The sequence below is a fragment of the Bufo bufo genome, chromosome 6 (genome assembly GCF_905171765.1).
Source record: "Bufo bufo chromosome 6, aBufBuf1.1, whole genome shotgun sequence".
NCBI lineage: Eukaryota > Metazoa > Chordata > Amphibia > Anura > Bufonidae > Bufo > Bufo bufo.
The window spans coordinates 59502244-59574332 of NC_053394.1; positions in this window are offsets into that span (position 1 = coordinate 59502244).

A 72089-nucleotide genomic window follows, 5' to 3' on the forward strand; every position below is an offset into this window, starting at 1 on the left:
CAGTGGAGTGATTGCATTTTTTTCCAATTCCACCACATTTGGAAATTTTTTCCTGCTTCCCACTACATTTTATGCCATAATTAATGATGGAATTAGAAAGTACAACTTCTCCCGCAAAAAATAAGCCCTTATACAGCTATGTGACCAGAATTATAAAAAAGTTATGGCTCACAGAAAATAGGGAAGAAAAATGAAAACGCAAAAATGAAAAAACCTCAGGTAGCTAAGGGGTTAAAAAAATTGTACTCCTCAAATTAGTATCGCCCTTATTGTACAACCTTTGCAGTAGTTATGCCCATATTGTGCCCCCTCACGGTAGTTATGCCCTCATTGTACAACATACACAGTAGTTATACCCACATTGTGCCGCCTTCACAGTAGTTATGCACTCATTGTGTCCCCCTCACAGTAGTTATGCCCTCTCTGTATCCCTTACACAGTAGTTATGGCCTATCTGTGCCCCTTCACAGTAGTAATGCTCTCTCTGTGCCCCTTCAGAGTAGTTATGCCCTCACTGTGCCCCCATAACAGTAGTATTACCCTCTGTGCCCCCTTCACAGTAGTAATGCCCTCTGTGCCCCTTCACAGTAGTAATGCCCCTTGTGCCCCTTCACAGTAATAATGCCCACTCTGTGTCCCATAACAGTTATGTCCACCCCCTTCAAAGGAGTAATGGCCACTCTGTGCCCCATAACAGTTATGTCCACCCCTTGAAAGGAGCAATGACCTTTGTGCCCCTTTCATAGGAGTAATGTCCGTTGTGCCCCTTTCATAGTAGTAATGCCCCTTGTGCCCCCTTCATAGTAATAATTCCCATTGTGCCTCTTCATAGAAATAATGCCTATTGTGCCCCCTTCATAATAGTAATGTCCATTGTGCCCCCTGCACAGTAGTAATGCGCATTGTGCCCCCTGCACAGTAGTAATGCCCATTATGTCCCCTTCACAGAAGTAATGCTCATTGTTCCCCCTTCAAAGTAATAATGCCCATTGTGCCCCTTCATAGTAATAATGCCCATTGTAACCCCTTAATAGTATTAATGCCTTCTGTCTTCCCTTTGTAGTAGTAATATCATCTGTGCCCCCTCCATAGTAGAAATGCCTATTGTGCCACCTTCAAAGTAGTAATGCCCTTCCGTGTCCCTTTATAGTAATAAAGCCCTTTGTGCATCTTCTGTGTCAAAAAATGCACAGTAAGTGCGCACATCCAGCTCTCCCCTGTAGACACATTGCTCTGCAGCACTGTGTGGGAGGAGCACAGGCATATTCCTGGGCTTCAGGCTCCTCCCACACAGGTCAGCAGCGCGACTTGTATTTGCACGCTGAATGGTGGAGCAGGGAGAAGTCAGGAGGCGGGGAGCAGAGTGACAGGACCGCAGCTTCCGGTGCTCCAGCAATGAGCGCTTCCATCTGTATTGATGGAAGCGCTCATTGCTTCTGGCACCCCCCTGAGAGTCGGCACCCTGTACGGACCGTCCCCCACTGTCCCATCTCTCCTAAGAATGCCACTGTCTTCCTTTGGTCAGACAATGGACCTACAGGAGGATTATATGGTCTTTCTGAGACTGTGTACGCATAAGAGAATAGCTTAGATGCCTTTCAGTCAAGCCCATAGCAAATTTAATTAGACAATTGGGCAGATGTATGAAAAAGTGTGAAAATAACCTGCTTTTGTTGCCCATATCAACCAATAACAGCACAGGTTTTTTTGGGTTTTTTTCAAGAGCACTGCAGGACATGAAAGCTGTGCTGTGATTGGTTGCTTTTTATGTATTTGCACTGCCTGTTAAATCTAAATACTGGTCACATAATAAAAAAAAAAGTCAAGGACACCTGCCATAAATAATTATCTATCTATCTATCTATCTATCTATCTATCTATCTATCTATCTATCTATCTATCTATCTAATCTATAATATATCTGTCTATTATCATTCTATCTATCTATCTATCTATCTGTAAGATTTTTTCTATTTCTGTACAGAATGCAGGTGAGTATATGACAATAGACCAGTGACCTATACCATCTACTCATATGATGGAATTTACCCTGACAATTAGAAGCTGTGTCCTGACTCCTGACCCTTAAATATAACCTTATCTTAAAAGGTCAGGTATATTTCCTTTACAAAGCGGTCCTTTATAATAGTGTACGTTTTAACCAACTTATGTGGAAACATTGGATTTCATATTGAACGGTTTTCTTTTGCTGCGCTATAATAATGCAGTGTTGTGTTAAATCTAGGCAAAGAAAAAATAAGAATGTGCTACTGTGCTCGAACCATCATGTGGAGCATTGAGGGACGCTTTTATCTTTTCATACAGAAAGGTCCTTCAGTCCTCCTCAAGATGGTACAGGTGTCCACACTAAGTGCTTCTTGAATTTGATTAAAGGAGTTATCTGAGTTAAATTAAAAGCCAAGCAGGACCAGAGAGTCTTCTAAAAGAAAAGAAAACATACTTAACATCTCTCTCCTCACAACCACTTAGGTGTGATATCTCTCATCACAACCACTGGGTGGCTGTACCTATACAGTAGACATCTTGTAACACAGTGGTCCAAATTTACTATTGTGTCTGTCCAAAAAGTTGAGTAAATTGGCAAAATTTGGTGCATCTAGGCACATCTAGGGTTTCTACCCATTTTCCCGACATGTTCAACAAGGAGTGGGACTTAGTAGAAATGGGCAGTCTAAGATGCACCATTTTGCATCAAAATTGTGCCACATTTCTAGCACAAAAAAATTCGGCCTCAATTTAAGACAACCAGTAGTACATTCAGAGAAAATTGTCTGTCCCTGCACCAGATTTATCATCCAGCCCAAGTTGTAGGTCTACAAAGCCTGCATAAGCTTACACCATCTTTAAGATTAGTAGATCTTGGACTGTATCGTTAAATTGTATTTTTTTAAAAGTTGGTCATCTCAGCCACACATCTCAGGATATGCTGAGCCAAGAGCAAAGGTCAGGAAGGACACACCTGTACATAGCAATACCAATGTCGTTCTTTGTTGTTCCTTTCACATTGATTTCCACAGTAGATTTGCTAATTAGACCTCCCTCTTAGGAGCTGTCATCACCAAGACCTATGTAGCTAACTCTGTATTTTACTGGGGATTTGAGCATTGCAAGACTAAAGAGGTCCACGAGCAATCGTTAAGTGAATATAGTTTAATTAAATGGATATTCCCATCTGGACACAGCCAAGTATGTGTGCCCAGCTGTTTTTGGAAGTCTCATAGAAGTGAAGGCAAAGAATTACGTATGATCAGCCATTTCTCCACCGCGAGACAGGGACCTGCATCTATCGGACATTTATTGCATATGATATGCCATAAACGTTTACATCAGAATAACCATTTAGGTGTGTATATTAACAAGACACAGAGAAACATTCAAGATAAAATAAATGAGGAAAATACATAAGTAAATGAGCATTCACTTAGCTTCCATAATCCCAAGGAGCACGCTTAAATAATAATGAGACACACTGTCAGCATCAGAGGGGCTCAACTCCCCTTTGTCCACTGTATAGCCTGATGGTTTCTATTTTCACTATGAAGACAACTCCTTATTCTTAACATTCTGAACATTCATTGGTTTGAGGACCAAATAAATTAACCCTTACTTCCTCCCTGATTTACCCAATTTCAATGGGGATTGATGTGTTGTGCCATCCTAAGCAGAACCCTAACATATTGGGCCAAACCTTTTCAAACTTTCATGTTTGCATATTTCCCCTGAAATTAAACTAAACTTATAGCTAATAGAAGGACAATCTGTAACTAAAAAGCCAAAAATACAGACTGCAATGGTCCCATGAATTAAAAAAAATACATCTGGAGTAAAGCACACCGTTATTTTTATTAAATCAGTGCAAAGGCGCTGCTCTCCAGTGTAATTTTCACCCTTTACTTTCCATTCTACAGCTCTGGTCTCTTTACTTTCTTTGGGTGGTGGTGGTCTCTTAGCGTTCTATGGGTGGATAGCAGCTCATCACATGTGACCAACAAGCACCTGCATGAAGTTAGCTCTTGTTAAGCCCTTCTTCCTCCCCTGCATAAAAAAATTGTTCCACACACACAGCCCCACTCATCCCACTAAGAAATAGCACTATGGTATACCATGCAAGTTCCTACTATACTGTCTAGAGTGAGATATATTGCTATGAATTTAGAAGTACGGGTGAATGAATTATAGATATCTTGGAAGCTTCACCTGCCTCACTATGAGATCACTATGCTGACACTGAGAGGAGGAAGGGAGCAAAGAACTACTAAGATAAAACTCCTGTCTCTGCAATCTAGCAGAAGCAGGTTTGGTCCCGAGGGCTCAGAGACTGCTGGGCATATGAAGAATAAGATAATAACTTTTCCCTTCAACGTCCCTACGTGTCACAAAAAATTGTGTATGAGAAAAAAATTTCTTTTGGTAGCCTGCCAAATAAAAAAGTTAGGGCCGTTAAACCACAAGGTGAGGTAAAAGGTTGTATTACCGTGAATTCTTAGATTTGGGAATAAATAGGCTTAACACAACTTAGGTGCTTAAAGGAAATGTGTCACCAAAAATGTTATCTTCCAGTTAAAACCAGATAGCAACACATCTCCTTTTTTCAAATCAGTTTTTTTCTGATTGCAGATTTATTTATTTTATTTCATGGGCATGATTATGGGGGCTGCCATCTTGCCAGAGCTGTTCTGAACAGCATTTAGAAAACATGAAAACACTTCTTTACATCAGACAGATAAGGCATAGACACAATTGGGGTCATGACACAATTAGGGGCATTTGTCAATCTGGTGTAAAATAGAACTGGCTTAGTTGCCTATAGCAACCAATTAGATCCCACCTTTCATTTTCCAAAGGAGTTGTCAAAAATAAAAAGTAAAATTTGATTGGTTGCTATGGGCAACTAAGCCAGTTCTACTTTACACTAGTTTGATAAATGACCCCAAATGTTCTGAAGGAGACCTCTTTGACTTCTATGGGAGTGTCTTCTAGGCATGTTCTGTGCCCTGTACAGAGGTCATTGTTAGGGATGAGCGAATCGACTTGGATGAAACATCCGAAGTCGATTCTCATAATACTTCGTTCTAATACTGTAAAGAGCAGGAGCTCCGTAGAGAATGTATTGGCTCCGATAAGCCGAAGATCATAAATTCATTTTTACTGTAAAAAAACATTTCCTGAACTTCATAAATTCATTTCCCGAACTTGTGCTACCTTGGAACCGTAGCCTGAGTTCAGGAAATAGTTTTTACAGTAAAAATTAATTTATGAAGTTATTGCGCGAAGTCCCGCAAGACTTCGCAAAGCAATAACTTTGGCTCATCTGAGCCATTACATTCTAATACTGTACAGAGCTCCTGCTCTGTAGAGTATTAGAACAAAGTATTATGCGAATCGACTTCGGATGAAACATCCGAAGTTGATTCGCTCATCCGTAGTCATTGTACAAGGAAAGAATAGATAAGCTTTGACAATCACCTATTGTGATTGGTGGATCTGTGTTTTCAGTACACAGAGGTGATATCATTATAGGCAAGATTAGAATGACAGATAAGCAGGTAATTGCGGTAAAGGGATCTGTAAAGAACAAGTAGTGGCTCCTACTATTAGGCTTAGAGGCCAGAACAAAACCTGTCGGATCTTATGTTATTTATTTTTTTAACACCTTAAGGACTTTGCAATTTTTCACCTTAAGGACCAGGCTGTTTTTTGGAAACTAGACATATGTCACTTTATGTGGTAATAACTTCAAAACCCTTTTACTTATCCAAGCGATTCTGAAATTGTTTTCTCACAACACATTGTACTTCATGATAGTGAAAAATTTTAGTCGATATAACATAGAAACATAGAATGTGTCGGCAGATAAGAACCAAAATTGGCCCATCTAGTCTGCCCAATATACTGAATACTATGAATAGCCCCTGCCCCTATCTTATATGAAGGATGGCCTTATGCCTATCCCATGCATGCTTAAACTCCTTCACTGTATTTGCAGCTACCACTTCTGCAGGAAGGCTATTCCATGCATCCACTACTCTCTCAGTAAAGTAATACTTCCTGATATTACTTTTAAACCTTTGCCCCTCTAATTTACAACTATGTTCCCTTGTAGCAGTTTTTCTTCTTTTAAATATTCTCTCCTCTTTTACCTTGTTGATTCCCTTTATGTATTTAAAAGTTTATATCATATCCCCTCTGTCTCGTCTTTCTTCTAAGCTATACATGTTAAGGTCCTTTAATCTTTCCTGGTAAGTTTTATCCTGCAATCCATGTACTAGTTTAGGAGCTCTTCTCTGAACTCTCTCCAAAGTATCAATATCCTTCTGGAGATATGGTCTCCAGTACTGCGCACAATACTCCAAATGAGGTCTCACTAGTGCTCTGTAGAGCGGCATGAGCACCTCCCTCTTTCTACTGGTAATGCCTCTCCCTATACACCCAAGCATTCTCCTAGCATTTACTGCTGCTCTATGACATTGTCTGCCTACCTTTAAGTCTTCTAAAATAATGACCCCTAAATCCCTTTCCTCAGATACTGAGGTTAGGACTGTATCACTGATTTTATATTCTGCTCTTGGGTTTTTACGCCCCAGGTGCATTATCTTGCACTTATCAACATTAAATTTTAGTTGCCAGATTTTTGACCATTCCTGTAGTTTTCCTAAATCCTTTTCCATTTGGTGTATCCCCCCAGGAACATCAATGTAGCGAGCGGTCCCTCCGGCGCATGACTACATCCTGCTCCTGCTTCATTAATGAAGTGGGAGGAGCGTGACTGACTGAGTGACGTCAGTCACACGCCGGCCGGACCGCACGCTACATTCATAGTGAGTACTGATGCAGGCGATTAGGCTAGTTTATCAATAGGAGAGCGATAGATTCAGGAATAATGAAAGATTTTACATACAAAGAGACTTCTGTGCGCGGGGCCCGGTGTAATACAGTGACTGCACCGGGCCCCGCTGTGAGTTGCCTCCAGCCCCTCCTCCCTCCCCGCACTGTAACTGATGTATCGCCGGCCACGCTGTGCAGCATAGCGGCCGGAGATATATCAGTGTCAGCTAGTTTATCAAAAGGAGAGTGTCACGGAACCATGAACCAGACGTACAACAAGAGATAAGAGAAAATAAGAAGGCTTTATTGAAAATAAAGCTGTAAAGCAAAAGTCCAAACGGATGGTGAAACCGAGCAGAGTCTTTGCGAAGCCAGAGGTCAGGAACCAGAAGGGTAGTCAGACGAAGCCAGGATCAGGAACCAGCAGGGTAGTCAGACGAAGCCAGGATCAGGAACCAGCAGGGTAGTCAGACGAAGCCAGGATCAGGAACCAGCAGGGTAGTCAGACGAAGCCAGGATCAGGAACCAGAAGCAGCAGCAGTCTTAGAAGCATGTGTACACAAGAGGACCAAGCAAGGAACTGAAGCCACAGACCTCCTATATATATGAGCTAGGCATCCAGCTCCTCCCAGTGGGAAGGAGGAGCCGCAGGGTGGAAGGCTACAAGAAACCCAGAAACCAAGATGGCCGCCAGCACATGTCAAACGAAGGAGAACAGCAAGAAGGTAAGACCATGACAGTACCTCCCCCTCAAGGGCCCCTCCTCCGCGGAGCACAAAACGGTTTCTGAGGGAAGCGTGCGTGGAAGGCTCGGAGCAAGGCAGGAGCATGGACATCTGCGGAGGGAACCCAGGAACGCTCCTCTGGACCATAACCACACCAATGGACCAAAAACTGCAACCGACCGCGGACCAGGCGTGAGTCCAGGATATTGCTCACCTCATATTCCTCACGATTGCCCACTTGGACCGGACGAGGCCGAGGAACCGAGGAAGTGAAACGATTACACACCAGTGGCTTCAACAGGGAGACATGAAACACGTTGGAGATCCGCATGCCAGGAGGAAGCGCAAGGGCATAGGCTACCGGGTATACCCTGCGAAGCACTCGGAAGGGACCAACAAAGCGAGGCGCCAGCTTGGGAGTGGGCACTCGAAGGTTGAGGTTGCGGGTGGACAACCATACACGGTCTCCGACCTGGTAGGAAGGAGCAGGCGCTCGTCTGCGATCAGCCTGGAGTCTCTGGCGCTGCGCAGAGACCTCAAGGGACTTCTGGATCTGTACCCAAGAAGCACGTAGGACGGAAAGGTGATCCTCCACAGCCGGAATATCCTGGGGAGAGAATACCTCCGGTAACACGGCAGGTTGGAACCCATAATTGGCCATGAAGGGAGAAGTCCCAGAGGAAGAGTTCACCGCCGTGTTCCTGGCAAACTCAGCCCAAGGCAGGAGGTCAACCCAATTGTCTTGGTGGTCGGAGACATAGCAACGAAGGAATTGCTCCAAGGCCTGATTGGATCGTTCTGCGGCCCCATTGGACTGAGGGTGGTAGGCCGAGGAGAAGGAGAGATGAATCCCCAACTGGGAGCAAAAGGCGCGCCAGAACCTGGACACAAACTGACTCCCCCGATCCGACACAATCTCCTTGGGCAAACCGTGCAACCGGAAGACCTCCCTGGCAAAAATCGTGGCCAACTCTTGTGCAGAGGGTAACTTCTTAAGAGGAACACAGTGGCACATTTTGGAAAACCGATCCACAATCATGAGAATGACCGTATGGCCTCGGGATGCAGGGAGGTCCACAATGAAATCCATCCCCAGGTGTGACCATGGGCGCTCCCCGGTGGCTATGGGTTGCAGAAGGCCCAACGGAAGGTGCCGAGGGGACTTACTCTGGGCACAAACGGAGCATGCCGCTACATATGCGGCGATGTCGGAACGTAGGGAAGGCCACCAGAACAGACGTGAAACAGCCCAGGACAGCTGATTCTTTCCAGGATGCCCCGCGGTCTTGGAGTTATGGTAGGTACGCAACAACCGAGTGCGCAACTCCTCAGGCACAAAACATCTGCCGTTGGGTCTCCCAGAGGGAGCACCAGATTGAGCCGCCAAAATCTGCTCACCCAGGGGAGAGGTCAGGCTGGTGCGAATGGCGGCCAGGATCTGATTCGGAGGTATGACCGAAGTCGGAATCGACTCCTCCCTGGACAGCTCGGAGTACTGCCGTGATAAGGCATCCGCCCTGATGTTCTTGGAACCGGGTAGGTAGGAGACCACGTAATTAAAACGTGACAAGAACAGAGCCCATCTGGCCTGACGTGGTGTCAATCTCTTGGCCTCAGAAAGGTAGGTCAGATTCTTGTGGTCCGTCAGGATGAGAACCGGAACCACCGAACCCTCGAGCAAGTGCCTCCATTCTTTAAGGGCCTGCACGATGGCCAATAACTCCCTGTCACCAATCTGATAGTTGCACTCCGCGGAAGACAGTTTCCGGGAGTAAAACCCACAAGGAAGCAGAGGACCCTCTGGTGTTCTACGCTGAGACAGAAGGGCGCCTACTCCCGTCTCAGACGCGTCCACCTCGAGGACAAAGGGCAACCCAGGGTTGGGATGCAACAGAATCGGAGCCGACACAAAGGCGGACTTTAGGGCCTCAAAAGCTCGGATGGCCTCGAGCGAACAGACCTGGGAATTACTGCCCTTCCTGGTCAGATCCGTGAGAGGCTTGGCCAGCATGGAAAAGTCCCTGATGAACTTCCGATAATAATTGGCGAAGCCCAAAAAGCGCTGCAGGGAACGAAGGCCACTGGGCTGGGGCCACTGTAAGACAGCCGAAACCTTCTCAGGATCCATGGAGAACCCCTCAGCGGAAATGATGTAACCTAAGAAGGTTACCTGGGATCGGTGAAATTCGCATTTCTCAAGCTTACCGAACAGCTTGTTCTCTCGTAACCGTTGCAACACTCGTCTGACATCCAGAATGTGGACCTCCATGGATTCAGAATATACCAAGATGTCATCCAAATAGACCACCACACACTGCTGCAACAGGTCACGGAAAACATCGTTGATGAATTCCTGAAAGACTGCGGGCGCATTGCACAACCCAAAGGGCATAACCAAGGATTCATAATGACCGGTCCTGGTGTTAAACGCGGTCTTCCACTCATCGCCCGCCTTGATCCTTACCAGGTTATATGCCGCCCTCAGGTCGAGTTTGGTAAAGACCGTGGCACCTTTAAGGCGATCGAACAGCTCGGAAATCAAGGGTATCGGGTAAGCGTTCTTGATCGTGATGCGATTGAGACCCCTGTAATCGATGCAAGGCCTCAACTCACCGCCCTTCTTTTTCACAAAGAAAAATCCAGCCCCTGCCGGGGACGAAGATTTGCGAATGTGTCCGCGTGAAAGCGCCTCCCTCACGTACTCCTCCATGGCCTCATTCTCCGCTACCGACAGTGGATAGACTTTGCCACGAGGAGGAACGGCACCAGATTGTAACTTTATGGCACAATCGTATGGGCGGTGCGGAGGTAGGGCAACCGCGCGCACCTTATCGAATACATCCCGGTACTCCTCGTATTCAGGAGGCAACAGAGAGTCCGAGGAAGTACACAGCAACTTGACAGGCCCATGGATGCAACTAGCCCCACACTGGGGTGACCACGAGAGGATCTCGACCGATCTCCAATCGAAAGTCGGATTATGCTTCTGGAGCCAGGGGTACCCCAAGACCACCGAGTAGTGTGGAGACGAAATAACCTGGAGACAGACCGACTCTCTGTGAACGGCACCAATGGCTATCCCCACTGGAAGGGTCTCATGAGTCACGTGTGGCGGCAGAAGGGGTCTGCCGTCTATCGCCTCAAGAGCCAGTGGGGAACCTCGAGCCTGCAGAGGAATGGAATTGGCGGCAGCGAACACACTATCAATGAACAAACCACCAGCACCAGAGTCCACCAACGCCTGGGTCGTCACCGAGCCCCCGACCCAGGAGAGGACAACAGTGATCAGTGGTTTGTCAACACGGGAAACCGGGGACGAGGAGACTCCACCCAAGATCTGCCCCCGACAGGATCTCAGGTACGAGCGTTTTCCCGGACGGTTCGGACATGCCAACCGAAAATGCCCACCGAGACCACAGTACATGCATCGGCCCTCGCGTCTCCGGAGTGCCCTCTCCCCCTCGGACAGGCGAGCAAACCCCAGCTGCATGGGTTCACCCCCAGACAAGTCATCCCCAGGAGGCGTGGGAGGAGAGGGAGGCACGGGTGGGACAGCAAACGTAGGCACCAATCTGTTAGAAGACCTCCGCAGGTTCTCCTTAAAGGAAGGTCTCTCCCTGAGTCTGGTGTCAATCAAAATCAGGAATGAAATAAGAGACTCGAGCTCAACTGGTAGGTCCTTAGCTGCAACCTCATCCTTCAAGGCATCCGAGAGACCATGAGAGAAAGCAGCGACCAGAGCCTCATTATTCCAGCCCACCTCTGCTGCCAGGGTACGAAACTCAATGGCGTATTCAGCTACGGATCGTGAACCCTGTCTGATGGACATAAGGAGCTTCGCAGCAGAGGCAGCACGAGCCGGCACATCGAATACCTTCCGAAGAGAAGCAACAAAACCGGAAAACTCGGCAACCACCGGATTGTTGTTCTCCCATAAAGGGCTGGCCCAGGCCAAGGCCTTGTCCGAGAGCAGCGAGATCAAGAAGCCCACCTTTGATCTCTCAGTGGGAAAGGCATGTGGCAGCAACTCGAAATAAATGCCCACCTGGTTAAGGAAACCTCGGCACTGAGTTGGCTCTCCCCCAAAGCGCTGTGGAAGAGGGGCAGAACCGGTCATACCCCGAAACACCGCAGGCGCAACAACAGGTGTCGGGGTAGACTCTGGCGCAACAACCGGAGCGGCAGTAGGAGCGAGCCCAGGAGCGACAACCGACCCATCGGCAACGGGAGCGAAATGAACCGTGCGTTCAAGCAGGGTTTGCAACGCCACAGCGAACCGACCCAACAGGTGATCCTGCTGATCAAGTCTGGCAACCAGCGTGGGTAGCGAGGATGGCCCTGTACCGTCAGAATTCATGGCTTGGTCCTAATGTCACGGAACCATGAACCAGACGTACAACAAGAGATAAGAGAAAATAAGAAGGCTTTATTGAAAATAAAGCTGTAAAGCAAAAGTCCAAACGGATGGTGAAACCGAGCAGAGTCTTTGCGAAGCCAGAGGTCAGGAACCAGAAGGGTAGTCAGACGAAGCCAGGATCAGGAACCAGCAGGGTAGTCAGACGAAGCCAGGATCAGGAACCAGCAGGGTAGTCAGACGAAGCCAGGATCAGGAACCAGCAGGGTAGTCAGACGAAGCCAGGATCAGGAACCAGAAGCAGCAGCAGTCTTAGAAGCATGTGTACACAAGAGGACCAAGCAAGGAACTGAAGCCACAGACCTCCTATATATTTGAGCTAGGCATCCAGCTCCTCCCAGTGGGAAGGAGGAGCCGCAGGGTGGAAGGCTACAAGAAACCCAGAAACCAAGATGGCCGCCAGCACATGTCAAACGAAGGAGAACAGCAAGAAGGTAAGACCATGACAGAGAGCGATTGATTCAGGATTAAAGAAAGATTTTACATACAAAGAATAAAGTACTGTAATGCTGTGAAACATAGGGCCATGAGGGGGACCAGCATAAGATGCTATATGTGTGTCATCCACACATATAGCATCTTATCCTGGCCTCCCTCATGTCCCTATGTGTCACAGCACACATCCCCCATAACAGTGAATCATCCATAGATCCCCCCATAACATTGCATCATCCACAGATTTCCCCCCCATAACAGTGTGTCATCCACAGATCCCCCATAACAGTGCGTCATCCACAGAGCCCCATAACAGTGTCATCCTCAGAACATTAGTTCAAAATCTGCCAAAAGCACACCTTTTGGTTCAAAATATATTTTTTCTTATTTTCCTCCTCAAAAACCTAGGTGCGTCTTATAATCAGGTGCATCTTATAAAGCGAAAAATACGGTAATTACAAATCTCAGATTTCAAAAATTCTATTTCCTGCTGCATTATGGTGAGCTGTCTACAGATCAGACAGCATCCAAACCTCCGAAGAGTGGAACCTGAAATAAAATCACAACAATTCCTGCACAGAACCAGGTCTGCCATTTTAAAGAGGGGAAAGATTTTAAACAAACAAATCTTACTTTTTTAGATTGTATCCACCTCCAGATTACCTCCTGAGTATCTCCTGAATATCTCAGATGCACGTATAAAATGCAGCACTTTGAGAATGCAGCAAGCTATAATTAGGCAAGCTAATACGGCTATATATACACACACACTCCCACAAAAGCTCCTCCCCCAACAACAAATTTAACACCTTAATCACCTATGCTCATTTGCAATCAGACAATAGTGAGAACCTGTCTAACAAATTCCTTACCTGTTTTGAAGCAGTGTCTGAGTATCCACCAGAAACACAGCTGAAGTTCTGCTACAGTGGAAAAGCTCTAATTTAGTCTAAGTTAGTCTCCTGAATATCTCAGATGCACTTATAAAATGCAGCACTTTGAGAATGCAGCAAGCTATTCACCTTTATTTATTAAAAAAATCCCAAATTTACCGGAAATTTTGAGAAATTAGCAATTTACATGCTTTTAAGGCAGATAGTGATATATCATAAATGAGTTATTGTTTTACATTTCCCATATGTCCACTTTCATGTTTGCATCATTTTGTAAATGTAATTTTATTTTTTAGGATTTTATAAGGTTTCGAATTTTAGAAGCAAATTTTAAAATTTTTAAGAAAATTTCCAAAACCCACTTTTTTAAGGACCACTTCAATTCTGAAGTCACTTTGTGGTGCTTACATAGTGGAAAACACCCATAAATGAACCCATTGTAGAAACTACACCTTTCAAGTTATTCAAAACTGATTAACTTTGTTAGCCCTTTAGGTGTTCCACAAGAATTAAAGGAAAAGGGAAATTAAATTTGACATTTTTTTGCAGATTTTACATTTTAATTCATTTTTTCCTGTAACATATCAAGGGTTAATAGCCAAATTAAACTCAATGTTTATTACCCTGATTCTGTTGTTTACAGAAACACCTTACATGTGGTCGTAAACTGCTGTACGGGCACACGGCAGGGCGCAGAAGGAAAGGAGCGCCGTATAGTTTTTTGACGGCAAATTTCACTGGGATAATTTAAAATTGCCCTATGACATTTAAAGACCCCGTGATGCACCCCTAGAGTAGAAACTCCAAAAAGGTTACCCCATTTTGGAAATTATAGGATAAGGTGAGGCAAGGTAACCAAAAAATGGCTGTTTTGGCACAGTTTTATTTTTTGCCTTTTACGGTGTTCACCTGACAGGTTAGATCATGTGCTATTTTTATAGAGCAGGTTGTTATGGACACGACAATACCAAATACACCGTATGTCTACTTTTCTTTTTCTTTTGTTTCAGTTTTGCATAATAAAGCATTTTTTAAATAAAGCATGTTTTTGTCTTTTTCCTGAAAGCCATAATATTTATATTTTTCGAGCATTTATCTTATGTAGGGGCTCATTTTCTTGCGGCATGAGGTGACGGTTTGATTGATGCTATTTTGGAGTACATACTACTTTTTGATCATTTGGTATTACACTTTTTGTGACGAATAGTGACAAAAAATTATTTTTTTTGGCATGGTTTTTGTTTTTTTATTTTTTTACGGTTTTCACCTGATAGGGTAAATCATGTGACATTTTATAGAGCAGATTGTTACGGACACAGTGATACCTAATTTGTCTATTTTTTTATATTTATTTTGGTTTTACACAATAAAAACATTTTTAAATCACTGAATAAAGTGGCCTAAATGGGAGAAAGTGCTCAGAACCCCAAATACTGTAGTGTATTTATAACCGGGGGAGCACATCCTCCTTATGTGGTCCGTTGCTAATTGCAATCCCCGTATTTGGGGTTCTGAGCACTTCCTCCCATTTAGGTCACTTCATTCAGTGATTTGGTTTTGGGATATGTATGGAATGTGCCGGTTTTCATTTTTGGTAACATTCTGGTGCACCTGGTAGCCTGCGTCACATGAGCCTTCTAAAGGTGGGGCTCACAGCCTCCTCCCATTCTATTTGTGATCCCACTTTGGAGGTTTTTGGGAGCTTTGGCTTTGAGTCAGACTCTTGCACCTATCAGTGTTCACACATTACAGGTAGGTTAGCGTTAGGTCCCGTGCCACACTGAGCTACCTTGACGGGGTGTGCGGGCTCCGATATGTTCTTGAACGGAATATATTAGCTAAAGTTTCATTTTGTGAGGGTTTTTGCTCTATACCGTATTATCATTTGCATATTGTTGCAGTGCACCTTTTGCAGTGATTTAAATAAAAGCATTTTTGAAAGAAAAACAATCATGTTTCTATCTCCATTTTCTGAAAGCCATATCTTTTTTATTTTTTGGGCGATTGTCTTAGGTAAGGTCTCATTTTTTATGGGATGAGATGGCGGTTTGATTGGTACTATTTTCACGTACATACTACTTTTAAATCATTTGTTTTTACACTTTTGTGATGTAAGGTGACAAAAAAATTATATTTTTTTGGCACGTTTTTATTTTATTTTATTTTTTATGGTGTTCACCAGATGGGTTAGCTTATGTGATATTGGTATAGAGTAGGTTGTTACGGACGCGGCAATACCTAATATGTCTGTTTTTTTAAATATATTTTGGTTTTAAACAATAAAAGCATTTTTGAAATACAAAATTATGTTTTAGTGTCTCCATTTTCTGAGAGCCATATCTTTTTTATTTTTTGGGTTGTCTTAGTTAGGGTCTTATTTTTTGCTGGATGAGATGGCAGTTTGATTGGTACATATGACTTTTTGATCTCTTGGTATTACACTTTTTGTGATGAAAGGTGACAAAAAATTGCTTTTTTTTAGCACAGTTTTTTTTTTTTTTTTTTACGGTGTTGACCAGGCGGGGTGGATCATGTGATATTTTTCTAGAGCAGGTACCTAATATGTCTGTTTTTTATATTTTTTTTTATATTTTTTACAATTTTATATGGGAGAGGGGCTTTTTTTTTTATTGAAACTTTAAATTTTTTTATTGTTAAAAACACTTTTATTTCAATTTTATTTTTTATTTTTGTCCCACTATGGGACTTCAACAATACAGGGTCTGATCTCTGTTTTAATGCAGCACAATACATCTGTATTGTACTGCATTGACTATCAGTGCATTACACAGTGTTTGAGTTCCTCGGATTGAGTTCCTCTAGAGCGCTATATAAGGACTTAGTAACATAACATAACATAGTTTACCTATGAGACCCAGCCCTGGGGGCTGGGCCACATAGGCCTCCGTAGCTGCTGGGCCCTGATGCGGTGGCGGGGACACGATGGCTCTGGAGAGGGAGTGCAAACCTCCCATATGCCGCGGTCACCGCTGACCGCAGCATATGAGGGGTTAATCCACCGGCATCGGCGTTATCACTGATGTTGGGGGATGCAGCAGGGATCCGGCTGTCAGTAATAATCGGATCCCTGCCACTGATTGTGGCACCGCACATGGGGGGAGGAAGGACCGAGGGCGAGAATGCTCATCCTGGGGCACAAAGCACCGGCTATTTAGTGTGAGCATTCTCGTCCTGGGTCCTTAAGGAGTTAATATAGATATTGACATAGAAAATTAAAAATAACATCATCAAAAATTATTTAAAAATAATTTAAACATAAAAATGTAATTTAAACAATAGGTCATTTTCTGATGACACATTCTGTTTAAAAAGTTTACTAAACTATGATAAAAATATATGCAATAACATATAGAGTAAGGTAAGTATCAGTCACCAAAGCCATGAACAAATGATCCAGCTCCGCATCAAACAGACATGGCACCTGGCTGATGCCCATATGATACAAAGATAATGGTAGCAAGACACATCTTACCCTGATGATGTCTTCAATGGAGCTAAGCTCTTATATACTGTAGATAGATGTTTTCTAGCTTCCCTCCAAGCCCCACCTAAAGGTCTTCAGTCTTTATTAAGCATGTACAGTTACTTCAGACCTCAGGAACGAGGCCAAGTACCACTGCATTACAAGGAATTAAAGGGAAAAGAACCACTAAAATACCTTGCTACACAAAGATGTCTGGTCATTAAGGAGTTATGAGTTGTCCTATCAATGAAACATACTGTTTTGAAGATATTTTTGGAAATAAACGTTATTGGTTTACTGAATATAACATATTGACCAAAAAAAAATTATGGTTTGGATGCCCATTTATGCTCAAAGGTTATTTACTGTTCCACAACAAATAGGTTTCCAGTGGACAATGCGGAGTCTGATCTATATCACTGCAATTCTGCTCTCTGCATTTAGTGACGATTCTGTTCTTCATAGGTTATGCTTTTCCATTGTATTTTTATAACAGAACAAAAAAAAAGGGCATAGCAAGATGTGTGTCAGAACAACACAAAACAAGATGTTAGAAAGTTTAAGAGAAACAACATGTGAACAATCAATGCCATAATAGAAGATGATCGCATTTAAGGCACCATATGCTTCCCATTTCAAAATCCGTGATTGGTAGGAGGACCACTGAGTTTACTGTATGACAGCTAGGTAAAGACTGCAGCCATTCATTGGAAGAAAAAGGTTGAAACCAATAATTTTAGCTTTTACAGCATGAACAAAAAGCACTTTTACAGCAATATTTCACTATTCACTGCATTTGCCTGATGCTGGACTATTATAGTCTAAGTTGTTTTTGGCAGTCCAAACAAAAATTCTAACTTCCAAAATAGAACTCTAGAATGCCATGCGTCTGACACAGAATGGTCAAATCCAAATTTTCATTTGTTTATAAAATATATATATGCCAGAGTTCTGGTGAACATTACATTAAAAAAAAGCTTGAATACATAGGGCACACCAAAAGTATAAAATTTTAAAACAAATTTTTACCTTCTTTATTAGGTGTATTTAAAGAGGTTGTCAAGTTATGTAATTAAAAAAGCAAAAAACAGTTTTATATAATAATAATAGAAGTAATACTTACCTTACCGATTACCTTCAGCAATTTCCCACTTCCCGGTCCCTGGTCTGTCTCTGTACTTCTGTTTCCAGTGATGATGTCCTGACATGAACATGTGACTGCTGCAACCAATTGCTGACCACAGCGGTGACCTTAGTGATGTTGACAGGTCTATGATTGACTGGAGATGCCTTATGTCCATTTTGGGAAGTAATTGCTCCATTTTTGGATGTAATTGTTGGAGCATGAAGTGCAGATATAGATGGGAGCAGCAGAGGATCAATAAGGTGTATTACTTCTTGTATTACTTTATATCATTGTTAGTTGTTCAGTATTCTAGTTTATTATTCAGTAAGAGGCATTTTTACAGCTTTTGTACAATTAGATCCATTCTCCTGTTGATGGCGAACAAAATTTGTATGCAAATTTTCTTGCAGTAAAAATAAACAGCTAAAAATCAAAGCTAACAACAGAACAAATACTGTACCTCTCGCAGCCCCTTGAAATAATAGGAGTGGCAGGTCGAGCATGTGCACTTTCACTCCATTCATCTCTATGTTCCGAATACAGCACTCGGCTATTTCCAAAACTCCTATAGAGATGAATGGAGCCACACTTTGCATGCCCTTCTGTCGCTCCATTCATTTCAAGGGGCCCCTCGGGGTACGGAGTACCCATTCTCATGTTCGGTGGGAGTCCCAGCGGTAGGACTCCCATTGATCTAATAGTTATCCGCTACCCTGTTGAAAGAATATAACTTGGAACAACCACAATACCCCTTAAAAGGGGTTGTCCTACATTGGAAGTAAATATCTGAGCAGTGCTTCAAAGGGAGAATAACCCTTTAATAAGGCACTATGATACAAACCGGATTCCAAAAAAGTTGGGACACTATACAAATCGTGAATAAAAACTGAATGCAATGATGTGGAGGTGCCAACTTCTAATATTTTAGTCAGAATAGAACATAAATCACGGAACAAAAGTTTAAACTGAGAAAATGTACCATTTTAAGGGAAAAATATGTTGAATCAGAATTTCATGGTGTCAACAAATCCCAAAAAAGTTGGGACAAGGTCATTTTCACCACTGTGTGGCATCTCCCCTTCTTCTTACAACACTCAACAGACGTCTGGGGACCGAGGAGACCAGTTTCTCAAGTTTAGAAATAGGAATGCTCTCCCATTCTTGTCTAATACAGACCTCTAACTGTTCAATCATCTTGGGCCTTCTTTGTTGCACCTTCCTCTTTATGATGCGCCAAATGTTCTCTATAGGTGAAAGATCTGGACTGCAGACTGGCCATTTCAGTACCCGGATCCTTCTCCTACACAGCCATGATGTTGTGATTGATGCAGAATGTGGTCTGGCATTATCTTGTTGAAAAATGCAGGGTCTTCCCTGAAAGAGATGACGTCTGGATGGGAGCATATGTTGTTCTAGAACCTGAATATATTTTTCTGCATTGATGGTGCCTTTCCAGACATGCAAGCTGCCCATGCCACACGCACTCATGCAACCCCATACCATCAGAGATGCAGGCTTCTGAACTGAGCATTGATAACAACTTGGGTTGTCCTTGTCCTCTTTGGTCCAGATGACATGGCGTCCCAGATTTCAAAAAGAACTTCGAATCGTGACTCGTCTGACCACAGAACAGTCTTCCATTTTGCCACACTCCATTTTAAATGATCCCTGGCCCAGTGAAAACGCCTGAGCTTGTGGATCTTGCTTAGAAATGGCTTCTTCTTTGCACTGTAGAGTTTAAGCTGGCAACGGCGGATGGCACGGTGGATTGTGTTCACTGACAATGGTTTCTGGAAGTATTCCTGAGCCCATTCTGTGATTTCCTTTACAGTAGCATTCCTGTTTGTGGTGCAGTGTCGTTTAAGGGCCCGAAGATCACGGGCATCCAGTATGGTTTTACGGCCTTGACCCTTACGCACAGAGATTGTTCCAGATTCTCTGAATCTTCAGATGATGTTATGCAGAGTTGATGATGATAGATTCAAAGTCTTTGCAATTTTTCACTCGGTAACACCTTTCTGATATTGCTCCATTATCTTTCTGCGCAACATTGTGGGAATTGGTGATCCTCTAACCATCTTGGCTTCTGAGAGACACTGCCACTCTGAGAAGCTCTTTTTATACCCAATCATGTTGCCAATTGACCTAATTAGTGTTAATTGGTCTTCCAGCTCTTCGTTATGCTCAAATTTACTTTTTCCAGCCTCTTATTGCTACTTGTCCCAACTTTTTTGGGATTTGTTGACACCGTTAAATTTTGAATCAACGTATTTTTCCTTTAAAATGATACATTTACTCGGATTAAACGTTTGATCTGTCATCTACGTTCTATTACAAATAAAATATTGACATTTTCCATCTCCACATCATTGCATTCAGTTTTTATTGACAATTTGTTTAGTGTCCCAACTTTTTTGGAATCCGGTTTGTACTTACATATGGCCTCCTGCATACATCTCTGATGCTAACATGAGCACTTGGGCTGTGTTAGCATTGCCATGGAGTAACGGGTATGTGCTGGTGTTGAGTACTGTATTACGTGGTACTGCTACTTAGATACTGTACAGTATATTATTTTTGCAGTACATGATCGAAGCGTTATTTGGCCAAAAATACTGATGTTTGGGCAGCATACGGTATGATGGCTATAACCAGGCACTGTTGGTATTGTCACCATATAGGGAATGCCAATAGAAGATCCTCATCCAACATCACACTGACCCTAGATTTAAAGGGGTCTTCTGGGATTTTGATAATGATGACCTATCCTCTGGCACTAGGGACCCCCACCAATATGCTGTTTGAGAAGACACCGGTGCTCCTGTGAGCACCACGGCCTCCTCGCAGCTTACCAAGCCCAGCACCATACATTGTATAATGGCTGTGCTTGGTATTGCGCTAAGAGCACCATATGGTAACACCTGGAGTCCTTGCTGTGGCATGAGGTCTAATACAAGTATTTACCACAGCAAAACAGAAGCAAAAAAAAATCAGTGCAGAAAATGTACTCGTAATCAGTGGCGGTGGCTCTAAGTGTTATTTAATGTCACAATGCCGGTACATTGCTATCCCTATCACAGGTTGTGGACATCGTCATTACACACATTTAGAAAAAATTGCATTTTAATGTGAAATTATTTGCAGCTTCCAAACAAAGTGAACGTGGCTATTTTCCTGCGTCTACTCCAACAGTTTGTCACTCTTATGATGCTCAAGACATCAAGCCCAATTTCAATCCTCATTTCAATTAAACTTGAAGTGACCCTTTTTTCTTGGCAGGCTCAAAACCTATTTCCACGTTCCTTGTAAATGGTGTAATTTATGGCTGTGGCGGCTCAGACAATGAACTGTGTCTCTGTTTTCGCCTTTTATTTACACGGTTCACATTTGTATTTATTACATTTCAGGTGAAATACTGTTCTTTCCATTTACGTGATGCCTGTCTGACGAATAGCTTCAAACTCTAGCTATATTGCCACCGGTGCTGGAGTAGGCATAGTCTGCAGCTTCCTAGGGCACCACTGGGGGTGGGAAACAACAGCCTTGACATCTCTTTCAACATCCAATATGAAACTATGTTTGAGCACCTGATAACTCTAATAAGATTACCTGCACTCCGATTGGTATGCCTCCATTCACAACCTGATCTACCAGAAACCGGTCTTCAGTGCCCACGCCCAATAGAAGACATACCATTGTGGCCGGGGAGGAACTGTAGTCCTGCTTCCAGACTAGGGACTGGGCAATATTGTGCGAACAAGAGGTGAGAAATATACATGGATCTGTACAGGTGGTAACAAACTTGTGTGTCAATAGTATTTCTCAAGTAAAAAAAAAAGCCATGGACTATGAAGGATTTAAAAGCTTTATTAAGTAAAAAGAAACAGACCTTTAGGTCAAGAGTAGTGTTGAGCGAACAGTTCGAGCATAGTTCGGGTCCGTACCGAATTTTGGGGTGTTCGTGACACGGACCCGAACCCGAACTTTTTCGTAAAAGTTCGGGTTCGGGTTCGTCGTTCGGCATGTATTTTGGCGCATTTTGAAAGGCTGCAAAGCAGCCAATCAACATGCATCATACTACTTGCCCTAAGATGCCATCGCAGCCATGCCTACTATTGGCAAGGCTGTGATTGGCCAAGTGCAGCATGTGACTCAGCCTCTTTATAAGCTTGTGCGCACGTCGGGACGTGCTCACTCCCGATGTGAATAGAACAGGGATAGACGCAGCTGATGCTAGGGCGAGAATAGGCAGGGATAATTGAATAACTGGAAGCAAATTTCTCTCCTCCACCTGTGATTCATCTGAACAACTGCAGCTGAGCTGCTTTTTTGATAGGGATTGGCTATTTTTAGAGTGGCCAGAGTGATTTTTCCATCCACATGTACCTGGGCTGACCGCCGGCCGCCATTTTGCGACTTGTAGTGCTGCAGCAGAAGCTGCCACAGTGTGCATTCCAAAGCTCCAAACAAGTCGGACATCTACACCTGGGATTCAGACCAATAGCGATTTAGCAGCACAGTCCAAGGCTATTTTTTTTAAAGGTTGTGCAGACCATTTTGTGGCACATGTTACTGGGCTGATAGGCGGCGGCCATCTTGGGACTAGTGCTGCAGCACAATCTCTCCCAACGTCCATTAATCACTTGTAATAGTGGTCTGTGCCATAGAAATCCTACATCAGGGACTTGGGTGTGCTTGTGTCACCCCTACTAATACCAGTCCACCTGTAATCCATACAGTGAAAAGCCATAAAGTATTCCAGTGAGGGAATTTTTTTTTTATTTAAAAAAGGCCAAGTTAGTTTATCTGGCGTTCAATATACTAGATACAGTTAGGCCTGCGTTTCATACATCTGGAATTAGCAAACTAATGTGCTGGGGTTGGGAAAACATATATGTACCCATACTAGAATCTGTCAAAGAAAGCGGTACTCACATATAACAGTCATTCCATCTGTAATCCATACAGTCAAAAGACTGAAAGTATTCCAGTGAGGGGATTTTTTTTATTTAACCACCTCAGCCCCCAGTGCTTAAACACCCTGAAAGACCAGGCCACTTTTTACACTTCTGACCTACACTACTTTCACCGTTTATTGCTCGGTCATGCAACTTACCACCCAAATGAATTTTACCTCCTTTTCTTCTCACTAATAGAGCTTTCATTTGGTGGTATTTCATTGCTGCTGACATTTTTACTTTTTTTGTTATTAATCGAAATTTAACGATTTTTTTGCAAAAAAATGACATTTTTCACTTTCAGTTGTAAAATTTTGCAAAAAAAACGACATCCATATATAAATTTTGCTCTAAATTTATTGTTCTACATGTCTTTGATAAAAAAAAAATGTTTGGGTAAAAAAAAAATGGTTTGGGTAAAAGTTATAGCGTTTACAAACTATGGTACAAAAATGTGAATTTCCGCTTTTTGAAGCAGCTCTGACTTTCTGAGCACCTGTCATGATTCCTGAGGTTCTACAATGCCCAGACAGTACAAACACCCCACAAATGACCCCATTTCGGAAAGTAGACACCCTAAGGTATTCGCTGATGGGCATAGTGAGTTCATAGAACTTTTTATTTTTTGTCACAAGTTAGCGGAAAATGATGATTTTTTTTGTTTTCTTACAAAGTCTCATATTCCACTAACTTGTGACAAAAAATAAAAACTTCCATGAACTCACTATGCCCATCACGAAATACCTTGGGGTCTCTTCTTTCCAAAATGGGGTCACTTGTGGGGTAGTTATACTGCCCTGGCATTCTAGGGGCCCAAATGTGTGGTAAGGAGTTTGAAATCAAATTCTGTAAAAAATGACGAGTGAAATCCGAAAGGTGCTCTTTGGAATGTGGGCCCCTTTGCCCACCTAGGCTGCAAAAAAGTGTCACACATCTGGTATCTCCGTATTCAGTAGAAGTTGGGGAATGTGTTTTGGGGTGTCATTTTACATATACCCATGCTGGGTGAGATAAATATCTTGGTCAAATGCCAACTTTGTATAAAAAAATGGGAAAAGTTGTCTTTTGCCAAGATATTTCTCTCACCCAGCATGGGTATATGTAAAAAGACACCCCAAAACACATTCCCCAACTTCTCCTGAATACGGAGATACCAGATGTGTGACACTTTTTTGCAGCCTAGGTGGGCAAAGGGGCCCATATTCCAAAGAGCACCTTTCGGATTTCACTCGTCATTTTTTACAGAATTTGATTTCAAACTCCTTACCACACATTTGGGCCCCTAGAATGCCAGGGCAGTATAACTACCCCACAAGTGACCCCATTTTGGAAAGAAGAGACCCCAAGGTATTCGCTGATGGGCATAGTGAGTTCATGGAAGTTTTTATTTTTTGTCACAAGTTGGTGGAATATGAGACTTTGTATGAAAAAAAAAAAAAAAATCATCATTTTCCACTAACTTGTGACAAAAAATAAAAAATTCTAGGAACTCGCCATGCCCCTCACGGAATACCTTGGGGTGTCTTCTTTCCAAAATGGGGTCACTTGTGGGGTAGTTATACTGCCCTGGCATTTTCCAGGGGCCCTAATGTGTGGTAAGTAGGTAAATGACCAGTGAAATCCGAAAGGTGCTCTTTGGAATATGGGCCCCTTTGCCCACCTAGGCTGCAAAAAAGTGTCACACATCTGGTATCTCCGTACTCAGGAGACGTTGGGGAATGTGTTTTGGGGTGTCTTTTTACATATACCCATGCTGGGTGAGAGAAATATCTTGGCAAAAGACAACTTTTCCCATTTTTTTATACAAAGTTGGCATTTGACCAAGATATTTCTCTCACCCAGCATGGGTATATGTAAAATGACACCCCAAAACACATTCCCCACCTTCTCCTGAGTACGGAGATACCAGATGTGTGACACTTTTTTGCAGCCTAGGTGGGCAAAGGGGCCCATATTCCAAAGAGCACCTTTCGGATTTCACTCGTCATTTTTTACAGAATTTGATTTCAAACTCCTTACCACACATTTGGGCCCCTAAAATACCAGGGCATTATACCTACCCCACAAGTGACCCCATTTTGGAAAGAAGAGACCCCAAGGTATTCGCTGATGGGCATAGTGAGTTCATGGAAGTTTTTATTTTTTGTCACAAGTTAGTGGAATATGAGACTTTGTATGAAAAAAAAAAAAAAAAAAAAAATCATCATTTTCCACTAACTTGTGACAAAAAATAAAAAATTCTAGGAACTCGCCATGCCCCTCACGGAATACCTTGGGGTGTCTTCTTTCCAAAATGGGGTCACTTGTGGGGTAGTTATACTGCCCTGGCATTTTCCAGGGGCCCTAATGTGTGGTAAGTAGGTAAATGACCTGTGAAATCCGAAAGGTGCTCTTTGGAATATGGGCCCCTTTGCCCACCTAGGCTGCAAAAAAGTGTCACACATCTGGTATCTCCGTACTCAGGAGACGTTGGGGAATGTGTTTTGGGGTGTCATTTTACATATACCCTTGCTGGGTGAGAGAAATATCTTGGCAAAAGACAACTTTTCCCATTTTTTTATACAAAGTTGGCATTTGACCAAGATATTTCTCTCACCCAGCATGGGTATATGTAAAATGACACCCCAAAACACATTCCCCAACTTCTACTGAATACGGAGATACCAGATGTGTGACACTTTTTTGCAGCCTAGATGCGCAAAGGGGCCCAAATTCCTTTTAGGAGGGCATTTTTAGACATTTGGATACCAGACTTCTTCTCACGCTTTGGGGCCCCTAGAATGCCAGGGCAGTATAAATACCCCACATGTGACCCCATTTTGGAAAGAAGACACCCCAAGGTATTCAATGAGGGGCATGGCGAGTTCATAGAATTTTTTTTTTTTTGGCACAAGTTAGCGGAAATTGATATTTTTTATTTTTTTCTCACAAAGTCTCCCGTTCCGCTAACTTGGGACAAAAATTTCAATCTTTCATGGACTCAATATGCCCCTCACGGAATACCTGGGGGTGTCTTCTTTCCGAAATGGGGTCACATGTGGGGTATTTATACTGCCCTGGCATTCTAGGGGCCCTAAAGCGTTAGAAGAAGTCTGGAATATAAATGTCTAAAAAATTTTACGCATTTGGATTCCGTGAGGGGTATGGGGAGTTCATGTGAGATTTTATTTTTTGTCACAAGTTAGTGGAATATGAGACTTTGTAAGAAAAAAAAAAAATAATTCCGCTAACTTGGGCCAAAAAAATGTCTGAATGGAGCCTTACAGAGGGGTGATCAATGACAGGGGGGTGATCAATGACAGAGGTGGTGATCAATGACAGAGGTGGTGATCAATGACAGGGGGGTGATCAATGACAGGGGGGTGATCAATGACAGGGGGGGTGATCAATGACAGGGGGGTGATCAGGGAGTCTATATGGGGTGATAACCACAGTCATTGATCACGCCCGTGTAAGGCTTCATTCAGACGTCCGTATGCGTTTTGCGGATCCGATCCATCTATCAGTGGATCCGTAAAAATCATGCGGACGTCTGAATGGAGCTTTACAGGGGGGTGATCAATGACAGGGGGGTAATCAATGACAGGGGGGTGATCAGGGAGTCTATATGGGATGATCACCACAGTCATTGATCATGCCCCTGTAAGGCTTCATTCAGACGTCCGGATGCGTTTTGCGGATCCGATCCATCTATTAGTGGATCCGTAAAAATCATGCGGACGTCTGAATGGAGCTTTACAGGGGGGTGATCAATGACAGGGGGGTAATCAATGACAGGGGGGTGATCAGGGAGTCTATATGGGGTGATCACCACAGTCATTGATCATCACAGTCATTGATCATGCCCCTGTAAGGCTTCATTCAGACGTCCGGATGCGTTTTGCGGATCCGATCCATCTATCAGTGCATCCGTAAAAATCATGCGGACATCTGAATGGAGCTTTACAGGGGGTGATCAGGGAGTCTATATGGGGTGATCACCACAGTCATTGATCATGCCCCTGTAAGGCTTCATTCAGACGTCCGGATGCGTTTTGCGGATCCGATCCATCTATCAGTGCATCCGTAAAAATCATGCGGACATCTGAATGGAGCTTTACAGGGGGTGATCAGGGAGTCTATATGGGGTGATCACCACAGTCATTGATCATGCCCCTGTAAGGCTTCATTCAGACGTCCGGATGCGTTTTGCGGATCCGATCCATCTATCAGTGGATCCGTAAAAATCATGCGGACGTCTGAATGGAGCTTTACAGGGGGGGTAATCAATGACAGGGGGGTAATCAATGACAGGGGGGTGATCAGGGAGTCTATATGGGGTGATCACCACAGTCATTGATCACGCCCCTGTAAGGCTTCATTCAGACGTCCGGATGCGTTTTGCGGATCCGATCCATCTATCAGTGGATCCGTAAAAATCATGCGGACGTCTGAATGGAGCTTTACAGGGGGTTGATCAATGACAGGGGGGTAATCAATGACAGGGGGGTGATCAGGGAGTCTATATGGGGTGATCAGGGGTGATCAGGGGTGATCAGGGGCTAATAAGGGGTTAATAAGTGACGGGGGGGGGGGGGTGTAGTGTAGTGTAGTGGTGCTTGGTGCTACTTTACTGAGCTACCTGTGTCCTCTGGTGGTCGATCTAAACAAAGGGGACCACCAGAGGACCAGGTAGCAGGTATATTAGATGCTGTTATCATAACAGCGTCTAATATACCTGTTAGGGGTTAAAAAAAAAACACATCTCCAGCCTGCCAGCGAACGATCGCCGCTGGCAGGCTGGAGATCAACTCTCTTACCTTCCGTTCCTGTGAGCGCGCGCGCCTGTGTGCGCGCGTTCACAGGAAATCCCGGCTCACGCGAGATGACGCGTATATGCGTCGCTGAGCGCAGGGCTGCCACCTCCGGAACGCGAATCTGCGTACAGCGGTCCGGAGGTGGTTAAAAAAGGCCAAGTTAGTTTATCTGGCGTTCAATATACTAGATACAGTTAGGCCTGCGTTTCATACATCTGGAATTAGCAAACTAATGTGCTGGGGTTGGGAAAACATATATGTACCCATACTAGAATCTGTCAAAGAAAGCGGTACTCACATATAACAGTCATTCCATCTGTAATCCATACAGTCAAAAGACTGAAAGTATTCCAGTGAGGGGATTTTTTTTATTTAAAAAAGGCCAAGTTAGTTTATCTGGCGTTCAATATACTAGATACAGTTAGGCCTGCGTTTCATACATCTGGAATTAGCAAACTAATGTGCTGGGGTTGGGAAAACATATATGTACCCATACTAGAATCTGTCAAAGAAAGCGGTACTCACATATAACAGTCATTCCATCTGTAATCCATACAGTCAAAAGACTGAAAGTATTCCAGTGAGGGAATTTTTTATTTATTTAAAAAAGGCCATGTTAGTTTATCTGGCGTTCAATATACTAGATACAGTTAGGCCTGCGTTTCATACATCTGGAATTAGCAAACTAATGTGCTGGGGTTGGGAAAACATATATGTACCCATACTAGAATCTGTCAAAGAAAGCGGTACTCACATATAACAGTCATTCCATCTGTAATCCATACAGTCAAAAGACTGAAAGTATTCCAGTGAGGGGATTTTGCTTATAAAAAATAATATATTTCATTGTGGTGCGAGTTGAATCGCAACAATGAAGAAAAATACTATTAAGGGACGAGGACGCGGTCGTGGTGGTGTCCGTGGAGCCTCTGTTGCTGGTAGAGGACGTGGCCGTTCGGCCCCAGGCGCACACAGTTGGGAACGAACTCCCTCAACTAGCCGGCAGAATGTACCGCAATATCTCGTGGGGCCCAATGCCGCTCTTAGGATGGTAAGGCCTGAGCAGGTACAGGCATTAATCGATTGGGTGGCCGACAGTGCTTCCAGCACGTTCACCACATGGTCTTCCACCCAGTCTTCTGCGGAAAGCGCACAGGTGGCACCTGAAAACCAAGCCCATCAGTCTGTCACATCACCCCCAAGCATATCAGGGAAACGGTCTGAGCCACAAGTTATGCAGCAGTCTCTTCTTCTGTTTGAAGACTCTGCTTCCAGGGTTTCCCAGGGGCGTCTACCTAGCCCTTCCCCAGTGGAGGAAGACATACCATGCACTGACGCACAACCACTTATGTCTCCAGATGAAGAGGACATGGGAATACCACCACAGCAGAGTCACCGACTCTCTGATGATGACGAAACACAGGTGCCCACTGCCGCGTCTTTTTGCAGTGTGCAGACTGAACAGGAGGAGGTCAGGGAGGGAGACTGGGTGGAAGACGATGCAGAGGACGATGAGGTCTTAGACCCCACATGGACTGAAGGTCGTGGCGATGACTTTCACAGTTCAGAGGAAGAGGTAGTGGTGAGACCGAGACAACAGCGAAGCCAAAGAGGGAGCAGGGGGCCAAAGCAGACGAGCCGCCGCCCCCAGAGTTCGCCTGCTACTGGACATCGCCAACAGGGACCCAGCCCCACAAAGGCAGCTTCAAAGAGTTCCCTGGCATGGCACTTCTTTAAACAATGTCCTACCGACAAGACCCGAGTGACTTGCACGCTCTGCCATCAGAGCCTGAGGCGAGGCATTAACGTTCTGAACCTCAGCACAACCTGCATGACCAGGCATCTACATGCAAAGCATGAACTGCAGTGGGGTACACACCTTAAAAACCAGGCACTCGCTGAGGCTCCCCCTGCTCCCTCTACCGCTGCTGCCTCGGCTTCCGCCTCGAGAGGAATGTTGCCACCTGCCGAGCAGCAAACAGAGGATGTGCCACCGACACCACCACCACCGCCACCGTCAACTAGCGTCTCCACTATATCACACAGCAGCGTTCAGCTCTCAATATCTCAAACCTTAGAGAGGAAGCGCAAATTCCCCCCGAGTCACCCTCGAGCCCTTGGCCTGAACGCCAGCATTTCTAAACTGCTGGCCTTTGAAATGCTGTCATTCCGGCTGGTGGACACAGACAGCTTCAAACAGCTGATGGCCATGGCTGTCCCGCAGTATGTGGTTCCCAGCCGCCACTACTTCTCCAAGACAGCCGTGCCTTCCCTGCACATGCAAGTGTCCGATAAAATCAAGTGTGCACTGCGCAACGCCATTTGTGGCAAGGTCCACCTAACCACAGATACGTGGACCAGTAAGCACGGCCAGGGACGCTATATCTCACTAACTGCACACTGGATGAATGTAGTGGCGGCTGGGCCCCCGGCGGACAGTTCCTTGGCGCACGTCCTTCCGCCCCCTAGGATCGCAGGGCATCATTCTCTGCCTCCTGTAGCCTCCTCCTCCTACTCGGCTTCCTCCTCCACTGCTTCCACCAGCTCATCCGGTCAGCCACACACCTTCACCACCAACTTCAGCACAGCCCGGGGTAAACGTCAGCAGGCCATTCTGAAACTCATATGTTTGGGGGACAGGCCCAACAGCGCAAAGGAGTTGTGGCGGGGTATTGAACAACAGACCGACGAGTGGTTTCTGCCGGTGGGCCTCAAGCCAGGCCTGGTGGTATGCGATAATGGGCGAAATCTCGTGGCAGCTCTGGGACTAGCCGGTTTGACGCACATCCCTTGCCTGGCGCATGTGCTGAACTTGGTGGTGCAGAGGTTCATTCACCACTACCCCAACATGTCAGAGCTGCTGCATAAAGTGCGGGCCGTCTGTGCGCGCTTCCGCCGTTCACATCCTGCCGCTGCTCGCCTGTCTGCGCTACAGCCGAACTTCGGCCTTCCCGCTCACCGCCTCATATGCGACGTGCCCACCCGGTGGAACTCCACCTTGCACATGCTGGAGAGACTGTGCGAGCAGCAGCAGGCCATAGTGGAGTTTCAGCTGCAGCACGCTCGCGTCAGTCGTACTGCCGAACAGCACCACTTCACCACCAATGATTGGGCCTCCATGCGAGACCTGTGTGCCCTGCTGCGCTGTTTCGAGTACTCCACCAACATGGCCAGTGGCGATGACACTGTTATCAGCGTTACAATACCACTTCTATGTCTCCTTGAGAAAACACTTAGGGCAATGATGTTAGAGGAGGTGGCCCAGGTGGAGGAGGAGGAGGAGGATGAGGGCTCGTTTCTAACACTTTCGGGCCAGTCTGTTCGAAGTGGCTCAGAGGGAGGTTTGTTTAAGCAGCAGAGGACAGGTTCACAAGTCGCCAGCCAAGGCACTGTACTGGAGGACGAGGAGGATGAGGAGGAGGAGGTGGAGGGGGACGAGGATGACGCAAGTTCACAGCGGGGTGGCAGCCCAGGCCCATCACTGGTGCGTGGCTGGGGGGATACGGTGGACGATGACGATACGCCTCCCACAGAGGACAGCTTGTCCTTACCCATGGGTAGCCTGGCCCACATGAGCGAATATATGCTCCAATGCCTGCGCAACGACAGCAGAGTTGCCCACGTTTTAACGTGTGCAGACTACTGGGTGGCCACCCTGCTGGATCCCCGGTATAAAGACAATGTGCCCACTTTAATTCCTGAACTGGAGCGCGACCGTAAGATGCGCGAGTACAAGCGCACGCTGATAGAGGCGCTCTTGAGAGCATTCCCACATGTCACAGGGGAACAGGTGTAAGGTGAAGGCAGAGGAGTGGCAAGAGGTCGCCAACGCAGCTGTGTCACGGCCAGCTCATCTGAGGGCAGGGTTAGCATGGCAGAAATGTGGAAAAGTTTTGTCTCCACGCCACAGCTATCTGCACCGACACCTGATACGGAACGTGTTAGCAGGAGGCAGCATTTCACTAACATGGTTGAACAGTATGTCTGCACACCCCTCCACATCCTGACGGATGGTTCGGCCCCATTCAACTACTGGGTTTCGAAATTGTCCACGTGGCCAGAGTTAGCATGTTATGCCTTGGAGGTGCTTTCCTGCCCGGCGGCCAGCGTTTTATCTGAACGCGTATTCAGCACGGCAGGGGGCGTCATTACTGACAAGCGCAGCCGCCTGTCCACAGCCAACGTGGACAAGCTGACCTTCATAAAGATGAACCAGGCATGGATCCCACAGGACCTGTCCCTCCCTTGTGCAGAGTAGTCCTTATTAACTGCCTAAAACATGTCTTGTTGTGCTACGGGCCACTTCTTTATTTGATACAAATTTTATGAAACCCACAGTTGAATGAAACTCTTCTCTGTCTGGGCGCCGGGGCCTAACCAGATGAAAGTGGCCGGTTAAACTAACGGGTGACATGAAGCCATAACCTCTGCCATGCTACCTCTGTCTTCTGTCTGGGTGCTGAGGCCTAAGTCAAATAAAGCGGTCTTCTGCTGTGCTGGGGGATATGAAGCTAATCTCTGACCTCTCTCCTCTGTCTGGGTCCAAAGGCCTAAATCACTGAAAGAGGCCTTCTCCTGTGGTGTGTGATATGATGCCAGAATATGTGCTGTGGGGCCTCTCTCCTCTTCCTGGGTGCAGGGGTCAAATAAACTAAATTGTGGCCTACTCCTGTGGTGGTTGATATGATGCCTGATTCTCTGATGTGGAACCTCTCTCCTCTGTTTGGGTGAAGGGGTCAAAGTAACTAAATGGTTGCTTCTCCTGTGGTGGCTGATATGATGCCAGAATATGTGCTGTGGTGCCTCTCTCCTCTTCCTGGGTGCGGGGGTCAAAGTAACTCAATGGTGGCTTCTCCTGTGGTGGCTGATATGATGCCAGAATATGTGCTGTGGTGCCTCTCTCCTCTTCCTGGGTGCGGGGGTCAAAGTAACTCAATGGTGGCTTCTCCTGTGGTGGCTGATATGATGCCAGAATATGTGCTGTGGTGCCTCTCTCCTCTTCCTGGGTGCAGGGGTCAAAGTAACTAAATGGTGGCTTCTCCTGTGGTGGTTGATATGATGCCTGATTCTCTGCTGTGAAACCTCTCTCCTCCATCTGGTTGTAGGGGTCAAAGTCTTTCAAAGTCGCCTTCTCCTGTGCTGATTGATATAAAGCTGATGGTTGTGCCATCTGACATGGTTGCCAGGGTCTGATTCAATGGGGGCCTACTCCTGTGGTGGGTGATCTAAATGCCTGATTCTCTGCTGTGAAACCTCTCTCCTCCGTCTGGGTGTAGGGGTCAAAGTCTTTCAAAGTCGCCTTCTCCTGTGCTGATTGATATGAAGCTGATGGTTGTGCCATCTGACATGGTTGCCGGGGTCCCATTAAATTGGGGCCTACTCCTGTGGTGGGTGATCTAAATGCCTGATTCTCTGCTTTGAAACCTCTCTCCTCCGTCCGGGTGTAGGGGTCAAAGTCTGTCAAAGTCGCCTTCTCCTGTGCTGATTGATATAAAGCTTATGCTTGTGCCATCTGACATGGTTGCCGGGGTCTGATTCAATGGTGGCCTACTCCTGTGGTGGGTGATCTAAATGCCTGATTCTCTGCTGTGTAACCTCTCTCCTCCGTCTGGGTGTAGGGGTCAAAGTAACTAAATGGTGGCCTACTCCTGTGGTGGGTGATATGATGCCTGGTTCTCTGCTGTGGGACCTCTCTCCTTTGTCTGGGTGCTGTGGTCAAAATAATAGTAAGTGACCTTCTCCATTGGTGGGTGACTTGAAGCCTGATTCTGTGCTATGGGACCTCACTCCAATTAATATTGTTTAATTTTTATTTATTTTATGTTAACTCATCATTTCCCTATCTACATTTGTTTGCAGGGGATTTAACTACATTTTGCTGCCTTTTGCAGCCCTCTAGCCCTTTCCGGGTGTGTTTTACAGCCTTTTTAGTGTCCAAAAGTTCGGGTCCCCATTGACTTCTATGGGGTTCGGGTTCGGGATGACGTTCGGGTCGAGTTCGGATCCCGAACCCGAACATTTTTCGAAAGTTCGGCCGAACTCGTCGAACCCGAACATCCAGGTGTTCGCTCAACTCTAGTCAAGAGACAAGGTTTTAATGAGAGAGACCCAGAGAGACCTAAAGGTACAGCTGAGGTTGGGTAAGTTGCAATATGGGAGGAAGCTGGAGGCGAGGTTGAGGATGAAAGAAATTAGAGGAATTTGGGCTGGAATGTAGAAAATTACTGGTCTCAAAACCAAGCAGGAAGGGGGTGCTGTGATTTTGGGGAAGGTGAAAAAATTCAATAACTTTTTTTTAACAGTTTTCGTAAAGCAGACATGTTTTCTCCCTACTCCTGTGAGAGTAGGGAGAATAGGCCTGCAGGCCCTCGTTACTCCTGACGTGGTAAGTAGGGAAACCGGGAAAATTGCAGTTGGCAAATCCATTATGCCAAATAGAAGGTGTTAAGGGTTTGTGCGGCCCCGTTAAGTGATGTATTGAGCAGGCTATTCAACTGGAGCCTGGACATGCCAGAAGTACCGGTTATATTGGCAACATCCTGTATTATGCCTGTTCCAAAGGTAACTGCACCGACAAACGAAAGTGAGTATAGACCAGTCAACGTCACACATTATAAAGGTATTTGAAATGATAGTGCTGAGTCAGCTAGTGGATGGTATGGGTTCTAACATGGGTAATCTCCAGTTTGCGTATACACAAGATATGGGCATTGATGATGCACTCCTTTACTTGTTGCATAGAGCATACACTTACTTGAAAGGAAGAAGGATTGTTGTGAGACTCATGTTTTTTGACTTCTTGAATTCCTTTAACACAATCCAGCTTGGGCGTTTGTGTGTTAAATTGAAGAAGAAAGATATTTGTGAATCTATGATAAATTAGATCCTGGATTACCTTGGCCACAGACCACCGTTTTCTCGGTTTGGTCGCTTTGGTTACCCAGGCCTGCAGCATTGGAGTTTCTCAAGGAACAGTTTTGTCACCAATACTGCTTTTGCTATATACTGCTGACTTTGTATATGACTCTGAACATTTATATACAATTATTGCTTCTTTAGTTATGACTATGTGCACCTGCGTGTTCGTTTTACACTGCAGGAGGTACTGACTAATTCTGTTTCTGTTTTATGAGTTTGCAGCATGTATCTGGAGATGTGACTGCCTCCATGTTGGGTGCTATGACTAACCCATCCACTTCACAGGCTGTATTAATTAGCATGACATGTATAGCTGAGTCTTCCCTCCCTGCTCATAGACGGGTTGCTGACACAGAAAGACTCAACAGGACATGGCCTGCTAGAAACATAGAAACATAGAAACATAGAATGTGTCGGCAGATAAGAACCATTTGGCCCATCTAGTCTGCCCAATATACTGAATACTATGGATAGCCCCCGGCCCTATCTTATATGAAGGATGGCCTTATGCCTATCCCATGCATGCTTAAACCCCTTCACTGTATTTGCAGCTACCACTTCTGCAGGAAGGCTATTCCATGCATCCACTACTCTCTCAGTAAAGTAATACTTTCTAATATTACTTTTAAACCTTTGCCCCTCTAATTTAAAACTGTGTCCTCTTGTGGTAGTTTTTCTTCTTTTAAATATTCTCTCCTCCTTTACCGAGTTGATTCCCTTTATGTATTTAAAAGTTTCTATCATATCCCCTCTGTCTCTTCTTTCTTCCAAGCTATACATATTAAGGTCCTTTAACCTTTCCTGGTAAGTTTTATCCTGCAATCCATGTACTAGTTTAGTAGCTCTTCTCTGAACTCTCTCTAGAGTGCTAACTAGTGATGGACGAACATCGGCCGGGACGGTTCGCGTATGCGATTAAATGTTTTCGAAACTGCAAGTTTGCGGCGGGCCCCATTCACTTTAATGGCAGGCGATCCTGAAAAACCTTCAGCTCATATTTGCAGCCATCAAATAATTACAAGTGCACAAATCGTCCCACAACATGGACAGTGACATATCAGATGTATTATTCGAATTTGCGATCTCCATTCAATGCAAAATATCGGCAATGTAATTTTCGCCTATGCGCATGCGCAAAATATGCGCGGCCTACTACAGCAACTGGGTTTCCACCAGACCGAAGTTGGATGCGATCAGAAGAGATGGTTGGCAACAATTTTCGCGACTTTGAGGAAGAGTTTCTGATCACTGTAAGTAATTTGACATTAAAGCAGTGTATTTGATTACATTTCACATGCATGTTATAACAATCGCTGTATATGCAGATCGAGTGTTTAAAAAAGCGCCATTGCGAAAATCCCTAATGATGCGATTTATTTTTTTGCAGTACACACAACTTCACATTTTATAAGGTCTCATGAGATATTAGTAATTGGTGCACTAAGTATTGTTGTGAGAACTTGCCACTCCAGTACAGGCCCCAAAATGCAAAGTCCTTAGTGGAAACAGGCTCATTGTAATGAATATGAAAGCTACTGCTTCAGACTAGGCTTATGAAGTATGAAAGTCTTAAACTGGTAAAAACTCTTGCCTTATTCTAACCTTGGATGAAAGTGCTTTTCTGAATCCTTGCATCTCTATTCCAATGTTGTTCTGACAGTTGGCCTAAACTGTCTTCAGTGTTTAAACTGATGATGAGGATGCCTGAAGTTGTCTCCTTCACCTGGTACAAAGGTGCCTAGTAAGCCCTCAAGTAATGGCCGTCTTGCTGATCATTTGTCCTGAATAAATTGTAGTAATCCCTTGGATACTTGGCTGAATGCAGCTTGGACACTGGTCACCCTGAAGGAGCGATATATAGGGGTGTATCTAAGTAGAATAGTTGCAGGCTTGAAACCCTGGACTGTGGAGCCGACAGGGACAGAGCAGAGAAGCTGTGAATAAGCCTCTCTCAGCTATGCAGCTACATTTATGCTGCTTTCTGACTAAGCTTCATGAGTTAGGCTACTTTCACACCTGCGTTCGGGTGTCCGCTCGTGAGTTCCGTTTGAAGGGGCTCACAAACGGCCCCGAACGCATCCGTCCAGCCCTAATGCATTCTGAGTGGATGCCGATCCGCTCAGAATGCATCAGTCTGCCAGCGTTCAGCCTCCGCTCCGCTCAGCAAGCGGACACCTGAACGCTGCTTGCAGCGTTCGGGTGTCCGCCTGGCCGTGCGGAGGCAAGCGGATCCGTCCAGACTTACAATGTAAGTCAATGGGGACGGATCCGTTTGAAGATGACACCATATGGCTCAATCTTCAAACGGATCCGTCCCCCATTGACTTTCAATGTAAAGTCTGGACGGATCCGTTCAGGCTACTTTCAGACTTAGAATTTTTTTCAAACTATAATGCAGACGGATCCGTTCTGAACGGATACAAACGTCTGCATTATAGGAGCGGATCCGTCTGTGCAGACATCAGACGGACCCGCTCTGAACGCAAGTGTGAAAGTAGCCTTAACTGTACATCTCTCAGCTCTACTCTGCACTGAACTGGTCTGTTCTACCGTACAATGAACTCTCAACTGCCTAACTAGGTCTGAGCTAAGCTATTTATATACACTGACACTGCCCCATCTTGTGGAGAAACTAGTGTGCACCCTAACTAGGCCTGTGTAAAGGATCTTACATGTAGAATCACATTATGACATGGGAGAATATGACATAAGATGAAGTACAAAATACAGGCATATTACATGACAATAAAACATAATAAAAACAAGTTTGCGGTGCCCACGGTAACGTAGTAGGACACTGCACAGGCCCCAAAAATTAGCCAATAGGCATTACCTGACAGCAAAGCACTTTGGATTCTGTGGCTGGAGGTACATTAGGCAGTCACAGGATAAAAATTTAGTGTCGGCCAGTACAGGCCCCAAAAATTAGCCAATAGGCATTCACCTGACAGCAAAGAATTTTGATTCTGTGGCTGGAGGTACATTAGGCGGTCACAGGATAAATATGTAACTGTCGGCCAGTACAGGCCTAAAAAATGAGACATTCAACAGATATAAAAGGCATTTTATGCCGCTGTATTTACCTAAGACAGGGACCATGATTTGTTCTGGGTGGTGGCGGATATTTGTGAGCTGTCATGAGGAATTTCAATCAAACATGGTCGATTCGTCACACGTGTTGAATTCCTCCGTGATCCATTCATCATTCATTTTTAGAAATGTGAGGTAGTCCACACTGTCATGAGCTAGCCGAGTGCGCTTATCGGTCACTATCCCCCCTGCTGCGCTGAACGTCCTTTTGGACAGGACACTGGACGAGGGGCAAGCCAACAGTTCCATGGCAAATTGTGCCAGCTCTGGCCACAGGTCAAGCCTGCACACCCAGTAGTCCAGGGGTTCATCGCTTCTCAGAGCGTCCACCCGATGGAGTCGGACACCTGTCGGTCTAGGCGTTCCCTGATGCTGGATCCGGAGGACGGCTGTCGATGGGTTGGCTGCAAGAATGATCTCATATCTGAAGTAACCAACGCATCTTCAAACCGCCCTCTTCTTGTATGCGCTCTTGGAATTGGTACCCGCAACAGTTTCTCTGTGAGTGGAAACTCCTCTGCCAGCGCCCGCAAAAGCATAATGCAGCATTTCTCAAAGCAAGGCCTGGAAGTGCTGATTTCTGACAGTCCTCTGTGGTGGTGGTAACATTTCCGTCATTTTGTGTTTGTACCGGTGGTCTAAGTACGTTGCCACCCAGTACTTGTCCTTGCCCTTTATGCTTTTTATACGGGGGTCCCTCTTAAAACACTGGAGCATGAAGGCCCCTATTTGCACTAAACTGGAAGCGGTGGAGTAGCCTGGCTCCTGCTCATCATCCAGGATAATTTCGTCCTCGTTCTCCTCCCCCCATCCAGGGATCCCAGAAATGTTTAAAGCATGCTCTTCTTGCTCCTCCTCCGCCCCGGGAGCACCATCCTCCTCCGATTGCTCTTCAGATTCCTGTTGTTGACTTGTCTCAGATGGAGTAGCCCCCCCCTGGTAATTCATCCAGCATTGCAACTTCCTCATCTTCCAGCTCCTGCTCCTCGACGGCTTGATCAATGACACGATGCAATGCACGCTCCAGAAAGAAGGTGTAAGGTACGATGTCACTGATGGCGCCCTAGCTGCGATTGTCCAGTTTGGGGATCTCGTCAAATGACCGCAGAAGTCTGCATGCTTTGCGCATGAGCAGCCACTGGCGCGGTGAAAAGAAACCAAGCTCCCAGAACCTGTCCTGCTGCAGAGTTCGTACAGGTAGTCGTTAACTGCATGTTTCTGCTGGAGCAGCCTATCAAGCATATACAAGGTGAAGTTCCATCGCGTCGGGCAGTCACAAATCAGACGTCTGACGGGCAGGTTGTGTCTCCGCTGAATGTCAGCCATGGCCGTGTAAGATCTTCTGAGATTTTCCTGGCCTGCCGCAAGACGTTCCTGGATCCCGGGGTATTTGGCAACGAATCGCTGCACGACTAAGTTCAGGACGTGTGCCATGCACAGCATGTGTGTCATTTTGCCCTGTTTCAGCACGCTCAGCAGATTGGCACCGTTGTCGTACACCACTTTACGAACTGTCAAATTAAGCGGGGTTAGCCACTGATCTGCCTGTGACCGCAAAGCTGAAAGGACCGGTGTGGCTTCCAGGCACAACAGACGCAGCACAGCATGGCAACGTCTCATCTGGAACGTCGAATAGGTTCTGGGGATTTTGGGGGGCTCAGCGGAACAGACAGTAGCAGCGGAAAAGGAGGAGTCAGCCGAGGAGGAGAGGGAGGATGGAGTAGGAGGAGGAGAAGGAGAGGCAGGCCTGCATGCAATCCGTGGCGGTAACACCAAATCTACACGGGTGCCACGGGTTGCATGCTTGTCGGCCGTCAGAAGTTTCACCTAGTGAGCAGTAAAAGTTATGTACCTTCCATGCCCGTGTTTGCTAGACCACGTGTCTGTGGCCAGATGTATCTTGGCACCGACACTGTGTGCCAGAGATACATTCACTTGCCGCTGAACGTGGCCATATAGCTCTGGGATGCCCTTCTGGGAGAAATATTTCCTTCCGGGGACCTTCCATTGCTGTGTTCCAATGGCCACAAATTTTCTAAAGGCATCCGAGTCCACCAGTTTATATGGCAGTAGTTGGCGAGCTAGCAGTTCCGACAAGCCAGCGGTCAGCAGTTGGGCAAGAGGGTTATCTGGCGTCATCATCTTTTTACGCTCAAACATTTGGGCCACGGAAGCCTGATAAACGCGAGGACAGCACGGTGGAAGGTGGAGTGGAGGACAATTAGGAGGAGAGAGGAGAAGGAAAAGAGGCAGGATGTGGAGCGCAGGGAGTGTGGCTTTGTGGGTTCTGATGGCGTTGCTCCCACTGGGCTCGGTGATGGAAGGCCAGGTGCCTTCTTAAGGCGGTCGTCCCAAGGTGAGTGTTGGGCTTACCGCGACTTATGCATTTACAGCTAAGGCTGCAGATGGCAACACTATTGTCAGCAGCGGACACGTTAAAAAAAGCCCACACTGAGGAGCCATGTGGCGGCGTCCTGGGAGCGCCAGATGTGACTGTGCATGGTAGATGGCTCGCTCCTGATACATTAGCAGTCTGCTTTTTGAGTTCTGCCTGCTTCTCCTCTCTATCTGCTGCTCCGTCTCTCCCTCTGAACTCCCCTCCTCTTCCTCTCTTGTGGGCACCCACGTGACGTCCATCGAAACGTCATCATCGTCACCTTCCCCACAACTGACATTAGAGATCTCGGAGTAGGCAGCAACAGCGGGGACCAACCTCCTTGGGCTGATCTGGGTACTGTCGTCAGACTGCTGGGTGGTAGCCATTGCTACCTCATCTTCCTGATCCGATGCCATGGCTGCGCATCGGAAATGTCTTGGAATGGATTGAAAGATAATTCCTCTGACTCGAGCGGAGGGGATATGGTGGTGGTGGTGTTGGTGTCTTTGGGGGTGCACACAGCAGAGAGTGAAGAGGGTGCAGATAGAGAGGATGAGGAGGGTGCAGAAGCGGAAGTCTGAGTGAGCCACTCAACCAAGTCTGGTGCGTCCTTTGACGTAATCGCACGCACCTTCTGCAACTTCCCACTTAGGCTCTGGCCTGGTGCTTCTGCCCGACCCCTACCACCCCTGCGGAATGGCCTGCCTCTTCCTCTGCCTGTCATTTTTTAAATGACCCTGTGGCAAAAGTCTCTATAGAAGAGCAGTATTTGTGGAAGAAGGTATATAACACCCCCCTCAATCACTTGTTTTAGGGGGCGACTGGTATATCACACCAGTTATAATTATTTTTTCTAGTACCATTTGTCACTGTGTGTAGCGGAGGGAACGCAGCAAAACAGCAAACAAATGCTGCAGTACCCAAATACACTATAAAGAAATGATATTGGTATATAACACCCCGTTTCTATCCGTTTTATGGGGGGGGGGCAACTGGTATATCACACCAGTTATAATTATTTTTTGTAATTGCGTTTGTCACTCTGTATAGCTGCAGTATTGCAGCAGAGCCGCTCAGCACCACTGCTGCACAATACAAATCCTCTAAATTATGCTTTCTATGTTAGAAAGTATATTATAAGTGTATTACACCCCTCTGTACTGCACACATATCAATAGTACACCTATACCAGTCCTTAAAAGGACTTTTGTGGACCTATTAGCTAGCGATTTGTGTCCCTAACAGTCTGTCCCTGCTCCACACAGCAACCTCTCCCTACACTGGCAAAAGACTGAATGTAAAATTGCAGCCAGATCAGGTTTATTTATAAGGTAGGGGGTATGTCCATGTGCTGAAACTTTTCAATTGGCTGTCCTGTACCACCTGATGGATGTGTCATGGGTCAAAGTTCTTTACAATGTAAAAGAATATGGCAGTCGCGAATATCGCCATATGTTCGCAAGTTCGGCGAATCGCGAACGCGCAAAGTATCGCCGCTAACCGACCACTGGGCGAACCGCAAGGCCATCTCTACTGCTCACCTGCAAAGGCAACAATTGGGGCATTCACAGTATTTTTATGGGTTCCGCTCTCCTCTGATTGTGTATCAGGACGAGCGATGGCGGATCCTTTCTCCCCATTCTGTGGTTGAAATCGCTGCATATAATTGCAGAGGTTTCCTTCACTGACGAGCAGGCGATAGCCGGGAAGCAACACTTCCTTCCTGACAATCGTAAGGCCCATCTGTCAGTGTAATACAGCTCTTGCACTCATTGGTGCAGAATCAACTGATTAATTTCAGTGGCAGGTTTATCCAGTCGAAGTGCAGAATGGACAAGTTGAGGAGGTCCTTCTTGGCAATGGCTATCACTCTATATATCAAGCAACTACGATGAATTATGAACTGGTATCGGGATGGGCAACAAGCATTGGGAATTATTTTATAATGTACATCCATACTTGTTGAATTTATGCAAATTTTTGTAACTGTCTTATAGGTATTCTGTTGCTACTATATTTTCTCATAAGTTGTGTGTACCTTGAGCTGCTGATGCAACATTGCAAATTCCCTTCCAGGGATTAACAAAGTTGTTTCTTATCGTATCTTAGCTTATATTAACTTATTGTATATTATTGTATCTTATTGTATCTTATAATATCTTAGCAAAGTAGCTGTTGGGTCCCCTCAGGGGCCAGGGCAACTGTACCCTCTACATCCCCTATGGTTCTGCCCCTGGTGCCTATATACCGTAGAAGTTATCCAAATGCAGGTAAGGATGATTAAATCGGCATAAAGTTCAAAAATAAAGTTGTTCCGCTAAAAGAAAATTTGTGGTAAAAATCTGTTATTATCATATAGGACAATTTGTGAGTGGAGGAACCAGGATATGTATAGCATGTATCTAGTACTTTATCTAATTTTGTTCCCTAGGTGTTCTAGTCAAAAATGATTGAGGCTGACATGCAATGGACTTACTGGTTGGTACCAAAGATAGCATGAAAGTCATTAGAACTGCTCCCTTCAGAAGGGCTTTTAGTATCTATATCCTCAGGCTACTCTTCATAATATCATTTAGGGGATGACTGTGTATGTAGCCACTAGCTATCATCTCTCATGTTGCTATTCCACATAAATATTTCACCTGCTAAGACCATATACAGTACTAGCTGATGTGTGGCAGAAAATATCTGTCTGTGGGTCTGCAGGGAGGCTGTGGGGACCTTTGGTCCCACTGGTTTGTGAACTCAATTACCAGATCAGCAATTCTGCTATAAGTATATATTAACACGCTTCTATTTCACAAGGTGAAGTACAATCTCTGGGTTTAGCTTTTTTTTTTTTTGCTATAAACAACTTGACTTTAGGGGGTCACTTATTATACTGAAATACATCTATATCAGGCGTAGTTCAGGCGCATATGGCAGTACAACAGTTAGGTTAAGGTCAAAGCGTAGAAAAAGGTGTAAATGCAAGACAGCTAGGAAGCTGTCTTACATTTAGAATTAGCGGAACCACCGCCAGCCTAGGGCTTTATTAAGATCAGCATCTAAAACACCGGTCTTAATAAATGTGGTCCTTAATGTTTAATTAATAATTTCTCCACCCAATGCTAGACCCCCTCACATCTTCCTTTCGTCCAACACTAGAGATGAGGGAATAAATTCTAAGCAAATCAAATACTAGCGAATCTGAGACTTTTGCAATTCATTTTGGACAAATTGCTCAAAATAGCGGCCATCATTTTACAGGTTAGAAGACAGCGAATGAGGCATCTTCCACCAAAAAGAGCGAATTTCTGGAGTATTTTTTCATAAAAAATTGGACAGTGTAGTGTATTATTAAACAGGTTGTTACAACCCCCCCATTTACTCATAGACATATATGTCACTTTCACTCTGATATTAATAATGCTGTCTTGGCTTGAAAGAGCTTGAAAGGGGTTTAATACAGTCCTAGGAGATGTCAGATTATGATAGACAACTTTTCAGGGCAATTGGGGCACTTTCCATATAGGTGGAATTATTCCGACCAGAATATAATTTGACGACTAATTGATGCGACTTAAATTTGAAGAAATTCTCTCATCTCTACCTAACAAAACTTGCTCAGTCCATACATTTTCCCCTTCCCATACATTGTGTGGAAATTTCTGTCTATATACCAGTCATGTGTAGAAAATATCGGGATGGCTCACCCTCCAAGTTGCAAGGAAAAGGGTGCTCCCCCTAAAAAGGTTACCCCAAACCTTTAGGGAAAAGTCAAGTATGCAAATATGTAAGAGGGGCACACCTACATCTGATTCACACCAAACGCTAATCAATGTTTAGTATTAATATTTAAAAATTTATTAAATACAGTTTAATATAATATGCTGAATATGGTACCTTATCGCTCTAAAATCATAAAATCATAAAATATTTTATGATTTTATGATTTTAGAGCGATAAGGTATTTTATGATTTTAGAGCGATAAGGTACCATATTCAGCATATTATATTAAACTGTATTTAATAAATTTTTAAATATTAATACTAAACATTGATTAGCGTTTGGTGTGAATCAGATGTAGGTGTGCCCCTCTTACATATTTGTATATACCAGTCATGGCAGCCAGTTACATTACCACTTATTTTAGTGCATCTAGTGCTGTATCGAAACAACACCTTTACAATCCCTTTAAAAAGTAACTTTGAAATACTTTCGTTTTTTTATGTTGATCCTGAGATATAATCTGTAACTGTGCTTTACTCCAAAGCTTCATTCATAATTAGAGATGAGCTAATCGAATCCAACGAAGCTGAATTAGATCTGAATTTCAGGATAAATTCGATTTGCCGCAAATCAGAATTTCCTCGTGCTTCATGGTAGCGAATCGATTTAACCTGAAATAGTTTAAAAAACCAACAAAAAAAAAATCATACTTACCTCCTCCATTTGCTTGCGACGGGACGACAGCTGCCATCTTGATTGTAGATCTCGGCCGAAATCCCGTGTGTGGTGACGTATGATGTCACCACGCTGGCCGGCGTGATGACGTCATGTTGGGCTGCGCAAGATCTTTAAGCAAGATGTCGGTGGCTGGCCTGTTGTGAGCAAAGGGAGGTGGTCAGTATGATTATTATTTTTTTAATGTTAATTTTACACTGTATTATTACTCTCAGATGCAGTGATCAGCTATTAACGCGTCATCTAAGGGTTACAATGATATAAAGCGGCACTATCGCAGCTCCCTATCATTGCTCCTGCTACTTACAAAAAAATTTGCTTCGCGACGAAGCAAATTTATTAGTAAAATCCGCCAAAGCAGCCAAATCTAATTTTCCAAAACTTTGCTTATCTCTATTCTTAATTCTGCTGGTTGTTAATAAAAGGGTCAAAACATACAACATACACATCAGCATATTCCCACTACTAGCTAAGTTGAGCAGTAATGCAATGCTCTCTGAAACAATGCTTTCTGGGAGAGGAAATTTTCAGATTACTCTATAGTAATGATTGTAGAGACAAGAGGATACACACTATAGAAGCAACCCACGTGGCTGAGATGGGGCCTCTGGGGAGAAGGGGCCAGGTAAAGTTAGTCTTGTGTAAATTTTCATGTAAGGTGGGAACATGTGGTTATGGGTTCTGCACCAGCTGCAATGTTATCAAGCATAGTGTTGATTGGGAATATTCTAATTGCAAATTTTTATCGCGAATATTGGCACTTCGAGAATTTGCGAATATCTAGAATATAGTGCTATATCTTCGTAATCGCGAATATTCTAGATTTTTTTTCATCAGTACCCATTATCCCTCACTGCTTTTTGCTTGTGGGCCAATGAGAAGGGTGCAATATCTTTGACTTTAGGAGTAGTGTTGATCGCAAATTTTCATATTGCGAATTTTCGGATTGCCGATTTTCACAATCAAGAAAATAATGACTGGAGATCATGAATTCTCGAACTCGCGAATATATGACGAATATTTACCCAAATATTCGCGAAATATCGCAAATTCGAATATTGCCCCTGCCGCTCATCACTGATCAAGCAAGTAAATGGAAAATGCATATAGATCTTTAAAGGGGTTGTCCAGGATTAGAAAAATATGGCTTCTTTTTCCAAAAACAGCATCATGTCTGCCCAGTCCTATTCACTTAATTGAATCTGACCTACAGAACCTATGGATCGGTGTGGCACATTATTTGGAAGAAAGCATCCATGTTTTTCTAATCCTGGACCACATCTTACAAACCTTGGACCTCCTGGTAATGCTATCAAGCAGAACTTAAAAGGGGCTACATTTTATGGTGATGGGCCCTGTATATGATAAGCGGCAGGGGTCATATTCGAATTTGTGATATTTTGCAAATATTTTGTAGAATATTTGTCATATATTCGCAAATTCGTATATTCGTTATATTCTAGATTTCTTTTTTTTTTACGTGAAAATAGGCATGGTAATGATCACGTTATATGCAAATATTGCGCGCTCAATACAGGCATAGGTCAAAAACGAATATATAACACTATAGAATATAGCGCTATTTATTAGTTTTTAGTATATTTGTTATTTTTTCCATGTGAATACATGATTCCTCCCTGCTTCTTGCTTGTGGGCCAATGAGTTATTGGCCCACAAGCAACTTAAGCAGGGAGGAATCATGACTTCAGATGGGAAAAAATGACGAATATTCTAAAAAACGAATATATAGCGCTATATATTTAATATAGTGATATATATTAGTTTTTTAGAATATTTGTCATTTTTTCCATCTGAAGTCATTATTCCTTCCTGCTTAAGTTGCTGTCATGGTGGGGAGTGGGGGAAACTCCTCACCGTACGATAATGGGTATGCGGGGAAGCAGCTAGGCCAGGATGCCGAAATCAGGGAGCAGGTCACCTCCTAAAGCGTCCCTAATCCTTGCCCTCACCGTATGAGTGGACCTGGATGGTAGGACGACTCATACTCGGGATACCTAGAACCCAGAGTCGTCCTGATAATCCCTCACATAGGATCTGGGGAGAGACGACCTGTTCTTCCAAGACACGGAAGAACAGAAATCTCTGCAGGCCTAACAGCAAGGAGATGAAGCCAAGTGGAATGGCAGGTAAGTATCCAGTGGCAGGGATAGCCACTGAACCAAGAACCCAGGAAGGCATAGTAACTTACCTGCCACAGCTGCTGGATGGGACAACAGAAGACCAAACCAAGGTAAACTGAAACCCATACAAACATACTGCATTCCAAACACCAAACGGATGCAATACGTACTGACACACAGGAACTAGCTCTCTAGCAAAACCAATAAAAGATATATGGATCTATGTAAATTCCAAATCACAACTCAAGCAACAAAATTTTATACAAAATCACAGATGTTTTTATTAGTACAAAATAAAGTTGTGACCACTGGCCACACAGACATTTAAGAACACTTAAAATGTCATACAGATCGCAGATATGTGGTAGTTACAATAATTATGCGTAAAGTGCAAGTGCTAAAATACTTTACAGCAATGAGATTAGTCAGTGCCGAACACAGAGTATAATCCTGTCTATGATAAATTACCAACAGGTCAACAGTGGACCCTAGACTATATGGACCTATTACTCACACCAAATGATCTAAACAATAATAACATAAATAATGAGGCATACTGACCAAGATCTCTACCACAACACTGACAGTCCGTGCCCCGACGCGCGTTTCGCCGTCAGCTTTTTCAAGGGGTAATGACAAACAACTGACTTTTGGTTCACCCCTCTGGGAAACCATGGAGCTCCCTTCTGGAGGCACAACAAACAGGGTACGACTTGCATACATGCTGTACAGAATACACCAAACACTGACCAGACATGTAACAACAACAAGATGAGACACCGCACCCTGAACATAAACCTACATAGGTAAGGAAGAGGAACATGGAGGATAGAATGGGAAGACAATTTATGTCCAACAAGGTGGCCCTCAAGGACTGGGCAGGTTAACCCAGGAAAGGAGCAGAGCTCCATCACCAAACAAGGCTGGAGTACAGCAGACTCCAGGCTGAATGCCACAGGTAATATAGACCTCGTGGCCACACCCAGGACACACCTAAATCCCCACCAGCTAGATAATTAACCCCTCTGGCACCAGACAGGGTAGGCCCAAGGAGAAAGGAGGAGGCACCTACAAGCTGAAACCACAACAGGTTGCCGCTGGCAACAGCATGCACGGCAACCATGTCACGGCGCACACCAAAGGCTGTGACAGTTGCTTGTGGGCTAATGACTCATTGGCCCACAAGCAAGAAGCAGGGAGACATCATGTGTTCAGATTGAAAAAAATGATGAATATTTGTCATTACGAATATATAGCACTATATTCTAAATATTCGCGAATTCTCGAAGGGCAGATATTCAAGATTAAAATTCGCTATTCGAATATTCGCACTCAACACTAGTGTCATAGAATGCAAAGAGCAGAACCTGAACAAGCAAGAATTGCTGGAAAAATTGAGCTTAAAGGAAGAACAAAGATATAAGAACATAATCCCGCAGATCCACATACAAACATCAATCATATATTGTTAATTCAAAAGAGAAAGATAGCACTAATACTATATTGGCCCCTTTATTTTCTATTTGATGTCTTTACTTCAAAAATACAATTAAAAGTTTCTTGATGTATTGCTTTGTTTCGAAGAAACCTTATGTTTTACACCTTTGAACGATCAAACTGAAGCTTCCAAGTTGTAAGCTATTTGTTACACATGCTTTAGCAATGCAAAGTGATTAAAAAATGAAAATGAAATGTTATCTCCTTGCTGCCACATGCATTAATAAAGTGGCAGTTTGCTGGCATGTATCCACAAAGAGAGGTCTATTTGTGTTCGATGCGGCCCCGAAGCAGATGGCGCAGATACAAATGTAGCATTATTATAATTCAGAATGTCAAAATAGTTTCCTGCAGATTCTTACAAATAACTGGAGTAAAGAACAATGTTTTAAAAAAAAAAAATTGGCACAAGGACGCTCTGTACTGAGGCGATGTGTGGAAAATTATGACGCGGCTTACGAATGATTGGAAATATATCCCCACATCACACGGAAGTCAGTATGTAAAATATTTAATAACATTCCATCAGTCATCAGCCTAATCCATTATAAATAATATAGTCACATAGAAATATTAGAAAAATGTATATGTAGGCTTTAATTTCAGAGTCATATATGACTTTATGTTTTTCTCACATGAGCTATGGTAAGGTAGCAGAAACCGATTTTACGTCAAATTACTCTATGAGCAAGCATAAATACAGTCCTGTGAACTCTGATAGGGTCCATCATTAGTACAGAGACAGAACCTGCTTTCATCCGTGATTACTATTGTTTGCTATTGATGGCCACATTAGAGTTTGCAGAAGGGCTTGTGAGCACCTACTGCCATCATGCAGAGTGTAGAGACACACAGCACCAACACCAGGTGTAATAGTTTGGGACGTCATTGGTTACCATGGCTGTTCCCATTGGGTATCCATAGAGGGAACATTGACCAGTCTATAGTATGTGCAGGGCATTGTGGGACCAGTCATATTGCCTTTTCTGACTCAGGGTATCCAGCAGCCCCTCTGGCCAGATCGATCACCAAATCTCACCACCATCGAGATGGACTGGAACTGGATGGGTCAATAGATATCCCACGCACAAAAGCCAACAACCAGCTTGGCTGAACTATGGTCCAAGTTGAAAGAACTTGAAATGACACACCGCAGGAGGCCATTCAGCGCAGGGGCTGATTGGGAACTTAAAGTGGCCCTGAAAAAAATTTAATAATAGCCCCATGTTGTAGGTTAGTCCAAACTGACAGAAGACGGGACAAAACAAGTAGGCGGGAACAACCAAAGTAGACAGGGCCTGCAATACTGTAGTGCAGCACAGAAAACTGCCCCAGCAGAACCAAATACCACAGGGCAGCACAAAATACTGCATCCCAAACACGGCATTCAACTGTATCACAGTTCAGTTCAGGAGGCGCACATGTGGCCCTTGAGCATCAGATCATAATTAGAGATGAGAGAATTTATAAAAAATTTGATTCACAAGGTTCGCCGAGTTTTTCAGAAAAATTTGATATGAATTTATTAGTGGCGAAACACCTTAAAAAATGCCTATTTCCTGGCTGCAGAGCCTTTATAGTGGTGTAGAACACTGTGCCTTGCAGTAACACACATAAGGAGTCTGCTGTGGTAGTGAAATAATACTGTGAGTCCGTATGACATGCAGATGACAGGCGTCGCTCTTAGAATCACTGCACACTTCACTTATTTGGGCAGTCACGGGGCCAAGACTGACCAAATAACTCAAGTGTGAACTCAGCCTTACAGGTCAATGTTAGCGTCAAGAAGAAGCGCACTCCTTTTACACCGTCGTCAGCTGATTCCAGATAGATATCTACAGAACCTGTTATATTAAACGCTTATACAAGTAGAGCCCCCCCAACAGAATGGAGAGGGTGTCAGCAGTAAGTTTGTGTTGACATCACTGATTATTTTGCCCTTCCTCTGATCCATCAGAACAATAACCCCAAAAAAACGTATCCTGTCTGTGGAGCATCCGCCTTCACTCGGTCAGCATTTGGTCATTAATCCATCAGTATTGCTAAAGCCCAAAAAAACAAGAGTGGATCCAAAACAGAGATGACACGTGAATAGAATATTTGCATGTCTTCTGTGTTTTGTACCCACTCCTGCTTTTGACTACCAAATCATAAGCCAATTCTGATGCAAAATAGGGACCATGTCATGCAGGCCTTGCAAATGTTACATAGACAGGATCCATGTGCGTCTAATTTTTCCTTCCTTCTGACAGATCAGAAGAAGGGACTGATATAAATATCAATAAATAAATATGTGTGTCACAGAACAAATTACCAAAAGTAATACACACATATAATGTATATGCAATCTTTATTGTTTAAAAAGCAAAAATAAATACATATTCAAGCAATAATCCATATAGTGGTAGCAGTGCAGGACAATACTGGGACAAGTATACGTCCACCATCCCTCCAATGACAGTAACTCCTATGGTATATTATGCATAGTCAGGTAAGATATTATAAGCCGCATTTGTAGTACAAATATTGTGTAACAGACACATATGCAAATATTAATGGCTCAAATATCTCAGAACTTGACCTCATGTCCCATCCTATCACCATGCTCATTTAATACTCATAATTATTACCTCAGCACAGAGTCTCCACAAGGCATACTCAAAGTGCATGTAGCCAGTACCTGATTTGGACCTTGCATACAAAATCCTGCATACAATATAGCATCTAGAAAGTGATAAACATGGGACAAGCAACTACTAACCCGGAGTAGAGGAGGAGTGATGGCACCAACCCGACGTGCGTTTCGCCTAGTTTCTTCAGGGGGCGTATCCCTCAACTACACCAAGCAGCCATATATATACATCCCAGAACCTCCCATCTGATTAGAACAATAGGAACTTCCATCTCACCTGTGTTGATTACTCATCCCCATCTGTTTGCTCTCAAGCCGACATCAAGATGGCTGTCATTATCTCGTGAGATTTACCTGGGTGACGTACTCACGTCCTGTCTGAGCGCAGCAAGCTCTCCTATGTCTGCCTGTTAGGGACAGTGCCACGTTTCTAGTCCCGCGAGATCCCGCAAATGTCACGTGGGCTCATGTGAAAGTGAGATCTAGGCGCAATGTCTCCAGTCCCCTGACCAACCAGATTTACCAGCATCTGTTCCAGGACATGAAGCAGTCGAATTACATTGTTCATCCCGTAGTCCCGTAGAACTGTACAAGAAGGATGGTTTGCATCTTTCTCTCAAGGGAACGAATGTCCTCGGGGAACAGTTCCAAGTATTTGCTAAGGGGGCAAAAGAGTGATAATCCAGCAGCCCAACTGCCCCCCGGAACAATGCCAGAAGATGCCAGTAGCACAAAGGTTAAGAAATGACAAGCTCAGATTCTTGTCTACAAATGCTCGCAGTTTAGGGAATAAGATCAATGAACTAGAGGCTATAATGGCATCTGAGAATAAGATGTAGTGGCTGTTACTGAGACGTGGTTCAAGGGGAGTAATGACTGGGATATAGCAATACCAAGGTTCTCTCTATACAGGAAACACAGAGAGGGCAGGAAGGGGGGAGGGGTGGCCCTGTATGTGAAAGATAGCATAAAATCTAATTTAATACAAGTTTGCGAGAATTTTAGAGTCAGTTTGGGTTACCTTGCAGCTTGATAATCATAAGGTAACTCGTGTAGGTGTGATATATAGACCACCTAGCCAAGTCAAAGAATTAGATGATCTACTAGTTGAGGAAATAACTAAAATGACATTGAAGGGGGAAATTATCATTATGGGAGACTTCAATCTTCCTGATGTAAACTGGAAAACCAAAATAGCTAGTTCTGCCAGGAGTACAGATATTCTAAATTCCCTACTGGGATTATCTCTACAGCAAGTAGTTGAGGAGCCAACCCGGAAGGAGGCCATTTTAGATTTAGCATTCACAAATGGGAATTTGGAATATGATATTGCTGTAGGGCAAAGCTTGGGATCTAGTGATCACCAGTTAGTGTGGTTTACTATAAGTACAGTGACTGAGTCACACCACACAAAAACAAAAGTTTTAGATTTTAGAAAAACTGACTTTTCTAAAATTAGATTAGTGGTATACGAGTCCCTATCAGATTGGAACAGTTTCATTGGAGTCCAGGAGAAATGGGACTACTTAAAAGTGGCACTATTGAAGGCAACAGAAACTTGCATTAGGCTTGTCAGTAAAAGCAAAAAAAGGAAGAGGCCACTGTGGTACTCAGCAGAAGTGGCCAAAATCATTAAAAACAAAAAGATAGCATTTAGGAATTATAAAAAAAAAACTAAATGAGGATGACAGGCAAATTTATAAGATTAGGCAGAGAGAGGCCAAACAAGTTATAAGAGCTTCTAAAGCACAGGCAGAAGAGAAATTATCTCAGTCAGGGAAAAAAGGCGATAAGGCATTCTTCAGATACATAAATGAAAAAAGGAAACTAAAACAAGGAATTACCAAATTAAAAACAAAAGAAGGCAGGTATATGGAAGAAGATAAAGAACTAGCTGACTGCCTCAATGAATACTTCTGTTCAGTTTTTACAAAGGAAAATGAAGGAAAAGGACCTTAGTTAGGAAAGAAGAATAATGAATCTTTTGATGCATGTCTTTACAGAGGAAGAGGTTCTAAGTCAGCTGTCTAAAATTAATACAAATAAGTCACAGGGACCTGATGGGATACACCCAAAGCTATTAAAAGAGCTCAGCGGTGAACTAGCAAAACCATTAACAGATTTATTTAACCAATCACTGGCAACAGGAGTCGTCCCAGAAGATTGGAAATTTGCAAATGTTGTGCCCATTCTCAAGAAAGGTAGTAGGGAGGAATCGGGCAACTATAGGCCAGTAAGCCTGACATCAATAGTGGGGAAATTAATGGAAACCATACTTAAGGAGAGGATTGTGGAACATCTAAAATCCCATGGATTGAAAGATGAAAAACAGCATGGGTTTTACTTCAGGGAGATCATGTCAAACTAATCTTATTGATTTTTTTGATTGGGTGACTAAAATAATAGATGGAAGAGGTGCTTTAGACATCACTTATCTAGACTTTAGTAAGGCTTTTGATACTGTCCCACATAGAAGGTTTATCAATAAATTGCAGAGGGTTGTAGTCAATGGAGTATATTCAGACCATGGTCTTGTTACCAGTGGGGTACCTCAGGGATCTGTTCTGGGACCCATATTTTTTAATATCTTTATCAGCGAAATTGCAGAAGGCCTCGATGGTAAGGTGTGTATTTTTGCTGATGACGCAAAGATTTGTAACAGGGTTGATGTTCCTGGAGGGATACACCAAATGGAAAAGGATTTAGGAAAACTAGAGGAATGGTCAAAAATCTGTCAACTAAAATTTAATGTTGATAAGTGCAAGATAATGCACCTGGGGCGTAAAAACCCAAGAGCAGAATATAAAATCTGTGATACAGTCCTAACCTCAGTATCTGAGGAAAGCGATTTAGGGGTCATTATTTCAGAAGACTTAAAGGTAGGCAGACAATGTCATAGAGCAGCAGGAAATGCTAGCAGAATGCTTGGGTGTATAGGGAGAGGAATTATCAGTAGAAAGAGTGAAGTGCTTATGCTGCTCTACAGAGCACTAGTGAGACCTCATTTGGAGTATTGTGCTCAGTACTGGAGATCATATCTCCATTCTCCAGAAGGATATTGATACTTTGGAGAGAGTTCAGAGAAGAGCTACTAAACTGGTACATGGATTGCAGGATAAAACTTACCAGGAAAGATTAAAGGACCTTAACATGTATAGCTTGGAAGAAAGACGAGACAGAGGGGATATGATAGAAACTTTTAAATACATAAAGGGAATCAACAAGGTAAAAGAGGAGAGAATATTTAAAAGAAGAAAAACTGCTGCAAGAGGACATAGTTTTAAATTAGAGGGGCAAAGGTTTAAAAGTAATATCAGGAAGTATTACTTTACTGAGAGAGTAGTGCATGGAAGAGCCTTCCTGCAGAAGTGGTAGCTGCAAATACAGTGAAGGAGTTTAAGCATGCATGGGATAGGCATAAGGCCATCTTCATATAAGATAGGGCCAGGGGCTATCCATAGTATTCAGTATATTGGGCAGACTAGATGGGCCAAATGGTTCTTATCTGCCGACACATTCTATGTTTAGTCGTGCAGCGATTTGTTGCCAAATACCCCGGGGTCCAGGACGTTTTGCGGCAGGCCAGGAAAATCTCTGGCCATTTTAGAAGATCTTACACGGCCATGATTTGCCTTGCTTAAGTTCAGCGGCGACACCACTTGCCCGTCAGACGTCTGATTTGTGAATGCCCAACGTGCTGGAACTCCACCTTGTATATGCTTGCTAGGCTGCTCCAGCATAAACATGCCATTAACGACTACCTGTACGAACTCTGCGGCAGGACAGGTTCTGGGGAGCTTGTTTATTTTCACCGGGCCAGTGGCTGCTCTTCTGTGGCCATTTGATGAGATCACCAAACTGGTCAGTCGCAGCCATGGCGCCATCAGTGACATGGTACCTTACGCCTTCTTTCTTAAGCATGCATTGCGTCATGTCATTGATCAAGACATCGAGGATCAGGAGCTGGAAGATGAGGAAGTCGCAATGCTGAATGAATTCCCAGGGGGGGCTACTCCATCTAAGGCAAGTCAGCAGGAGTCTGAAGAGGAGTCAGAGGAGGATGGTGGCTGGGGGAAGGAGGAGGAGGAGCAAAAAGAGCCGGCTTTAAACTTTTCGGGGATCCCTGGTGTTTTCCATGGCTGGGGTAAGGAGACCGAGGACAACATTCTCCTGGGGAATGAACAGTAGCCAGGGCACTCCACCATTTCCAATTTAGTGCAAATTGAGGCCTTCATGCTCCAGTGTTTGAAGAGGGACCCCCGTATAAAAAGCATAAAGGTCAAGGTTCTGTACTGGGTGGCAACCTACTTAGACCCCCTGTACAAACACAAAATGGTGGACATGTTACCAGCATCACAGAGGGTTGTCAGAATGCAGCATTTCCAGGCATTTCTGCGAGAGAGGGTGCATTCTGCTGTTGTAGGCACTGGCAGAAGAATTTCCACCCACAGCGAAACAGGTGTGGGTACCAATCCTACCTCGCCTGCAAAAAGAGGGCGGTTTGAAGATGTGTTGGTCACTTCGGATATGAGATCATTCTTGCAACCAAACCCATCGACAGCCACCCTCCGGATCCAGCCTCAGGGAACGCCTAGCCCGACAGGTGTCCGACTACATCGGGTTAGCGGCCGAAGTGGATGCTCTTAGAAGCAAGGAACCCCTTGACTACTGGGTGTGCAGGCTTGACCTGTGGCCAGAGCTGGCACAATTTGCCATGGAACTCTTGAATTGCCCCTCATCGAGTGTCCTGTTCGAAAGGACGTTCAGTGCAGCAGGGGGGATCGTGACCGATAAGCACACTCGCCTAGCTCACGACAGTGTGGACTACCTCACATTTTTTAAAATAAATAAGGCATGGATCATGGAGGATCAGGCGCATCAGGACCAGCAGATGATGGGAAATACAGACAGCTCCCTTCGGCTGAGGTGGTGTAGCCTTGACTGCCTCAAATCGGGTGCATGCCACTGCGTGATGCAGCGGTTTCTGCTGCAAGCTGGACCATCACATCAGAGCCACGATTCTCCCAGGCCACTTTATGGTGATGCTGCATATGTTGATGCAGGGACGTGGTGCCAACATTGGCACCCTGGCTACACTTCAACTTCTACCCACAGATTCTACAAATGGCCATGTACACCTCCTCCAGCGGTTTAACAAAAAATTACCACACTGCCAAGTGGGTGATTTTACCCCCAACACTCCGCACTGACTGACTGCTACCGCCGCTGCCTTCGTGAACCCCTGCACCACTACTTTTCGGGCAGGTAGGCTCCTGCGAAGCAGGTGGTCTACCCCGGGCACGTTTGTCTCCCGACCTCCCACTGCTTCCACCCTGCTGACTCCCAGCCACGCTAGCGACTTGCTGGCTCCACCGCTGCCTCACTGGCAAGCTGCAATCCTCTTCTCCTGATGATAATGAAGCCCCTAATTCACCCGGCTCCCTAGTGTGATCAGCTACATCATCATCATCGAGTACTGTCTGCATGTCCCTTATGTCCTCCTCAGGACAGGTGAGGGCACAGGGCCTGCTCTCGGGCCATGCCAACTAAGGGTTGTGTCTGACGAACCCACCAACTCTTGGCTGAGGGTGTCAGATGTCACTTGGGATGAAGTGGATGACCGCCCCGCCCCCTTACTCTGCTGCGACCTGTGCCTGTGGCAGAAACTTTTAGGCCTCTGTCACTCCCTTGTGCAGGGCCTGGCAGTTCTCTGTCTGACATAATGTTACATCAAATAAATAAGGAAATTAAAACACCCTAAAAAATTCAGTAATTTTCTAACTTCACCACACAATGGCTAATAAGCTCTTTTTTTCCCACTAATACATGCCAAAAAGGGCTTTAGAGCAAATAACTGCACCGCTGAATGGCAAAAAAAAATTTTTTGCCACTAATACACGCCAAAAAGGGCTGTAATTTTCTCACTTCACCACACAACGGCAAATCCTTTTTGTGCGCCAATAATACTCGCCAAAAAGGGCTTTAGAACATACAGTCAGGTCCATAAATATTAAGACATCGACACAATTCTAACATTTTTGGCTCTATACACCACCACAATGGATTTGAAATAAAACAAACAAGATGTGCTTTAACTGCAGACTGTCAGCTTTAATTTGAGGGTATTTACATCCAAATCAGGTGAACGGCGTAGGAATTACAACAGTTTGCATATGTGCCTTCCACTTGTTAAGGGACCAAAAGTAATGGGACAGAATAATAATCATAAATCAAACTTTCACTTTTTAATGCTTGGTTGCAAATCCTTTGCAGTCAATTACAGCCTGAAGTCTGGAACGCATAGACATCACCAGACGCTGGGTTTCATCCCTGGTGATATCTGTAAAGAATAAATTAAGGCAACTGGACTTACTGTAGATTTCTTGAAAACGTTTCACTCGTTCTTCCAACAAGCTTTCTCAATTCTGAGTGACTGTACAAGAATTCTCTGGGAATAAATATGTAACTGAATCAACATCTGGTAATTATACCCAGCATGGGGTCAGAGGTCATTATACCCAGCATGGGGTCAAAGGTGTTGATACCATTATCCTAATTGGAGTCAATAGGTGATAATGACCTCCCAGAAAAAAGTGTCAAGACAGCATATTATGTGGCAGACAATCGATGTCTAACCTTTCCCCCCTGGTGATGCTCTGCCAGGCCTCTACAGCAACTGTCTTCAATTCCTACTTGTTCTTTGGGCATTTTCCCTTTAGTTTTGTCTTCAGCAAGTGAAATGCATGCTCAATCGGATTCAGGTCAGGTGATTGACTTGGCCATTGCCTAACATTCCACTTTTGTCCCTTAAAAAACTCTTTGGTTGCTTTTGCAGTATGCTTTGGGTCATTATCCACCTGCACTGTAAAGCGACGTCCAATGAGTTCTGAAGCATTTGGCTGAATATGAGCAGATAATATTGCCCGAAACACTTCAGAATTCATCCTCCTGCTTTTGTCAGTAGTCAAGTCATCAATAAATACAAGAGAACCATTCCATTGGCAGCCATACATGCCCACACCATGACACTACCACCACCATGCTTCACTGATGAGGTGGTATGCTTAGAATCATGAGCAGTTCCCTTCCTTCTCCATACTCTTCTCTTCCCATCACTCTGGTACAAGTTGATCTTGGTCTCATCTGTCCATAGGATGTTGTTCCAGAACTGTGAAGGCTTTTTTAGATGTTGTTTGGCAAACTCTAATCTGGCCTTCCTGTCTTTGAGGCTCAACAATGTTTTACATCTTGTGGTGAACCCCGTGTATTCACTCTGGCGAAGTTTTCTCTTGATTGTTGACTTTAACACACATACACCTACCTCCTGGAGAGTATTCTTGATCTGGCAAACTGTTGTGAAGGGTGTTTTCTTCACCAGGGAAAGAATTCTTCGGTTATCCACCACAGTTGTTTTCCGTGGTCTTCCGGGTCTTTTGGTGTTGCTGAGCTCACCGGTGCGTTCCTTCTTTTTAAGAATGTTCCAAACAGTTGTTTTGGCCACGCCTAATGTTTTTGCTATCTCTCTGATGGGTTTGTTTTGTTTTTTTAGCCTAATGATGGCTTGCTTCACTGATAGTGACAGCTCTTTGGATCTCATCTTGAGAGTTGACAGCAACAGATTCCAAATGCAAATAGCACACTTGAAATGAACTCTGGACCTTTTATCTGCTCATTGTAATTGGGATAAAGAGGGAATAACACACACCTGGCCATGGAACAGCTGAGAAGCCAATTGTCCCATTACTTTTGGTTCCTTAACAAGTGGGAGGCACATATGCAAACTGTTGTAATTCCTACACCGTTCACCTGATTTGGATGTATATACCCTCAAATTAAAGCTGGCAGTCTGCAGATAAAGCATATCTTGTTCGTTTCATTTCAAATCCATTGTGGTGGTGTATAGAGCCAAAAATGTTACAATTGTGTTGATGTCCCAATATTTATGGACCTGGATGTATAACTGCACTGCTGAATGGCAAATAGGCCCTTACTTTTTTAGACCTGATCTGGCTGCCATTTTACATTCTGTCTTTTGTCAGTGTAGGGAAAGGTTGCTGTGTGGAGCAGGGACAGACTGTTAGAGTGTTAATAGTGACTCAAATCGCTAGCTAATAGGTCCACAAAAGTCCTTTTAAGGACTGGTATAGGTGTGCTATTGATTGGTGTGCAGAATATAGGCGTGTAATACACTTATAATATACTTTGTAATATAGAAAGCATATTATAGTGGATTTGTATAGTGCAGCATTGTGACTGGTGATCGATTCTGCAGCGATACTACAACTACAAAGTGTAACAAACGCAATTAGAAAAAAGTATTAGAACTGGTGTGATAGACCAGTGGCCCCCAAAACCACATATAGAATTTGGGTGTTATCTAAGAATATACTACTTAAATAGTGTATTTGGGTGCTGCAGAAATGTATCCGCTTTCACTGCGTTACCTCTGCTACACACAGTGAGAAAATTTTAAGGAAAACATTTTTATAACTGGTGTGATAGACCAGTGGCCCCCAAAACAACATATTGAAGCGGGTTGTTATCTAAGAATATACTACTCAAATAGTGTATTTGGGTGCTTCAGAAATGTAACTGCTTTCACAGCGATACTTCTGCTACACACAGTGAGAAAATTTTAACAATTTTTTTTTTAAACTGTTGTGATTATAGACTAGTTGCCACCAAAACTACATATTGAAGCAGGGTGTTATCTAAGAATAAACTACTGAAGAAATTTAGCTGCTTTCGCTGCGTTACCTCTGCTACACACAGTGATAAAATTTAAACAAATATATTTTTTTTAAACTGGTGTGATTAATACACCAGTTGCCACCAAAACAACATATTGAAGCAGGGTATTATATACCTTCTTACACATACACTGCGCTTCTCTAGAGACTTTTGTCACCGGGTCATTTAAAAAATGACAGGCAGAGGAAGAGGCAGGCCCTTCCGCAGGGGTGGTAGGGGTAGGGCAGGAGCACCAGGCCGGAGCCAAAGTGGTAAGTTTCAGAAGGTGCGTTCAATTACGTCAAAGGACGCACTAGACTTAGTTGAGCGCTGGCAGAGGAGTTTCCACTCACAGAGAAACAGTTGTGGGTACCAATCCAACAGCGACTGCAAGAGGAGGGCGGTTTGAAGATGTGTTGGTTACTTCTGATATGAGAACATTCTTTCAGCTGACCCATCGACAGGTGTCCTCCGGATCCAGCCTCAGGGAACGCCTAGACCGGCAGGTGTCCGACTACATAGGGTTAACGGCCGATTTGGACGCTCTGAGAAGTGATGAACCCCTGGACTACTGGGTGGGTAGGCTTCACCTGTGGCCAGAACTTGCACAATTTGCAATGGAACTGTTGGCTTGCCCCTCATCAAGTGTCCTGTCCGAAAGGATGTTCAGCGCAGCTGGGGGGATCGAGACCGATAAGCGCACTGGCCTAGCTCACAACAGTGTGGACTACCTCACATTTCTAAAAATGAATGAGGCATGGATCTCGGAGGAATTCAACACATGTGAACAGTAGACCATGTTTGTTTAAAATTCCTCATGACAGCTCATATCCGCCACCACCCATAACAATTTATGGTCCCTGTCTTTGGTAAATACAGCGGCATAAAATGCCTTTTATGTCCGTTGAATACCTAATTTTTGTGGCCTGTAATGGCCGACACTTACTTCTGTATCCTGTGAATGCCTAATGTGCCACCAGCAACAGAATACAAAGTTATTTGCTGTCAGGGGAACGCCTGTCGGCTAATTTTTGGGGCCTGTAATGGCCGACACTTACTTCTGTATCCTGTGAATGCCTAATTTTTCAAACTGGAATTTAAAATCAATGGGTCTGTAAACGTTCATCCCAATTGTGGTATGCGGACACATTTAACAGACGTGTGAATGGACCCTATATGTATTTGACATGTATTTACCGGCTGCTGTCAGTTCTGGCTGATTTAGGCCGAGCTATTACAATAAAACCGAGCAATATAAAAAAAAACACAATACACGTTATAACTGTACAAACGATTTATATAACTTAGTAGAAAAAAAAAAGTAAAGTATGGCAACTTTTACAAAAGCATGATCATCTCATGCACCCCCTTCATGACCTGGCGTTGCCTTTCCTCCATGGCCTTCAAGTGCTCATTAACGGCCCGCATATCATTGAGATGCTCCCTTTGCATTTTGGCCAATTTGGCCTTCAATGTCTTCATTCCTGTTTGAAAAAAAATTAAAATAAACATTATTTGCAAATCTTATTAAACCTTTAATTTGTGGTGCATATGACTTCATGATCGCTTGCTATTACACCTTTTTGTGAGAAAAGCTGTCCATAAAATTGCCTTTTTTAACAGCTTTAAATTTTTGTTTAAAAAGGTGTCCAACTAAGGGCTTATTTGGTATGATTTTTAGACAGCTGGTTGTTACAGGTGCGGCCAAACCTACTATTTTTCCGTATTTTATAGTTAATTGTCTTTTACACAATAAAAGCATTGTTGAACCAAAAACAATTCATGTTTTACAGTCTCCATATTTTGAGAGCCAAATTATTGATTTTATGTGGTTGGGTCTCATTTTCAGCAGAATACACTGACTGTTACTATTTTGGGGGGCATATGCCTATTTTGATAGCTTGGTGTTGCACTTTTAGTGATGTTAGGTTGAATAAATTCATATTTTCGTTAATTTTTTTAATTTTTTTTTATTTAAATTGTTCACCGGAGGGGCTATATCATAGGATACTTTTATAGAGACAGTCGATATGTAGACGGCAGTACAAAATATGTCTGTTTGCCTATTGTTTACCTTTTATTTTTATTTAAAGTCTTTATACACATTGACGATTTAAATCTCAATACGTTAGTTAGTGATCTTTATGATCATTATATGGCTTATTAGTTAGTGATATTTCAGTACATTATAATTTTATTTTGTTTGTTAGTTAATGATAGTTCAATTGAGTTTAATATTATTTTATATTGAGTTTAATATTAAAATATTAGTTTTAATATTATTTATTTGTTAAATCAATTGTTTTAAATGTAGATTAAAGAGTTATTGTCCAGTGTTCTTTTTTTGGATTACTAGAGTGTATGTTGTATCCTCATTGTCGGCCCTTTTAATGTTTATGTACATGTTATGGATACATAGTCATATTGCTATGTGCACATATTTACCCTCCTGGCAGGAGGGTAAATATGTGCACATATTTACCCTCCTGCCAGGGGCTGGTGATCGCCTCCTCTTCCTCCGAGTCCTGAGATGGGGTGGTGCTGGAGGGTACAGCATTTTCCACCTCCTTCACTTCTCCTACATCTGGTGGGACTGGGAGGGTCCGGCCTCCACCTCCTCTTCCTCCCCTACCTCCACAACCTCCACCGGTCGCCTTCTTCGAATGGAGGGAATAGGAACGTCTGTGATCACAAAATGTTCAGATTTTAGATAAACAACTCAAAAATCTTAAGAACATTTGATATAAAGATATTCCAATATGGAGGGATCTATATATAATTGCAGTGGCTGCCAGCTTTATGACGCATAATTCAATCCAAAATTAGCAGTATGAAAAAAGACATCCCCTCCACAGTGTCTTGATGGAACAATAGGGTGAGAGGAGACCCATGGGATGGGATTATCTCCTCAGTGTATCATAGGATGATCTAATTCTCTACACCAGAGTCGGCTACTTCTTAATTCCATCACTAACACAATAGGACAAAGGGACAAATAAACCAACACATTCATTTGGAGTCTCAGAGCAGAGTTAACCCTTATTGCGTTTATGGATTCACACCATGCTACTTTAATGGGGAATGCAAAAAATGTGCCCTATAAACTCAACCAAAAAATCATGGTTTATAGTTCCCTCTCAACCAAATAGTTCGGAGTGGGGGTCTCCATAGTCCTGTGTCCAAAGCCTGTAGGAAGGAGGCTAGGCCTCAGGCTTCTACTGCAGACACAGTGATGGTTCAGTCCGTCACTTGTCTGGCACAAAGCCAACAACACATCACATGACCCAAAGAACATCATCCCCACAATGAAACATGGTGGTGACAGCATCATGCTGGGGGGATGTTTTCGAGCAGCCGGGACTAGGAAACTGGTCAGAGCTGAGGGAAAGATGGACAGGGATATTCTTGAGCAAAACCTGTACCACTCTGTGCGTGATTTAGGTTCAGCTTCCAGCAGGACAATGACCCCAAACACACTGCTGAAGCAACACTTGAGTGGTTTAAGGGGAAACATATAAATGTGTGGGAATGGCCTAGTCAAAGCCCAGATCTCAATCCAATAGAAAATCTGTGTTCAGACTTAAAGATTGCTGTTCACAATCACAAGCGCAAACCATCAAATTTTAAGGAGCAGAATCGGTAATGCAAGGAGGAATGGGCAAAAACGCCTGTGGTAAGATGTGGCAAGTTGCTCATAGAGACTTATCCAAAGAGACTTGGAGCTGTGATTGCCGCAAAAGGTGGCTCTGCTAAGTATTGATTTTAGGGGAGTGAATAGTTATGCACATTGACCTTTTCTGTTATCCTATTAGTTGTTTGCTTTACAATTAACCAATTTAAAAGAAGGCCTAAGTTGTGGGCATGTTCTACAAATTACATGAACAAAATCCTCAAACAATCCATGTTAATTCCAGGGGGTAAAGCAACAAAAAAAAGAACGAACTCAAGGGGGGTGAATACTTTTGCTTAGCACTGTATACATGAGTGTTGGCAAAACATACAAAAGTTATTTACGTATGTACCTGGCCATTTTTCGTCCCGGATTCTTTTAATGAAACGGCGCTGCCTTCTCTTCATGTCTGACCATTTCTTTATAATTTGCTTTATAATGTTTGCGACCCATTTTCCTCCACATTTCATAGGCCAACTCCCGCACAATCCTTTGTTTCTCGGCGTGGGATCGGGTGCGGTCATAGCCCCGAACCAACATCCACTGCAAGAGAAAAATGCAAGCATATAATTCCCATTTTTAACAATAATAGTATTGAAAATAATTTTCTCAAGTAAACTGCAAAAAGTATTTAATGCTTTTAGGTGAAAATATTGGATTTGGGCCGCATGCACCGCCAGTATTTGATGGTTCATTTACAGTTACCCAGGGTGCATCCTAGGCCACCACCGCTGTACTGTGATACACTTGTATGATCTATACAAGTGTATTACTGTACAGTGGTGGCGGCAAGAAGCGCGCAGCGTCATAGCGAGTTAGGATTAGCAACCAATGACGCCGTGGGCTCGGCCACTCTGCAGGGTAACATAACATAGTGGGTGTGATGTCACAGCCAGGAATACTTAGTGCAACAATCACTAATATCTAGTGAGACATTATAAAATGTGAAGTTGAGTGCACTTAAGAAAAATTTGAATCGCAGATGGTCGCACTGGCGATTTTTTATATAACACTATTTATGCATATAAAGCGATTGTTCAGACATGCAGGTGAAATGTAATCAAATACACTACTTTACTGTAAGATTACTTACAGTCACCAGGAGTTCTTCCTCTTCCTCGTTGAATTTCACTCCAACCATCGAATACATCTATTTGCTAGTCGTTGTGTAAACCAGTTCCTGTACGCCACGCCTTCAGAACGCATGTGCTCTTGCCATTAATAGTTTGCCGAAATTTTGCCGATAAAAAAATAATGTTTGTAGATCGTAAAATCGCTTAATACTTCTGGTATGTCAGTGTCCATGTTGTGGGACTATGTGTGCGCCTCTTCTAAGTATTTTGTGGCTGCAAATATGACCTTGAGGTTTATCATGTTCGCATGCCATTAAAATGAATGGGACCCGCCACGGACCTGTGGTTCGCGAACATTTGAGCGAGTTAGAGCGATCGCATTTGCGAACCGTCCCATCTGATGTTCGTCCATCACTACATATAACTGCACAGCTGAAAAGCCAAAAAGGGCTTTAGAACATATAACTACACCACTGAACGGCAAATGGGTCCTTATTTTTTTCCACTTATACACATCACAAAGGGCTTTAGAACATATAACTGCACCGCTGAACGGCAAATAATATTTATTTTTGTGCCACTAAGCCACGCCAAAAAGGGCTGTCATTTTCTCACTTCAACACACAACGGCTAATAAGCCCTTTTTTTCCCCACTAATACAAGCCAAAAAATGCTTTAGAACATATAGCTGCACTGCACAAGGGCAAATAAGACGTAGAAATATTTCCTTGTAATAAACCCTGTTAATGGCTGTATCAAACAGCACTTGCACCCCAATAACAAGAGCGGTTTGCTGGAATTACAGAGCTGTAAAATGGCAATTTGGATCCGCAGTCAGTGCCGCAAGGTGTAATAGTATTGTTCCTATTACCCAGGCTGTAAACTCCCCTACTGAACCCTGTTCTGAATCAATAAATAATGTGTAATAATTCCTCCCTATTCCTTCCCTGAACTTCTATACAGCAAAATAAAAGTATTAAAGTCTTTTCTACCACTGTCCCTAGCACCTGCTGACGTCTCTTCCTGCACTAAGTACACTGGAAGATGGCTGCGGCTATTTATAGGGCTGTAACATCAAAGGGCTGGCTGTTGATTGGCTGCATGCATGGCATTGTGGGTAATCCCTCATAATCCAACCATTTTAGGAAAAAATGTGATTCTTTACCATGAAGCTCCCCAACCACCACCGCGTCTTTGTCCAAAATGCAGTAGGAGAACAGCCTGCCACCTCACAGGCTGATTGTGGAGAGTGTGACGCGGTAGAACTCCACCCTCCACGTGCTGGAGAGGTTGTGGGAGCAGCAACGGGCGGTGAAAGAGTACCTGTGGACCAAGGCACTTCCGGGCCATCACACCCACTTCTCTACATCACCAATGCAAAGTGGGGGCAGATACACCAGGTCTGCCACGTGTTGGCAACCAAGATTGTCAGCGGGGAGCATGTCGGCCTCAATGACGTGCTCCCCATAGTGTTCCTGCTAGACAGTGTTCCTGCTAGAATGCCTGCTCGATGCTGGAGAGAGTGCCTTGGTGGAGCAAGATTAGGCATTACTGTTCCACCAAGAGCAGTGTTGCCTCCTTAATTTTCCTAACCCCCGGATCAGTAAAATTAAGGAGACGGATGATTTTTGGTTGACCAATAGAGTTGAGTGGACACCTGGATGTTCAGGTTCGACGGGTTCGGCCGAACTTCACAAAAAAGTTTGAAGTCGGGACCCGAACTTGACCCCGAACCCCAACCCCAACCCCATTGAAGTCAATGGGAACCCAAACTTTTGAGCACTAAAATAGCTGTAAAAATGTCATGGAAAGGGCTAGCGGGCTGCAAATGGCATCAAAATGTGGTTAAGTGCTCTGCAAACAAATGTGGATAGGGAAATGACTTTAAATAACATAAAATGTGTAAAAAAAAAATAATAATCTTGATCTAGGAGGTCCATATGGAGTAGGAGGTTGAGGAGGCGTTGGATGTGGCGGTGTAGGTGGAAGCAGGGGTGGAGGAGGAGGAGGTAGCCTACACTGCTTTTTGGTTTTAAATTTATTTTTATTTTTTTAAATTAGGGTACACCCCAAAACATTGGGAAATATAATCTGTGATAACCCCCTCCAGTCGTGCTAAACACACGTTCAGACAATACACTGGCTGCAGAGCAGGCCAGCACCTCCAAGGGCAAGCTCAGACCATGTGCCCAATTTGGAGACCCAGAAGTTGAAGGGGTCAGACCCATCATTCAGTACGTGTAGGTGTGTGCACACATACTGCTCCACCATGTCCACGTCCCCGTGATGTCCACGATCCAATTGGATATCTTCTTATTCAACTTTCGATGTTCTTTTATGCGCCTACCATGGTGATCACGGGTAGCGGGGAATCAGGGTTCCAGGCCGGAGAGGGAGCCTGAGAAAAAGATACCACATCCAAGGGAGGTCAATGGATGAAATTAAATGTAATCGAGCGGAAATGTGGGACAAAGTATTGAAGCATAAGCTTCCAAGTTAAGGAGGGGACACGCAGCAATTGCACACTCCCGACTCGGGGAGGTAGTGACGATAAATTACAATACAGGACAATACATATGTAGTAGGAATTTGAGGAGGCAGTGGATGTAGCTGTGTAGGTGGAAGCAGCGGTGGAGGAGGACGAGGTAGCCGTTTTTTTTAATTAGGGTACACTCCAAAAGAGTGTGAAATATCCAAAATACAAGAATGAGCAATTGAGCTGTAGTATAACAATGGCTGGTTAAGGCCGGTATACATGTCTGTTCTGCACAAAGTACGGACAAGTCCTGTGGGATCCATGCCTGGTTAATTTTAATGAACGTGAGTGTAAAGGTCGCGTACACACACACACAGGGGGGAGGGAAGTGACCACTGCGCTCCACCCTTACCCCTGGCCCTGCCTACTTGCCTCGCGAGTCCTAATGACAGGGGACAACTGGACGGCAATCCCTAGCTTAGAAAAAGTGCAGGGATGACAGACAGACAAACAACAGAACATGAACGGACCGAGTCAATACCAGGAAAGCTACAAAGTACAAATGGAGCAAGCAGAGAATTGTCAGGAGAAGCCGGGGTCATAAATACCAGGAGAGTCGTGAAGTACCAAAGGAGTCAGCAGAGGATCGTCAGGAGGAGGCCCGGGTCAGAATACCAGAAGAGCAGCAAAGTATACAAGGAGCAGGCAGAGGATCGTCAGGAATTCAGCAGGAGGTAAGTATGCCAGGAAAGACCAAATCACAGGTGGAACCTAACTAAACAGGCAACCTGTGGCCAGCAGGCTGCCTGTATTTATAGTGGGGAGTGAGGGTCATGTGACGTGGCCAGCGTCACATGACCGACAGACCAACCAGTCGAGCACCGAGTGATCAGCTCGGCGCTCAAGGCAGACTTAGGAGCAGGGGGCCTCCCAGCTAGCAACGAGGTCAAACACAGATCCTCGCTCCTGAAGCTAAGCAGCAGGTCTGCGGCTAATGGGAGACCGAGTGCACCTTCGGAACCCCGTTACAGTGAGCTTGTCCACATTGGCTGCAGGGAAGGCCAGCACCTCCAAGACGTAAAGGGCAAGCTCAGGCCATGTGCCCAATTTTGAGACCCAGAAGTTGAAGGGGGCAGACCCGTCATTCAGTACGTGTAGGCGTGTGCACACATACTGTTCCACTATGTTGGTGAAATGCTACCTCCTGCTAAGATGTTCCCTATCAGCTGGTGGTGCTGGTTGTTGTGGGATGCTGACAAAGCTATTCCACATTTCGGCCATGCTAACCCTGCCTTCTGAGGTGCTGGCGGTGCCCCAGCTGCGTTGGCAACTTCTTCCTCCTCCTCTGCCTTTGCCTTGTGCCCCCGCTGTCAGGTGGGAATGCCACCAGCAGAGCATCTCCCAGCGTGCACTTGTACTCGTGCATCGTATGATCACGCTCCAGTGACGGAATTAAGGACGGTACATTGTCCTTGTAATGGGGATCCAGCAGCGTGGCCACCCAGTAATCAGCACAAGTTAGAATGTGGTCAACTCTGCGGTCATTGCGGAGACACTGCAGCATGTAATCGCTCATGTGTGCCAGACTTCCCAGAGGCAACGAAAAGCTGTCCTCTGTGGAAGGTGTATTGTCTGTGTCCTCTGTTTCCCCCCAGCCAAGAACCAGTGATGGCCATGAGCTGGTCTGGGTGCCACCTTGCTGTGAACATGGTTCCTCCTCCTCCATCTCCTCCTCCTCATTCTCCACCTTGTCATCCTCAAGAACTGTGCCCTGGCTGGACAATTGTGTACCTGGCATTTGTGGGTGCAGGAACCCACCATCGGAGCCACTTGAGAATGACTGGCCAGAAACCGTATGAAATGATCCCTCTTCGTCCTGTGCCACATCCTCTTCCATCATCGCAAGCAGCGTTTTTTCAAAAAGGCATAGAAGTGGGATAGTAACGCTGAGAACGTCGTTAACGGCACTGGCCATGTTGGTGGAGTACGCGAAACAGAGCAAAAAGGAACACAGGTCTCGCATGGAGGCCCAGTCATTGGTGGTGAAGTGGTGCTGTTCCGCAGAGCGACTCACTCGTGTGTGCTGCAGCTGAAACTGGCCAGCATGTGCAAGGTGGAGTTCCACCTTGTGGGCACGTCGCATATGAGGTGGTAAGCGGGAAGGCCGAAGTTACTCTGCAGCCCTGGCAGGCGAGCAGCAGCAAGGTGAGAACGCCGAAAGCGCGCACAGACGCCCCGCACTTTAAGCAGCAGCTCTGACATATCGGGGTAATTTTTAAGGAATCTCTGCACCACCAAATTCAGCACATGCGCCAGGCAAGGGATGTGCGTCAAACCGGTTAGTCCCAGAGCTGCTACGAGATTTCGCCCCGTCATTTACCCCTGGCTGTGCTGAAGTTGGTGGTGAAGGTGTTACGCTGACCGGATGAGGAGCCGGTAGAGGATGAGGAAGCGGAGTAGGAAGCAACAGGAGGCAAACTGAAGCGCCCTGCAATTCTCGGAGGTGGAAGGACATGTGCCAAACTGCTATCCGCCTCAGGCCCAGCCGCCACTGCATTTACCCAGCGTGCTGTTAAGGAGATATAACGTCCCTGACTGTGCTTACTGGTCCACGTATCCGTAGTGAGGTGCACCTTGCCACAGATGGCGTTGCGCAGTGCACACCTGATTTTGTCCCCCACTTGGTTGTGCAGGAAAGGGATGGCTCGCCTGGAAAAGTAGTGGCGGCTGGGCACGACGTACTGTGGGCAGCCACCACCATAAGCTCTCAGTCTCCAACAGACAGAAAGACAGCATTTCAATGGACATAATTTTGAAATGCTGGCATTCAGGGCTAGGGATCGCGGGTGGGTAGGGGGTACTTCCTCTTCCGCTCCAGTGTTTGGGAGATGGAGAGCTGAACGCTTCAGTGGGACATTGTGGATATGCTTGGTGACCCAGGTGGTGGTGTTGCTGGCAGATCCTCTGTTTGCGGGGTGGCAGGTGCCACTGTCACTCCAGAGGTAGATGAAGAGGCCGAGACTGCAGCAGAAGAGGAAGCAGAAGGAGCCAGAGACCTTTCTTTGTTTTTGAGGTGTCTACTTCACTGCAGCTCGTGCTTTGCACTTAGATGACTGGTCATGCAGGTTGTGCTCAGGTTGAGAACGTTTATGCCTCGCTTCAGACTCTGATTGCACAGCGTGCAAACCACTCGTGTCTTGTCGTCAGCACATTGTCTGAAGAACTGTCACGCCAGGGAACTCCTTGGAACTGGCTTTGGTGTGCTCGGTTCCTTGCTGCGGTGGACAGAAGCAGGCGTACTGTCTAGGGGAAGGCCACTCCGCTTTTGCACCCTGCTCCCTCTTCTGCTGTGTTGGTGGCTCTGTGCGACCACTGCCTCTTCACACAGGTCACTCGCATGACCTTGATTCCATGTGGGTTGAGGACCTCATCGTCCTCCACATCATCTTCCACCCAGTCTTCAACCTTGCCCTACTTGTCGGTCTGCACACTTTCGAAAGCCCCAGCAGTTGGCACCTGTGTTTCGTCATCATCCGAGAAGTGCTGCGATAGTTCTCCCATGTACTCATCTTGAAACATAAGTGTTTGGGCATTGGTGCACTCAATCTCTTCCACTTCTGAGGCAGGGCTAGGTGGATGGCCCTGGGAAACCCTGCTAACAGAGTCATCAAAAAGCAGAAGAGACTGCTGCATGACTTGGGGCACAGACTGCTTGGCTGATTTGCAAGGGGGTGAGGTGAAAAACTGATGGACATCGGCTGCAGGTGCCAACTCTGATCTTTCAGCAGGAGACTGGGTGGGAGACAATGTGAAGGAACTGGAGGCACTGTCAGCAAACCAATCTACTATCGCCTGTACTTGTTCTGGCCTCTCAATTTGTAGAGCCGCATTAGGCCCGACCAAATACCTCTGCAGGTTCTGTCGCCTACTCGCACCTGAGGAAGGTGTTTCACTTGTGTGTGTAGCTGGCACAGATCGACCACGTCCTCTCCCTGCAACAGGAGTTCCACCAGCAGCACCACAACCGGGGCCACGTCCCATATTTGACGCTCTCCTCATATTTCTCAAATTTAGGATCTTGCCCTAAATGGGTGTTTTTTTAATAGCAGAATAGAACAACAGTATCTAAATGGTGTATCTCACACATTCAGATGCAGACTAGGCCGCAATTTAAGATTTTTGCCCAAAATGGGTGTTTTTCTAATAGCAGAATAGAACAACAGTATCTAAGGTGTGTATCTCACACGTACAGATGCAGACTAGGCCGCAATTTAGGATTTTGGCCCAAAATGGGTGTTTTTCTAATAGCCGAATAGAACAACAGTATCTAAATCGTGTATCTCACACGTACAGATGCAGACTAGGCCGCAATTTAGGATTTTGGCCCAAAATGGGTGTTTTTCTAATAGCCGAATAGAACAACGGTATCTAAATCGTGTATCTCACACGTACAGATGCAGACTAGGCCGCAATTTAAGATTTTTGCCAAAAATGGGTGTTTATTTAATACCAGAATAGCACAGCAGTATGTAAAGGGTGTATCTCACAATGACAGATGCAGCAAAGGGTACAAAATTGAGATTTTTGCCCTAAATAGTTGTTTTCTTAATAGCAGAATAGAACGACAGTATCTAAAGATTGTATGTCACACGTACAGATGTAGACTAGGCTGCAATTTAAGATTTTTGACCAAAATTGGTGTTCTTCTAATAGCAGAATAGAACAGTATCTAAATGGTGTATCTCACACGTACAGATGCAGACTAGGCCGCAATTTAAGATTTTTGCCCTAAATAGTTGTTTTTTTAATAGCAGAATAGAACGACAGTATCTAAAGGGTGTATGTCACAATGACATATGCAGCAAAGGCTGCAAAATTAAGATTTTTGCCCTAAATGGGTGTTTTTTTAATAGCAGAATAGAACAACAGTATCTAAAGGGTGTATCTCACAATGACATATGCAGCAAAGGCTGCAAAATTAAGTTTTTTGCCCTAAATGGGTGTTTTTTTAATAGCAGAATAGAACAACAGTATCTAAATGGTGTATCTCACACGTACAGATGTAGACTAGGCCGCAATTTAAGACTTTTGCCCAAAATTGGTGTTCTTCTAATAGCAGAATAGAACAGTATCTAAATGGTGTATCTCACACGTACAGATGCAGACTAGGTCGCAATTTAAGATTTTTGCCAAAAATGGGTGCTTATTTAATACCAGAATAGCACAGCAGTATGTAAAGGGTGTATCTCACAATGACAGATGCAGCAAAGGCTACAAAATTAAGATTTTTGCCCTAAATAGTTGTTTTTTTAATAGCAGAATAGAACGACAGTATCAAAAGGGTGTATGTCACAATGACAT